Below are 71,730 nucleotides of genomic sequence, written 5' to 3' on the forward strand. Positions count from 1 at the left end.
GCCATGATGGGCTGAACAGCCCTCCTGTCAGATGTACATTGAGAAACTGACAGTGAAAGGCAGTCAGGCAGAGCGAGAACCAGAGAAAGAGAGATTGAGAGACTGAAGAGGGGAGAGACAGACAGGCTGCGAGAGAGAGAAACGGTGTCCGAGAGGGAGAGAGACTAACACTGAGAAACTAAGGGAGAGAGAAAGACAGACAGACTGAGAGAGAGAAAGTGAGCGAGACAGAGACTGGGGAGAAAAAGAGGCAAACAGGGTCTGAGGGAGATAGAGAGACTGACAGAGACTGAGGGATAGAGAGAGAGAGAGAGAAACTGAGGGAGGGAGAGAAACAGAGAATGAGGGAGAGAGGCAGAGACCGAGGAAGAGAGAAACAAAGAGGCTGAGAGGGAGAGAGAGAGAGACTGAGGGAGAGAGAGAAACACAGAGACTGAGAGAGAGAGACAGACACAGAGACTGAGAGAGAGAGGCAGAGACAGGAAGAGAGAGAAACACAGAGACTGAGAGAGACAGAGACTGAGGGAGAGAGAGAGAGAAACACAGAGACTGAGAGAGAGACAGAGACTGAGGGAGAGAGAGAAACAGAGACTGAGAGAGAGAGACAGACACTGAGAAAGAGAGAGAAACACAGAGACTGAGAGAGAGAGAGAAAGAAACACAGAGACTGAGAGAGAGAGACAGAGACTGAGGGAGAGAGAGAAACACAGAGACTGAGAGAGAGAAACAGAGACTGAGGAAGAGAGAGAAACACAGAGACTGAGGGAGAGAGACAGAGACTGAGGGAGAGAGAGAAACACAGAGACTGAGAGAGAGAGACAGAGACTGATGGAGAGAGAGAGAAACACAGAGACAGAGAGAGAGACAGAGACTGAGGGAGAGAGAGAGAGAAACACAGAGACTGAGAGAGAGACAGAGACTGAGGGAGAGAGAGAAACACAGAGACTGAGAGAGAGAGACAGAGACTGAGGGAGAGAGAGAAACACAGAGACTGAGGGAGAGAGAAAGAGAAACACAGAGACTGAGAGAGAGAGATAGAGACTGAGGGAGAGAGAGAGAGAAACACAGAGACTGAGAGAGAGACAGAGACTGAGGGAGAGAGAGAGAGAAACAGAGACTGAGAGAGAGAGACAGAGACTGAGAAAGAGAGAGAAACACAGAGACTGAGAGAGACAGAGACTGAGGAAGAGAGAGAAACACAGGCTGAGAGAGAGAGACAGAGAGAGAGAGCTCTATATGATTATGATTTGTTGCATATTTTTAACAGTAACAATAACAAAAAGTCGGCCAATATTTCTCCGGAAGACAAGGATCCTTTAAAAGGCGTGGGGCTGCAGCGGGTGTGTGCTTTCGGGCTGTGGTGGGCTGATATTGTGCAAAGTGGGGTGAGTGGGATCATATCCGACTCCGAATCCCCGGAGACTCGGGTTGGTGGGTTCCCGTGGTGTAACGATAGAGAGAGATGGAGATCACACTCTCCTGGCTGCTGGCCCGGGGCTTTCCTGGATTCCTACCGCTTTCCTGGATTCCTACCACAAAGCTTCCCGATTTCCACCCTCCCGGGTTAACTGGGGTCAGTTTCAGCAAAGTGGGAGGGAAGTTGGTCAGTTTCCGCTCACGGAGCAGTCAGGAAGAGAGTGAGACAGAAAGAAAGTGACAGACAGTGAGAAACAGTGACAGACGGAGAGAGTGACAGACAGAAAAAGTGACAGGAGAAAGTGTGAAGACAGAGAGAGAGAGAGGCAGTGAGAGAGAGAGAGAGAGAGGCAGTGAGCGAGAGAGAGAGGCAGTGAGCGAGAGAGAGAGGCAGAGAGAGAGAGAGACAGTGAGAGAGAGAGAGAGACAGTGAGAGAGAGAGAGAGACAGTGAGAGAGAGAGAGAGAGGCAGTGAGAGAGAGAGGCAGAGAGAGAGAGGCAGTGAGAGAGAGAGAGGCAGTGAGAGAGAGAGAGAGGCAGTGAGAGAGAGGCAGTGAGAGAGAGAGAGAGGCAGTGAGAGAGAGGCAGTGAGAGAGAGAGGCAGTGAGAGAGAGAGGCAGTGAGAGAGAGAGAGAGAGGCAGAGAGAGAGGCAGAGAGAGAGACAGTGAGAGAGAGAGAGAGACAGTGAGAGAGAGAGGCAGTGAGAGAGAGAGAGAGGCAGTGAGAGAGAGAGAGGCAGAGAGAGAGAGGCAGTGAGAGAGAGAGAGAGGCAGACACAGACAGGCAGGTGGAGAAAGGGAGAGATAAACGGGTAGAGAGAGAGAGAGAGAGACAAACAAACAGATGGAGAGAGAGGGAGGTGGAGAGAGATAGACAGATAGGGGGGGGGGGGGGGGTGGAGAGCCAGTCAGGGGGGTGGGGGGGAAAGAGAGCCGGGGTGGGGGGGAGACAGCCAGTGTGGGGGGAGAGAGAGAAACAGAGATAGACAGGTAGAGAGGGAGAAAGAAAGGGAGAAGCAGGCAAGGAGAGAGAGAGACAGACTGAGAAGCAGGCAGAAAGCAATAGAGATAAACAGAAAGAGGATGGAGATAATGGTGGGAGGAGAGAAAGAGAGAATCATGGATTTTTGGATATAGAGAAAGATAAAGGCTGAGAGGAGAAAGTGACTGAGGAGGAAAGTAAGAAGAGACCGGGAGTGGGACTCAGGGAGAGTGACACCTGAGCTGCAGGAAGTGATGGACTGAGTGAGGATTGGAGCTGGAGAGAGGTGTTACCTGTGCAGGAGCTGGGACACAACTTATTACTGAGAGCAGGTAGGAACAGAATGTGAGTTGGTCTCCCTGTCAGGAACACTTGTTGTTGCTGTAGCTGGGAGGGGAGGGGAGGGGAAGAGGGCCTTTGTAGCCTGGGTGCTTGTGGTTGGTGGGGGACGATAGATGTGGGGGTGAATCTTTGTAAGTATATATGTGGGGGGAGGGGGAGGTGTGTGGGTCTTTAGATATTAGTTTCAAAGATGCTGCCGAGGACTTTGATCCCGATCCTCCTCACTGCTCAAACTGACTCACACAAAGGGAAGAACCTTGTTGCTGTGGTGAGGGTCCCGACACGGGACTGGAAGCTTTTGGGGATTATCCACTCGGAGGTGGGACAATGCCATGTGCAGTCACATGGTTGCCAGCCAATTAGCTGTGCACAGCCGAGGGACCGAGCCAATCATGTGGCAGAGGTGGGCAGGAAGTCGCTGACTCCGCTGTTATCTCACGGTGTCAAAGGTTCGAGTGTCACATTTGAATGGCACTGGGACAGGCCAGCAGCAGTGTTCTCCTGTCCAAGAGGAGGATTTTGAACTTGAACTGCTGCTACCCCCTCCCTACCTGCCTCACTGGGACTCCCCTGGAACAAGCTAGCACCCTACCCTCTCCCTCAGTCACCTTCCCTCCATCAACGTAGCCCTGCCTTCTGCGACCCACGAATCAACCACCATCACCCTTGATCAGCTGCATGTCAACCAACCTACAGACAGGCCCACCCCTGCCCCCACCAACGAGCTGCCCTCAGCACCAATGGATCTGCCCCATGTTCACCCCCAACCTGCCAACCATCATCGTCGACCTCCCCCACCCCACCTTATCATCATTGACCAACCCTCGATCATCCTCGATCTCGCCTCGATTGTGCTTGAGCTACCCTTCGGCAGACAGGCAGAGAAAGGGAGAGACAAGCGGGTAGAGAGAGAGAGAGACAAACAAACAGATGGAGAGTGAGGGAGGTGGAGAGAGATAAACAGAGAGATACAAGGGGGGGAGGATGGTGGGGGAGAGCCAGCCAGGGGGTGAGAGCCAACCTAATGCCCAGCTTTCACCCTGGCACTGGGTAAGTTGACCTTTCCCCTCCTTGTTTCCTATTTCAGGGGGCTCCACTAGATTCTGCCCTAAGTTTTCAAATGGTGCAGTCTGATTCCAAACGCCCCCCCCCCACCCTCCCTCCCCCCAACCCTCCTGGCCTTCCCTAGGGTCTCCAGGAATTAGAGATTCATTTTTAGGTCACCGCTGTGGGCGAAAAGTAATCGGGGCATTAAAAATAGTTACCCCTTGAATTTTCTTCAAAAACATTTGTCTGTCAGTTTTCAAAATATGTGAAAGGAGGCAGAAGGGAAGTCTAGCTGACCGAATGTCGAGAGCCACCCAGTCAGGTAACCGAGTTTGTTTGTTTTCCATTTGATGGGAGAAGGGGATGTGCCACGACGATCAGCGTGTTGGCAAATAATGGCGGAATTGTGGGGTCAGAAGGTCAGTGATGATTCCTCCACGAATAATGTTTGCCCGTCCGAATGTGCTAGACCTGGTTTTCATTTTGATCTTTATCAAGTTATGTAGATTTTACAACAGCAACGCGTATTTACACAGCACCTTTGACATAGCGAAAGGTCCCAAGATGCTTCACAAGAGTGTTATTAAACAAAATACCACCCCAATCCACACAAGGAGATAACAGGGCAGATGGTCAAAAGCTTGGTCAAAGAGGTAGGTATTAAGGAGCGTCTTAAAGTAGGAGAGAGAGGTGGAGTGGCAGTGATTAAACCAAGAGGCCAAGATTGAAGGAGACCAGATACCTTAGAGGCTTGTGAGGCTGAAGGAGGTTCCAGAGATAAGGAAGGGCAAGCCAAAGGGACAAGGGTGAGAATTATAAAATCGCGGTGTGCTTAACTGAGAGCTAATGTCGGTGAGCGATCATGGGGGATAGGGGAATAGGACTTGGTGCAAGTGAGGGCAAAAACAGCAGAGTTTTGGATGACTTCATGTTTATGCAGGGTATAATGTGAGAGGTCACTCAGGAGAGCATTGGAATAATCGAGAGTTAAGGTATGGATGAGAGCTTCAGCACCAGGTGCACAAAGGCAAGGCAATATTATGGTGGTGGAAATATGCAGATTTCGTGTTGGCACTGATATGTCGGTGGAAGCTATCAACAGCCTGGGGGTTACCATTGACCAGAAACTGAACTGGACTAGCCATACAAATACTGTGGCTACAAGAGCAGGTCAGAGGCTGGGAATCCTGCAGCGAGTAACTCACCTCCTGACTCCCCAAAGCCTGTCCACCATCTACAAGGCACAAGTCAGGTGTGTGATGGAATACTCCCCACTTGCCTGGATGAGTACATTTTCAACAACACTCAAGAAGCTCGACACCATCCAGGACAAAGCAGCCCCCTTGATTGGCACCCCATTCACAAACATTCACTCCCTCCACCACCAATAAGCAGTGGTAGCAGTGTGTATCCTCTACAAGATGCACAGCAGGAACTTACCAAGGCTCCTTAAACAGCATCTTCCGAACCCACAACTACTGCCATCTAGAAGGCCAAGGGCAGCAAATACATGGGTACACCACCTGGAAGTTCCCCTCCAAGCCATTCACCATCCTGACTTGAAAATATTTTGCCGTTCCTTCACTGTTGCTGGGTCAAAATCCTGGAACTCCCTCCCTAACAGCGCTGTGGGTGTACCTACACCACATGGACTGCAGCGATTCAAGAAGGCAGCTCACCACCACCTTTTCAAAGGCAACTAGGGATGGACAATAAATGCTGGCCTAGCCAGCGAAGCCCACATCCTGTAAATAAATTTTTAAAAAATAATTTCAGGGTCAAATATAACATCAAGGTTGTGAACAGTCTAGTTTGGCCTCAGACAGTCATCGGTGAGAGGGATGGAATCAGTGGCGAGGGGACAATGTTGTTTTTTTATTATTTGTTCATGGAACGTGAGTGTTGCTGGCAAGACCGGCATTTGTTGTCCATTCCTAATTGCCCTTGAGAAGCTACCTTCTTGATCTGCTGCAGTCTGTGTGGTACAACTATGCTCTCCCTCCAGTTAGGGAGGGGAGCTCAAGGATTTAGACTCAGCGACCATGAAGGAATGGCAATTATAGTTTCAAGCCAGGATGATGTGTGACTTGGAGGGAAACTTGTAGGTGATAATATCCCCACGGATCTGCTGCCCTTGTCCTTCTAGATGTAGTGATAATGGATTTGGTTGATGCTGTTGAAGGAGCCTTGGTGAGTTATTGCATGGAGGGACTGAATGTTTAAGTGGTGGATGTGGTGCTGATCAAGCAGGGACAAAAGGAAAAGGTTTTGGTCTTCCCAGTATTTAACTAGAGGAAATTTCTGCTCATCCAGCACTGCAGGTCAGATAAGCAGCCAGAGAGTTTAGCTCAGTAGAGCAGTTGAGAGAGTTGGTGTTGAGGTGGAGCTGGGTGTCATCAGCGTACATGTTCAAACTGATCTGTTTTGGATAATGTTGCCCGAGGGACAGTGTGTAAATGAGAAACAGATCATTCAACCTAATTAGTTTGTTTTGGTGTTTATACTTCAGTCGAGTCTGCTCCCATTCCATCTCCTGCTACCCTAGCTCAGCCCTTCAACATGTCCTTCAATTCCCTTCTCTCTCAGATACTTGTCCAGTTTCCTTTTGGAAGTATCTAAGCTATTTGTCTCAAACATATCCTGTGGTAATGAGTTCCACATTCAAATGTGAACGCTCTGGGACTCTTCAAATCCTAGGCCAGTTGTAGCTTGCCCTCAAACATCCAGCTCCCATGGTAACATTTCTTCATTTGCAATGTTGGGTTGTGCCATTTAGTACATCAGTCAAAGATGCCGAAATTTGAGGGAGGAGAGGCTGAGCAGTGTCCCGTTCCCTGAGTTGAATCACATTATCTATTAAATTTGTTTCTATTCCATAGCTCTCCTGTTTGCCCTCACATCTTCCATTCTGTAATCTTCAGTTTATCTAAAACTCTGTTGCCCGTATCCTAAATTGCACCAAACCCCTTTCGCCCATCACCACGCCCACCATCAGCTTTGGTTCTTGTTCTGGCAATAGATATTTAAAATACTCATCCTAGTTTTCAAATCCCTCCAAAGCCTCTCTCCTCCCTATCTCTGTAACCTCCAGCAGCCCCAGAAGATATCCCACTGAGATCTCCGTGCTCCTGCCATTCTGGCTTTTTGCATATCCTCAATTTGCGTTACGCCAGCAATGATGGCCATGCCTTCAGGTGCCTGGGCTCAAAACTCTGTAATTCCCTCCCTGTACCTCTCCCATTCTCTACTTCTCTCCCCCTTTAAGATGCATCTTAAAACCTACCTCTTCATCCAAGCCGTTGATCTCCTTTTCTTGATATCACCTCCTTTGGCTTGGTAAGTTGTGTTCTTGTGAAATGTCTCAAGACGTTTATGATGTTAAGGGTCCTATATAATTGCAAATTGTTGTATTCCAGTTCTGCCAATACCTGGTGTGTCTTGGACAGAGAGAAGTTGAGAAACCTGGTGATGATATCCTGCTATCAGAGGTGAATGGGAATCTGTTTTATGTGTCCCAATATCCCTCCTGTACAAACATAGCAATGATCTTTATTATATTTGACTTGCTTCCAATCTCTTTCACTGCGCTTAGTGATGAATCATTGTTTCTCTGTTGTGTAGACTTCAGTGTTGTATTCCAAGGCCGCATTACAAGTCAGCGGCTGTAATTTAATCTTCCTCTTCCTCTAACGTTCACAGAATATTTGTCCTCCTTTCTCATAGTTTATGATGTCAACTGAACCAGTTTATTGGATTAATTTTGTGTAAGTGTTTCTGTTGAAGAGCTGCAAACTGTAAATGACTTTAATTTGGCCTTATCAATTTTCTCCCTCTGTCCTGACAATGTTTGAGGCTGCTTCTTGGAGGCTGGAACTGTGAGGGGAGAGATCCTATGTGGGCTGGGACAGAGTGTGTTGGGGGCAAGGGGTCCATGAGGGTGGTGACTTAGACTGGGGGGGGGGGGGGTGGGGGGGTGGTGTGTGGGTGAGATGGGAGGGTGTGGTGGGGGGTGGGGGGGTGGGGGTGAAAGAGCCCCCCAGGAGCTGAGACAGGTTGACAGTTTTTGGGGTTAGGTGGGGCTTCTGGGGCTGGGAAATTTGTGACCTCTGATTACTGACCCTCCAGCCAATGGCAACTGTTTCTCCTTATTTACTCATCAAAATCCTTCATGATCTTGAAGACCTCTTTCAAATCCCTCTTTTACCTTCTCTGCATTAAAGGAGAACAACCCCAGCTACTCCAGTCTCCCCGCACAGCTGATTTACACTTCATTGTATGAACCTAAAATCCCCAGTTTCTCCTGAGTAGCGAATCAATGCAGTGAATTGACAGCAAAGGTTTTCTCCAGGTATCCTTGCAATACGCTCTTCAATGACTCTGGTGGAGCTGGTGACTATTGGAATGATTGAGGACTTGTCACAGCTCCTGATCTATAAGTTGCCTTGCGTCAGCAGTTCTGAGGATAATTCATTGCTTAGACAGCTGAGTGCTAACTGAAGATTTTATTGGACCCTCTGACATTTCAATCAGTCAAAAATCCTCTTGTGAAAATAAGATTTATTTTTCTTTGGAACTAAAGGTGAACATGACGACATTTTTGCCAGGGACAGGCCCAGACAAGCGAGTTTGACATCTGGCCAAATGGGAAATCTGGTTACAGCACTGCTCACGTTCCAGTTTTTCATTCAGCCGAAGGGAAGACCCATGTGCCATCAGCATTTTGGCCTCTGACTCTTGTTTGTCAACCATGGCTCAGTGAATAGCACCCTCGCCGCTGAGTCAGTGGTTCTGGGTTCAAACCCCACTCCAGAGACTTGAATCTAGCCTGACCCTCCCCGTGCAGAACTGATGCAGTCCTGCACTGTTGGAGATTTGCACTTCCAGATGGCAAGCTGAGCTGTCCACTTCCTTTGTTAGATGTTCAAGGTTCCACAGTCACGATGCTAAGAAGAAGAAGATAAGAGTTCTCACCAATACTTATCACTTTGCCAACATCAGTTGGGCAGAATATATGATAATATCTCATTGCTTTCTGTGTGAACTCACTGGACACAAAGATGTTGCCACATTTCCTGTTTTACAACAGTCATTGCATTTCAACACTTAATTGGCTGTAAATTGCTTCAGAAATTCCGAGGCTGATGAAAGGCGCTGTGTAAATGTAATTCTTTCTTCCTTTTCTGATTCCTTTTTATAATGAATGAAAAGGCTCCAACACTCCTCTTTAGTGATCTGCGCATCAGACAATTGCTCAACTGGTTTTACTGCCTCACATGGTTATTGGATACAGGTTGGTGCTGGTTAGTTTTTCACTTCAACTGGTTTTAGTACTGGCTGGGATTGATAATATTTAGATACAGAGTAAAGCTTCCTCTACCCTGTATCTAACCCTGTGTTGTACCTGTCCTGGGAGTGTTTGATGGGGACAGTGTAGAGGGAGTTTTACTCTGTATCAAACCCTGTGCTGTACCTGTCCTGGGAGTGTTTGATGGGGACAGTGTAGAGGGAGCTTTACTCTGTATCTAACCCCGTGCTGTACCTGTCCTGGGAGTGTTTGATGGGGACAGTGTAGAGGGAGTTTACTCTGTATCTAACCCCGTGCTGTACCTGTCCTGGGAGTGTTTGATGGGGACAGTGTAGAGGGAGTTTACTCTGTATCTAACCCCGTGCTGTGCCTGCCCTGGGAGTGTTTGATAGGGACAGTGTAGAGGGAGATTTACTCTGTATCTAACCCCGTGCTGTACCTGTCCTGGGAGTGTTTGATGGGGACAGTGTAGAGGGAGCTTTACTCTGTATCTAACCCCGTGCTGTACCTGTCCTGGGAGTGTTTGATGGGGACAGTGTAGAGGGAGCTTTACTCTGTATCTAACCCCGTGCTGTACCTGTCCTGGGAGTGTTTGATGGGGACAGTGTAGAGGGAGCTTTACTCTGTATCTAACCCTGTGCTGTACCTGTCCTGGGAGTGTTTGATAGGGACAATGTAGAGGGAGCTTTATTCTGTATCTAACCCCGTGCTGTACCTGTCCTGGGAGTGTTTGATGGGGACAGTGTAGAGGGAGCTTTACTCTGTATCTAACCCATGCTGTACCTGTCCCTGGGGAGTGTTTGATAGGGACAGTGTAGAGGAGCTTTACTCTGTATCTAACCCTCGTGCTGTCCTTGTCCTGGGAGTGTTTGATATGGGGACAGGTGTAGAGGAGCTTTACTCTGTATCTAACCCCGTGCTGTACCTGTCCAGGGAGTGTTTGATGGGGACAGTGTAGAGGGAGCTTTACTCTGTATCTAACCCCGTGCTGTACCTGTCCTGGGAGTGTTTGATAGGGACAGTGTAGAGGGAGCATTACTCTGTATCTAACCCCGTGCTGTACCTGTCCTGGGAGTGTTTGATAGGGACAGTGTAGAGGAGCTTTACTCTGTATCTAACCCCGTGCTGTACCTGTCCTGGGAGTGTTTGATGGGGACAGTGTAGAGGGAGCTTTACTCTACATCTATCCCTGCCCTGGGAGTGTTTGATGAGGAAAGTGTAGAAGGAGCTTTGCTCTGTGTCTGACCTAGGGGTATTTAATGGAACATTCTGGCCTAGAACTACATCACAGCTCCTTTCTTATTACTGGTCAAAATCCTGGAACTCCCTCCCTAACAGCACTGCAGCATTACCTCCCCCACACAAATGCAATGGATCAGCCATCACTTTCTTGAGGACAATTAGAGATGGGCAATACATGCTGGCCTTGCCAGTGGTGCACACATCCTGAAAATTAATTTTTAAAAATCTAAGCTGTACAGTTTGTCTCCTGGGAGTGCTTGAGACAGTTTAGAGTGAGGAATATTCTGTATCTGTTCTGGGAGTACTTGATGGGAGCATGTAGAGAGAACACTATTGTGTATCTGTCCTGGGAGTGATTGATGCTACCACTTTGCTCCTGAGATGGTGAGTGTTGCATTCCTGAGCACCAACCTCCATCACCTTGATGAAATGTTTGGGAATTAAACTGATTAGACCGAATGGGGGAAGATAAGATTGTTTGTTTCTGAATTATTAAATGCTGACACATACCTCATTGTGATGTTACATTTATGTGAGATTTGGTGTGGAGTGAGAGGCATTAATTCAGCGAGCAGTTATGTCTTGTTTGAAAGCAAAATATTGCGGATGTTGGAAAACTGAAACAAAAGCAGAAAATGCTGGAAAATCACCACAGGTCTGGCAGCATCAGGAGAGGAAGAAACAGAGTTAATGCTTCAAGTCCAATATGACTCTTTCTCGGAACTGGCTCTAGTTCTTGGCCACTTGACCCATGTGTTGGCACCTTCATTGTTTAATACATAAGTAACTCTGAGTGGCATCAGAGTTACCTGATTGGGAATGTCAATCATGGCTTGACTCTGGGAAATGTGAACCTGCTCAGCTGTATATCAAGAAGCTGCTGAAATCAAAGGTTTTATTTTAAAGGAATGAAACTCACTTCCAGTTCGGAGAAGTTGTTCATCCCTCTTCTCTGTGATATGGGCCTTGCTGATTGGGGGATGAATTAAACTGTTAATATTCTTTTGCTTTTAATTTATTCATTCATGGGATGCGGATGTCACTGGCCAGACCAGCATTTATTGCCCATCCCTAATTGCCCTTGAGAAGGTGGTGGTGAGCCACCTTCTTGAACTGCAGTCCATGTGGTGTAGATACACCCACAGTGCTATTAGGAAAGAAGATCTAGGATTTTGACCCAGCAATGGTGAAGAACGGTGATATATTTCCAAGTCAGGATGGTGAGTGACTTGGAGGGGAATTTCCAGGTGGTGTTGGTGTTCCCATGTGTCTGCTGCCCTTGTCCTTCTAGGTGATAGAGGTCACGGGTTTGGAAGGTGCTGCCAAAGGAGCCTTGGTGAGTTCCCGTAGTGCATCTTGTAGATGGTACACATACTGCTGCTACTGTGTGCCGATGATATTGAAGGTGGTGGATGGGGTGCCAATCAAGTGGGCTGCTTTGTCCTGGTTGGTGTTGAGCTTCTTGGGTGTTGTTGGAGCTGCACTCATCCAGGAATTGATAATTAGGATTTCAGGATGACAATGGTTGCAACTGAGCTGCAGTGTTGCCGGGGCTGCGACCATCCTGGTGTTTTTCATGCAGAATAAGTCCCAATGAAAGAACATTGGATACCATATGAATGGATTTAAGAGACAATTACTGAGCAAGATCGTGGGGAGGAGGGAGTAATTTGTCAAAGAAGGAGTACTTTTTTATATTCATTCACGGGATGTGGGCCTCGCTGGCTGGGCCAACATTTATTGCCTGTCACCAATTGCCCCTTGAGAAGGTGGTGGTGAGCTGCCTTCTTGAGCTGCTGCAGTCCATGTGGTGTAGGTACACCCACAGTGCTGTTAGCGAGGGAGTTCCAGGATTTTGACCCAGCGACAGTGAAGGAATGGCAAGATATTTCTAAGCCAAGATGGTGAGTGACTTGGAGGGGAACTTCCAGGTGGTGGTGTTCCCATCTGTCTGCTGCCCTTTTCCTTCCAGATGGTAGTGGTCATGGGTTTGGAAGGTGCTGTCTAAGGAGCCTTGGTGAATTCCTGCAGTGCATCTTGTAGATGGAACACACTGCTGCTACTGTGCGTCGGTGGTGGAGGGAGTGAATGTTTGAGGATGTGGGCTGCTTTGTCCTGATTGGTGTCAAGCTTCTTGAGTTTTGTGGGAGCTGCACTCATCCAATCAAGTGGGGAGTATTCCATCACACTCCTGACTTGTGCCTTGTAGATGGTGGACAGGCTTTGGAGAGTCAGGAGGTGCGTTACTCGCTGCAGGATTCCCAGCCTCTGACCTGCTTTTGTAGCCACAGTATTTATATGGCTGGTCCAGTTCCGTTTCTGGCCAATGGTAACCCCTAGGATGTTGATAGTGGGGGTTTCAGTGATGGTAATGCCATTGAATGTCAAGGGCGATGGTTAGATTCTCTCTTGTTGGAGATGGTCATTGCCTGACACTTGTGTGGCACAAATGTTACTTGCCACTTGTCAGCCCAACCCTGGATATTGTCCAGGTCTTGCTGCATTTGGACATGGAACACTTCAGTATCTGAGGAGTTGTGAATGGTGCTGAACATTGAGCAATCATCAGTGAACATTCCCACTTCTGACCTTATGATGGAAGGAAGGTCATTGATGAAGCAGCTGACGATGGTTGGGCCGAGGACACTACCCTGAGGAACACCTGCAGTGATGTCCTGGAGCTGAGATGATTGACTTCCAAAAACCACAACCATTTTCTTTAATGCTCGATGTGACTCCAACCAGCGGAGAGTTTCCCCTTGATTATCATTGACTCCAGTTTTGCTAGGGCTCCTTGATGCCACACTCGGTCAAATGTGTCCTTGATGTCAAGGGCAGTCACTCTCACCTCACCTCGGGAGTTCAGCCCTTTTGTCCATGTTTGAACCAAGGCTGTATTGTGGTCAGGAGCTGAGTGGCCCTGGCGGAACCCAAACTTGTGTCAGTGAGCAGGTTATTGCTAAGCAAGTGCTGCTTGACAGCACTGCTGATGACCCCTTCAATTACTTTACTGATGATCGACAGTAGACGGAAGGGGCGGTAATTGGCTGGGTTGGATTTGTCCTGCTTTTTGTGCACAGGACAATCCTGGGCAATTTGCCACATAGCCGGGTAGATGCCAGTGTTGTAGCTGTACTGGAACAGCTTGGCTAGGGGTGCGGCAAGTTCTGGAGCACAAGTCTTCAGTACTATTGCCAGAATACTGTCAGGGCCCATAGCCTTTGCCGTATCTAGTGCCTTCAGCCATTTCTTGATCTCAAGCAGAGTGAATCGAATTTGCTTAAGCCTAGCATATATGATGCTGGGGACCTCTGGAGGAGGCTGAGATGGATCATCCAGTCGGCACTTCTGGCTGAAGATTGTAGCAAATGCTTCAGCCTTATCTTTTGCGCTGATGTGCTGGGCTCCCCCATCATTGAGGATGGGGATATTTGTGGAGCCTCCTCCTCCAGTGAGATGTTTAATTGTCCACCACCATTCACGACTGGATCTGGCAGGACTGCAGAGCTTAGATCTCATCCTTTGGTTGTGGGGTCACTTAGCCCTGTCTATCACCTGCTGCTTATGCTGTTTGCAAGTAGTCCTGTGTTATAGCTTCACCAGGTTGACACCTCATTTTTAGGTCTGCCTGGTGCTGCTCCTGACATGCCTCCTGCACTCTTCATTGAACCAGGGTTGATCCCCTGGCTCGATGGTAATGGTAGAGTGGGGGATATGCTGGGCCATGAGGTTACATATTGTGGTTGAGTACAATTCTGCTGCTGCTGATGTCCCACAGCGCCTCATGGATGCCCAGTGTTGAGTTGCTAGATCTGTTCAAAATCTATCCCATTTAGCACGGTGGTAGCACCACACAGCACGATGGAGGGTATCCTCAATGTGAAGGCAGGACTTCATCTTCACGACTGTGCAGTGATCATTCCTACCGATACTGTCATGGACAGATGCATCTGTGGCAGGCAGGTTGGTGGGGATGAGGTGGTTTCCTCACCATCTGCCGTGGACCTAGTCTAGCAGCCTTGTCCTTTAGGACTCGGCCACTCGGTCAGTAGTGGTGCTACGGAGCCACTCTTGGTGATGGACATTGAAGTCCCCCACCCTGGGTACATTCTGTGCCCTTTTCACCCTCAGTTCTTCCTCCAAGTGATGTTCAACTTGGATGAGCACTGATACATCAGCTGGGGGAGGGCGGTACTTGCTAACCAGCAGGATGTTTCCTTGCCCATGTTTGACCTGATGCCATGAGACTATATGGGGTCTGGAGTTGATGTTGAGGACTCCCAGGGCAACTCCCTCCCGACTGTATACCACTGTGCACCCACCTCTGCTGGGTCTGTCCTGCCGGTGGGTCAGGACATACCCAGGGATGGTGATGGTGGTGCCTGGGACACTATCTTTAAGATATGATTCCATGAGTATGATTATGTTAGGCTGTTGCTTGGCTAGTCTGTGAGACAGCTCTCACAGAACTTTGGCACTAGCCCCCAGATGTTAATAAGGAGGACATTGCAGCGCCAACAGGTTGCGATTGCTGTTTCTGGTGCCTATGTCGATGCTGAATGGTCCGTCCGGTTTCATTCCTTTTTTGAGACTGTCGTGGTTTTGATAAAACTGAATGGCTTGCTCAGCCATTAAGCTCATTGCTGTAGGTCTGAGATCACATGTAGGCCAGACCAGGTAAGGATGGCAGATTTCCTTCCCTAAAGGGCATTAGTGGACCAGATGTGTTTTTTACAACAATTGACAATGGGTTCATGGTCATCATTAGACTTTTAACTCCAGATTTTTATTGAATTCAAATTGCACGAACTGCTGTGGTGGGTTTTGAACCTGGGTTCCCACAGCATTAGCCTGGGTCTCTGGCCCAGCGACAATACCACTATGCCATCACCTCCCCCTTGTACAGTTATTTCAATTGGTGCGTAGCACTCTGCTGCAACTTAAGCTACATTTCTGTTTTCAATAATTCCAACCAAAATCCCCTTGTTGTTTGGAGATCTCTCAACATCTACAATTTATTTAAACATTTTGCATTTGTGTATACTTCCAGCCTGCCCCTCCTATTAATTTTGTCTCTTTTTTTTCAACTTCTGCCCATTTCATAAATTTCCACGTCTATGTTGATGAAGAAAGGGATGAACCTGCATTTCTATTACAACTTTCATGACCTCAGATCATCCCAAAGTGCTTCACAGCCAATGAAGCACTTTTTGAAGCTGGAGTAATGGGATTTGCTGATGTAAACTGTGAGCTGTGTAAGTCCTCTACACCTACCATTCCCAGACCCTGAGTACTCACCTCATAGTTGGAACCATGACATGACATCTTAGTAATGCCACATTCTGGGACCCCCCACCCTGCTCCTCTGCACTACCCACCCCTCCCTCAGCACCTCCCTCCACCCTGCCCCACCAACTGCCGAGGGCCAAGACAGTGTCCCTAATTATTCTACTTTGTTCAACACTCCAACTCTTCCTTGTGAAAAAAAATATTTTCATGCTCATTCCAATGCCACAGGAGATCTACTAAAGTATTTAAAAACTTAACACTTGCACACATTTCCCATGTCTGACCTGATAATGAAAAATGCCTATGGGGTGAGAGCAGGCGAGTGGGATTAATTGAATGGCTTTTTCAAAGTGCCAGCATGGACAGGATGGGCCGAATGTCATCCTCTTATATTCTACATGTTATGTTTCCAAGTAAGCAGCACATTCCTACCTCTGATCTATAGAGAATGTGCTTTATTTTCAAATTCTGGGGTATAATTGGATTGCATAGGTGGTTTTTATTATAATGTGGACATAGGAATATCTAATGGAAATTTCTCTTTCTCTCTCACTTGCTTTCCAATATCCACAAATTACTATCAAATGCAGTGTCTATATACATTGTGTTCTATGACAGGTTTTGCAGCTGAAGATTCATGTCAGGTAATTACCTATAGTCCATTAGGGGCCATGGGCATCTCTCTCTGTTAGAGAGAGAGAGAGAGACAATTGGTTATATAGCTTGAGGGGCACCACTCCACATCAAGGGTGGGGCAGGACAAGGAGACAGGCCTCCATGAATTACCACAACCAGTACAGGTTTTGAACTCATGCTGATGGTGTCATTCTGCACCACACTCTAGTCATCTGAGCTAACCAGACACCCATGTGGCTGCACACATACCTTATCACTTGTCAATTTCTTTTGCGTAATTTTTCGTTCTCCCATGTTGGCACAATGCGGTGATTCTCCCATCTCTCCCTATCACCCTTTTCATTCAAATAAACCTTTTTCAGTAAATTGATAACTGCCTTTCAGGTCTGGGACCTGGGATTCCAATCCAGAAAATGCTGATAAATAAGTATCAGGTGGACATAACAGAGGGAGTTTTCTCTCAATCTGACCACAGTGTACTGAACATTATTGGGGGTGATACAGTGAAGGTCTATCTGATTAGATTCTTGAACTTGAGGAAGTGATATCTGAGGAAAGACTCATTACCCTGGATCTTTTTCTCTCTTGAAAAGAGAAAAATGAGTGGGGATATAATAGAGTTTAAAATTGGATATGGTTCTGATGAATTGGATCCAAGTAAAGCTTATCTGCCACATCCTGAATTTAATCACAAGGATCATATTTGGAAATTAAGAACAGTCAAAGTAATGATGAAATGCAGGAATTTGTTTTAACCAAGAGTGGTCAGTATGTTGAATAGATTAACCAGCACAAGTGGTCGAATGAGGAGCCTTAAAATTAATTAGACAGGTTCTTTCTTGTAAGCAAATGGGATTCAGGCTTATTTGAAATTCTCTGAAGGAACTCTGGGGCAAGGTGGACTACGTGGACCAAAATAGCCTCCTTCCTGAAATTGTGACTGTGAAGTACTTAGTGCTAATGCCGAAGGCCTGAAAAGGGAAAATGGTCAGTTCCTTTTTATCATGCTCACTTTAAATCTCCTTATTTCCTGTTATGTGACCATTTATTACTTTCCCTCATCCTCACAAATGATTCCTGATAGCTAGGCCATTGGTGAAACAATGGGATCCAAGTTGTCACCCATTCACATACCGTCATGATAAAATAAGGATTTTTCACACCCATTCTCCAGATTTCAGGAGATGCAAAGTCTGCAAAAAGTATTGTGAAACCAGTTTCATTCATTATTTGGAGAAGGGCAGCTGTTAACCACAGGAAGGTTCATTTGCATTTTAATGACTTTAAAACAAAATGGAGCTGAGAGGTCAGGTGACCTTTTCTTTCCTGCCAGGACACATGGAGCTACAAGACCCTTTGAGCTAATCTTCATGCTTGGACAAGTCTTGACAAAGTCATTAAAAGGCAAACAACTTTTCTGGACATATCTTTGAGAAGTCATTAAAATGTAAACGACACCTTCCTGTGGTTAACAGCTGCCCTTCTCCAAATAATGAAAGAAACTGGTTTCATGATACCTTTTGCAGACTTTTCATCTCCTGAAACCTGGAGAATGGGTGTGTAAAAACCCCCATTTTATCATGACGGTACGTGAATGGGTGACAACTTGGATCCCATTGTTTCACCAATGGCCTAGCTATCAGGAATCATTTGTGAGGATGATGGAAAATAATAAATGGTTACATGACAGAAATTGGGTTTCTGATAAGGAGATTTAATGAGTTACATTTTTGGAGCAGAGAGGGAGAGAAAAATCTAGACCAGTGAAGGAACAAAACCCTGCCCAAGAAACACTGGGCTGGCCTTGACCTCTCTGCCTGAGGAACTGGACCAGTGTTTCACTACAGGTCTTCGAATGCACCTCGACTGGAGTGGAACAAGAGAAACCTGCTGGTGCAAATGATAAACAACAGTGAATCCATCGTCCTAAAACCTCCAGACTTCTTTCTCCAATGGACCAGAAAAGGATCACAGGCCTCTATCCTTTCAAAGCTTCACCCCAGGGAAAAGCAAGTGTGACAAAGAACTCTCAAAATCTTAAAAGCTAAATCCAGGTTACCTTTTGTAATTGCAATCCTTTCTCGAGAATGTGTGTGTCTATGTGAAGGTGCGAGTGGGTGTGGTTGTGAATCAGAAACATTTACCTTTTAAAATTTACAAGAAAACCAGTAATTTATCTCTCCTGGACAATTACAGCACGCAGGGGTTAAAACTTTTTTAAAAACACACTGTTTTCAGTCAGTGAAGTAGTGGAAAAGGGGAGAACATCCCTATCGTCTCTGGTCTGTCTGTAACACTTTGTGCTAAACTCCCTCACCTTGACGAACACCAAATCTCTCTTGCGTGTCAATTTAAAAAGATGATAAAGCTTATCCCTGCTTTGTTCTAGGATGCCTTGGTCTCTTTCAGTCCTCATGCTGTGGATATTGGCCTGTATTGCTGCAACAGAAACCCATAGTGAATCGGGTGAGTGAATCGCAGTGGCTTTTTTATAACTCTGAATAATGAGGTATATTTACAGTATCCGCCCTCCCTTCTGAATTACTTCATTACAGAATGAAATCACCCTACAGCCCACGGGAAGGCCATTCTGCTTATCAAGCCTGTGCCAGTTCTTTGAAAGAGCTATCCAGTTAATCCCATTCTCCTGAGCTACAGTCTGAGCCTTAGGTTTGAGCCTACCTATGAACCAATAAGAACTAAGGAAAGCTACCTGTTCTTGTGCTCTGGTTGGAGTGCTGTGTTCATTTGTCCCAATCTGTGTCTCCTCAGTTTTCTTGTTTCTGAGAGTCATGGGTTCAAGTCCCACTCAGGAATCTTGAGCACATACTCCAAGCTGACACCCCAGTGAATGTGTGAGACACTGTTCAAGGTGACATCTTTCGGATAAGACATTAAACAGAACTCCTATCTGCCTCATGTAGCCATAAAAGATGCCATTAATCCCTTCAGCAACACCCACTAAAAAGATGACCTGGCTACCCTCCTATTGTGGGAGCTTGCTGTGCACAAATTGGCTTCTGCATTTCCTACAATTCAATAGTGGCTATGCTTCACGAGGTATCCGTTGGCTCTGAGGTGCTTTGGGATGGATGTTCCCACATTATCGTGAATTCCCGGAGCTAGGTGAGATGAAAGGATCACTGAGGGTTCAGCTGTCTCTGGAAGTTGATGGGGAATGGTAGCAGTCCCTAGGTGCAATGGACTGTAATCAAAGCTACAGTGGAATAGAAAGACATAATGTATCTCACGTTCTCAGAACATCCCAAATTTATTTGAGCATGACATTTTGAGCCAGTTAAGGGTTAAACAGCCAATGAATATTCCTATTTTCATTAGTATAGATGCTAACCTATTGATTAGTATTGCTGGTGGCACAGCGATCACCTCATAACTACTGATGTCTGGCATTTATGTTCTTCACAGAGGCTCTACAGTGCCAAACTGTAGCTGCTTCTCTGCAAAAAGAAGAGCTGATAATTAAGATTTCAAAACTGTTCTTCATGGGATGTGGGTGTCACTGGCAAGGCCAGCCTCTGTTGCCCATCTTTAGTAACGGATTCTGCCGCTAATTTGATGGGAAGTAAATAGTGGCAAATATTGCCTCTAAATCAGCAGGTTTACCACTGTCCTTGATCTGAGTGGCTTGCAGAGGGTAGCTAAGAGTCAGCCACATTGCTGTGTATCTGGAGTCACATGTAGGCCAGACCAGGTAAGTTTCCTTCCCTAAAGGTCATTAGTGAACCAGATAGGTTGTTATACCAATCGATAGTTTCATAGTCACTGTTACTGATGGTATCAGTAATGAGACTAGCTTTTGTTTCCAGTTTTATTAATTGAATTTAAATTCCACCAGCTACCATGGTGGGATTTGAACCCGTACCCCCCCAGAGCATTAGGCTGGGCCTCTAGTCCAGTGATATTACCATTACACCACCATCTCCTCCATGTATGTGCAGAGATGATGTTTTCACTTGCAGGGTGTCCAAAACTAGGGGCCATAAATATAAGACAGTCAGTAAGAAATCCAGCAGGGAATTCAGGAGACATTTCTTTACCCAGAGTGGTGAGAAGGTGGAACTTGCTACTACAGGGAGTAGTTAAGGTGAGGAGAATAGATGAGTTTAAGGGAAAGCTAATTAAACGCACAAGAGGGAAAGGAATAGAAGGAGATGAAGAGGGGCAGGAGGAGGCTCTTTTGGAGAATAAACACCAGCATGGATCAGTGAGACTGAATTGCCTGTTTCAGTGCTGTATACTCTATATAATTTGATGTAGTTACCCCTCTGGTGAGTACTCCATTATATATACTGTTTAAGGGGGTTGGAGCAGATGAAGCTGGATAGAAGGCCAGCGATAGGTGGAGGCAAAGGAGAGATTGCAAAAGATGTCATAAACAAAAGGTCAAAGAGTCATTAATAGTGGTGGTAGTGACCAAAGGAGGTGCTAATGGTGACATTAAGAGCGGAAAGCAGAATGTGATAATGGCCCGACCAGGGTAAGCACTCTGGAAAGTGACAGGTGGTCGAAAATAAGCTAAAAGCTGGGGATAAAACAATGAATAAAAATGGAAATAAATTTTAAAAATAATAGTGAAAATAAGTGGAAAAAAAATTTAAAAATAAAAATGAATGTAGAAAAAAGGGAGGGGGGTGTCATAAAGGGGTGGGGATGGAGAGAGAACTCATGGTCTGAAGTTGTTGAACTCGATGTTAAGTCCGGAAGACTGTAAGGTGCCTAATCGGAAGATGAGGTGCTGTTCCTCCAGTTTGCGTTGAGCTTCACTGGAATAATGCAGCAAGCCAAGGATGGACATGTGGGCATGAGAGCAGGGTGGTGTGTTGAAATGGCAAGCGACAGGGAGGTCTGGATCATGCTTGCGGACAGACCAAAAGTGTTCCGCAAAGCGGTCACCCAGTCTGTGTTTGGTCTCTCCAATGTAGAGGAAACCGCATTGGGAGCAACGAATGCAGTATACTAAATTGAAGGAAGTGCAAGTGAAATGCTGCTTCACTTGAAAGGAGTGTTTGGGCCCTTGGACAGTGAGGAGGGGGGAAGTAAAGGAGCAGGTGTTGCACCTTCTGAGATTGCATGGGAAATATCTGTATCTTTACAGTCTGGTATAGTAATCTGTTTAAAGGCTTTATGCCCTTGAGTATTCCCAATTATTTTTATACCCTACTTGCTCTTACAATACTTGGTGTTGCTTTTGTACTGGGTTCCTGCAACTAATCACCAGGTTAAGATGTGTTAATTGATATTCCAGTTGGTTGTTGGCTGTGTGACAGCAGCTTCGAAATGTTGCACTGTCTTCAATAGTGGATTCTGCTGCTGGTTTGATGGGAAGTAAATAGTGGCAACCCCTTGGGGGCAGCAGTGGCTCTGTGGATAAGACCCTTGCCTCTAAATTAGCAGGTTGTGGGTTCAGGTCCCACGCCTGAGACCTCAGCACAAAATCTAAGATGACACTTGGACGCAGTACTGATGGAGTCCTGCACTGTTTTAAATCAGATGTTAAACCGTTGCCCCATCTGACCCTTCAGGTGGATGTAAGTGACCACATGGCACTATTGGGAGAGTTCTTCTCTTTGTTTGGACAATAGTTATCTCTGAAACAACATTATTACAAAACAGATCATCTGGTTTTGATCATCTTGTTTGTGGGTGTTTGCTGTGGGTGAATTGGCTGCCAACACTCAAAAATATTTCATTGGCTGTAAAGCATTGAGAAATCCTGAGGTTGTGAAAGGCGTTATAGAAGTGTAATTCTTTCTTTTTTTTGGTGCTAACAATCACCCTAGTGGCCTATAAATCACTGGCCTGTCCCAGAGACAAGAGATGAGGAATCACTATGGGATGGGCAAGCATCATTCTGAAGAGTATTGTATTAGTTTTCAGCTATATGTCTTCTTAATTGAGGCGGGGCTGTCTTCCAAGCTGCTATAGTGGAAAAGAAGAGAATCGCTTTCTCTTCACTCACTGTGTAAAATGTGTTCCAGGTTCTTAATAGATTGTTATCATGTCCATCCATCTTGCTGTTCTGCTCATTCCATTGTTTGTGTCACATGCAGTGTAAAAGATGGCCATTCAGCCCATCAGGCTTGTGCCAAGTTATCCAATGAGTTCATCGCTACAGTCCGCCCTCTCTCCCTCCCCTCTTTCTGCACGGTCCTGCACATTTTTCTTCTTTAAATATTTATCCAATTCCCTTTTAAATCTGCTTCTATCACCTTGTTCAGACAGTGCATTCCACGTCATCATGACTGAGTAAACATGTTTCTCCCCATCATCCCCCTAGTTCTTTTTGCCCAATTATACTAAATTTATTTCTGTTACTAACCCTCCTGCCACTGGAAACAATTTCTCCTTATTTACTCCATTGAAACCCCTCATTGTTTTGAATGCCTCTATCAAATCTTCCCTTAACCTTCTCTGCTTCAAGGAGGTCAACCCCAGCTTCTCCAGTCTCTCTGTGTAACTGAATTCCCTCATTCCTGGTACCATTCTGCTAACTCTGCTGTCTCTCCAAGATAATCTGATAACTTCACAGTCACTTCTTTTTTACCAGCGCTCGTTTTTTTTAATCTTTAATAAAAAAAGCTAAATTCAAATTGTCAGACTGCTTTGATAGGATTTGAACTGGGATGTCAACCCAGGCCTCTTGTTTACCAGCCCAGTAAGGTAGCACCTCCAATGCTGGGCCCTGTTTGCATTTTCTTTAAACTGTTGGCCATTGAGTTCATTGCAATATTTAAACCAGATGGATGTTCCTACGTTCATAGTAGACAGTTGGGAAAGAAATGATTTCTTGTTCAACCAGATGTCCATCTTAGCTCAACTGGCTGCACATACTCCTCTTGAGTCAAATGGTCATGGGTTCAAACCCCACCTGAGGAAACAAGCTGAAACTGCCAGTGTGGTACTGAGGGACTGCTGTGCTGTTGGAGATGCTGTCTTTCAGATGAGATATTTAAACCAAGGCCTTATCTAGGTGCCTGTATTCACTGGAGTTAGATGAATGAGAGGGGATCTCATTGAAACGTATAAAATTCTGACTGGGATGGACAGACTGGATGCAGGGATGATGTTTCCTCTGGTTGGGAGGTTTAGAACAAGGGGTCACAGTCTCAGGATATGAGGTAGGCCATTTTGGACAGATGAGGAGAAAATTCTTCACTCAGAGGGTGGTGAACCTGTGGGGGCCAAGTCACTGAATATAGTTAAGAGGGAAATAGATTTATAGACTCTAAAGGCTTCAAGGGGTATGGGGAGAGAGCGGGAGTACGGTGTTGAGGTGGAGGATCAGCCATGACCATGTTAAATGACGGAGCCGACTTGAAGGGCCAAATGACCTCCTCCTGCTTTTAGTTTCTATCTGCTGTGTCGAGTGGATGTAAAACATTTCGGTAACATTACCAATGAAAAGCAAGGGAGATCTACCCAGTGTCCTGGCACCAATATGTATCTCTCAATCGAATTGTAAAAAAGGATAAATTATCTTGGTACATGTTGGTACCAATGACATAGGTAGAAAGAGGGATAAGGTCTTGCATCAAGAATTCAGGGAGTTAGGCAGCAGATTGAAAAGCAAGACCTCTCGGGTTGTAATCTCTGGATTACTACCAATGCCACGTGCTAGCGAGCTCAGAAATAGCAGAATAGCGCAGATGAATACGTGGCTTAAGAGTTGGTGCAGGGGAGAGGGTTTTAGATTCCTGGATCACTGGGACCATTTCTGGGGAAGGTGGGACCTGTCCAAGCGGGAAGGTCTACATCTGAACCAGACCGGGACTAACATCCTTGCGGGTGGATTTGCTAGTGCTGTTGGGAGGAGTTTAAACTAATTCAGCAGGGGGAGGGGACACAGAATGTTAGCAGAATAGGGACATGTCATAATACAGTAAAACAATCAAGTCAGAGGGAGTACAGCTGCATTAAGTTTCAAGGGAGAAAGGCAAGGCTGGATGGCCTCTACTTTAATGCCAGGAGTATTACAGGTAAAACAGATGAGTTAAGGGTGAGGGTTGACACGTGGAATTGTGATATAGTAGCCATTACTGATATGTGGTTGAGGGAAGGGCAGGATTGGCAGCTCAATATTCCAGGATATAGAATCTTCAGGCGAGACAGGGGAGGGGGTAAAAGAGGAGGAGGCATTGCATTATTAGTTAAGGAGTCAGTTACTGCAGTAAGGAGAGATGATATCTTGGAGGGGGAAACCGAATGAAGCTTTGTGGGTAGAGCTTAGGAATAAAAAAGGGGCAGCCACATTGTTAGGTGTTTATTATAGACCCCCAGATAGTCAGCGGGAAGTTGAGGAGCAAATATGTGCACAATTTGTGGAGGTGTGTAAAAACAATAACAATAGGGTAATTATATTAGGTGATTTCAACTTTCCCAACATTAATTGGGATAGACATAGCGTTAAGGGCTTGGATGGAGTAGATTTCTTGAAATGTGTACAGGAGAAGTTTTTGGGTCAATATGTAGAGGGTCCAAAAAGGGATGGTGCATTGCTGGACCTAATTCTGGGGAATGAAGTTGGACAGGTGGCTGAGGTGGTGGTGGGGGAGCATTTTAGTGATAGCGACCACAACATCATGGTACAATTTAAGCTTGTTATAGACAAAGGAGTCATCAAGTTGCAAAAAATGTTTTGGATTGGGGGAGAGCGGATTTTAGTAAAAAAAATAAGGAAGGATTTGACCAAGGTAGACTGGGAACAGCTACTTTGGGAAAATCTGCAGAAAAGCAGTGGGGGACATTAAAAAAGGAAATGGATAGGGTACAGGCTCAACATGTTCCCTCTAGGGTGATAGGAAGGAGTAACAAGCCCAGAGAATGATGGATAACCAGAGATATTCAGGATACAATGAGAAGGAAAAGAGAGGCTTTTGGCAGGTACAAGGAGAGCAAATCAGCAGAGGCATTAGTGGAGTACAGAAAGTGCAGAGTGGAGCTTAAGAAAGCAATTAGGAGAGCAAAGGGGGGATATGAGAAAGCTCTGGCTGGTAAAAGTAAGGAAAATCCCAAGATATTCTATAAGTGTATCAATGGGAAGAGGATAACCAGGGAAAGAGTAGGGCCCATTAGGGACCAAGGGGGCAATCTGTGGGTGGAGCCAGAGGACATCGGTAGAGTGTTGAATGAATACTTCACATCCGTCTTCACCCAAGAGAATGAGGATGAAGGTATGGAACTCGGGGAGAGAGTTTCTTGAGCAAATTAATATAAGGAGTGACAAGGCATTGGAGGTGTTGGCAGGCTTAAAAGTGGACAAATCTCCTGGTCCAGATGATTTGTGTCCCAGACTGCTGAGGGAGGCAAGAGAGGAGATCGCAGGGGCTCTGACCCAAATTTTTAATTCCCCTCTGGCCACAGGGGAGGTGCCAGAGGACTGGAGAACAGCTAATGTGGTTCCGCTATTTAAGAAGGGTTGTAGAGATAAGCCAGGGAACTACAGACCAGTGAGTCTCACGTCAGTGGTAGGGAAACTATTGGAGAAAATTCTGAAGGAGAAAATCTATCTCCACTTGGAGAAGCAAGGTTTGATCAGGAATAATCAGCATGGCTTTGTCAGAGGGAGGTCATGCCTAACAAATTTGATTGAATATTTTGAGGACGTGACCAGGTGTGTAGATGAGGGCAGTGTAGCTGATGTAGTTTATCTGGTTTTCAGCAAAGCCTTTGACAAGGTCCCACATGGGAGACTTATAAAGAAGGCAAATGCACATGGGATACAGGATAACTTGATAAGGTGGATTCAAAATTGGCTTAGTTGTAGGAGTCAGAGGGTGATGACAGAAGGATGCTTTAGTGCCTGGAAGCCAGTGTCCAGTGGCGTACCACAGGGACCTGTGCTGGGTCCACTATTTTTCGTCATTTATATAAATGACATAGATGACTATGTGGGGGGTAGGATTAGTTTAAGTTTGTGGATGACACAAAGATTGGCCGGGTGGTTAACAGGTGAGGTTGAGTGTCTTGGGCTGCAGGAAGATATAGATGTGATGGTCAAATGGGCAGATAAGTGGCAGATGGAATTTAACCCTGAAAAGTGTGAGAAGTAATTTGACAAGGAAGTATTCAATGAACGGCATGACACTAGGAAGTTCTGAGCAACAAAGGAACCTTGGTGTGTGTGTCCATAGATCTCTGAAGGCGGAGAGGCACGTTAGTGGGGTGGTGAAAAAGGCACATGGGACATTTGCCTTTAATAATCGAGGCATAGATTACAAAAGTAGGGAGGTCATGTTGGAATTGTATAGAACCTTGGTGAGGCCACAGCTTCCTTGGCCTTGGTTCAGATCGAACCAGGCTGTTGGTGATTTCAGTCCCCTTTCAACTTTGAGCTGAACTCCTCACCCCATTTCCTCTCCATCAGCAAGACTACCTATATCCTCACTCCTCACTCCTCACTCATATCCTCACTCATATCCTCACTCCTCACCCCATTTCCTCTCCATCAGCAAAACTACCTATATCCTCACTCCTCACTCATATCCTCACTCCTCACCCCATTTCCTCACCATCAGCAAGACTACCTATATCCTCACTCCTCACTCCTCACTCATATCCTCACTCATATCCTCACTCCTCACCCCATTTCCTCTCCATCAGCAAGACTACCTATATCCTCCCCAATAACATGACCTGTCTGCTCTGTCCCTGCCTCAGCTCAACTACTGCTGAAACCCTCATCCTTGCCTTTTTTACTTCCAAATTCAATTGTTCAAAATTTGCGGATGATACAAAACTGGAAGCATTGTGAACTGTGAGGTGAATAGTGTAGAACTTCAAAAGGATATAGACAAGTTGGTGGAATGGACAGACAGGGGGTAGATGAATGTTAATGTAGAGAAATGTGAAGTGATTCATTTTGGTAGAAAGAGCATGGAGAGACAATATACAATAAAGAATACAACTCTAAAGGGACTGCAGGAGCAGAGGGACCTGGGTGTATATGCACATAAATCACTGAAGGTGGCAAAACAGGTTGAGAGTGCAGTTAATAAACTGCAGCAATTCAAGAAGGCAGCTCACCACCAGCTTCTCAAGCGCAATTAGGGATGGGCAATAAGTGCTGGCCTAGCCAGCGATGCCCACATCTCATGAACAAATAAAAAACAGCATACAGTATCTTAGGCTTTATTAAGAGGTGCATAGAGTGCAAAAGCAAGGAGGTTATGTTGAACTTGTATAAGTCAATAGTTTCGCCTCAGCTGGAGTATTATGCCCAGTTCTGGGCACTTTAGGAAGGATGTGAAGGCTTTGGAGAGAGTGCGGAAAAGAATCACAAGAATGGTTCCAGGGATGAGGAACTTCAGCTATGAAGATAGATTACAGAAGTTGGCCTTGTTTCCCTTGAGAAGAGAAGGTTGAGAGCAGATTTGATAGAGGTATTCAAGATCATGAGGGATCTGGACACAGCAGATGGGTAGAAACTCTTCACACCCATGAAAGAATCAAAAACGAGAGGGCACAGATTTAAGACAATTGATAAAAGAAACAAATACGATTTGAGGAAAAACTATTTCACGCAGAGAGTGGTTAATGTCTGGAATGCACTGTCTGAGAGTGTGGTGGAGGCAGGCTCAAATGAGGCATTCAAGAGGGAATTAGACTCTTATCTGAGAAGGAAGAATGTGCAAGGTTGCGGGGAGAAGGCAGGGGAATGGTACTAAGGGAATTGCTCATTCGGAGAGCCAGTGCAGACACAATGGGCCGAATGGCCTCTTCCTGCACTGTAACAATTCTGTGTAATTTCAGGGTTCTCCTGGCCAGCCTCCCACCCCCCAGCCGCTGTAAACTTCTGTTTGGATCATCCAAAACTCTGCTACCCATTCACTCTTCACCCCTGTGCACAGTGACCTCTCAGCCGGCCCTACATTGGCTCCCATTCCCCCAATTCTTCCAGTTTAAAATTCTCATCCATGTGTTTAAATCAATCAATGGTTCAACACTTCCCTATATATGTCCTCTTCTCCAACCCTTCAATTTCCACCTCCACACACGCGCGCTCTCGCACACACATGCACAAAGCCCTGAACTTACCATTTCTTTCATTAAACCCCATGCATATCTCCTTAAAGCCAACTCTTTTTCTAAGCTCTTGGTAAGCCCTCCTAGTATCTACTTTGTGTCTCATGTCTATGAAGTGTCTTAGGATGTTTATCTACGTCATCTATATCACCAGTTGTCATAATCCCCTGCCTTCTCTTACCTTATCTTCTCTTCTTGTTTGTTTGTCTCAGGACAATGTGTGGACTGGGGGGTGGACAACATCAATACAGTGAAGGCCTACAATGGGGAGCCAGCAAAGATAAGCTGCCCCCTCTTCCTGACATACATCAAGTTCAACTACAGCATGGCCCATGGCTCGGGATTAACACTGGTGTGGTATAAGACCAGACAAAATGAAGACCTGGAAGAGCCTATTGACTTTCACCAAGCGGAGAACCGAATTGTACAGATGGAGGACGTTCTGTGGTTTTGGCCAGTGCTTGCCAATGATTCTGGCAACTACACCTGCATGTTGAGGTACTTGTTTGAAATTATTTAATTTGAAACTTTTGTCATTCAGCAAGGTTTTTCAAATAGGTTTGCAATGGAAGCCAACGGCTGTGATATCATAGATTCGTACAGCATAGAAGGAGGCCATTCAGTCCATTGTGCCTCTGCTGGCTCTTTGGAAGGAGAAATCTGATTAGTCCGCACCCCCCACTGCTCTTTTGCCCACAGCCTTGCAATTTATTTTCCCCTTTCGATTCTCCTTTTGAATGTCACGACTGCATCTGTTTCTCCCGCCTTTTCAGGCAATGTGTCCTACATCATCCTAACTGGATGTATCTTTCTGATAAAACAACATTTCTCACTTCTGGCTCTTTCACCAATTATCTCAAATCTTTTTCTTCTGGTTACCAATTCTCCTGCCAGTGGAAACTATTTCACTTTATTGATTCTTGGGGAGACAGTGATGTAGTGGTAATGTTGCTGGACATGGATGTTACCACTAAGCCAGAGACTCTAGGGACATATGTTCAAATTCCACCACGGCAGCTGGTGGAATTTGAATTCAATTAATAAATCAGGAATATGAAGCTAGCCTCAGTCATGAAACTGCCTTTGACAGTCATAAAAACCCATCTGATTCACTAATGTCCTCTAAGGAAGGAAAACTGCCATCCTAACCTGGTCTAGATGTGATTCCAGACCCATAGCGATGTAGCTGACTCTTAACTGCCCTCTGAAATGTCCTAAGAAGCCATTAAATTCAAGGGCAATTAGGGATGGGCAACAAATGCTGGCCTTGCCAGCAATGTCCACATCCCATGAAAGAATAATAAAAAAAAATTCTTATCTCGCATGTGAGGGTTTCAGACAGGAAGTTCTTTAAGATGCAAATAAGCCAGAGTTTCGCAGAAGTAGAACTGTGTGCACCAGTTTTGTGCTGTGCTGTTTTGATCTCTTTTGATGCAATTATGTGGTTTCAAATGATGAATCTGATTTAAATTGACTCTGAAATAGGACAGAGGGTGGGGCCAGCTATTGGCCTGGGCCTAGCAGCTTACAAAATAAAAAGAAACTTACCATCTTATTTCAGCTGTGCTGTGGCCATGACATTAAACTGGTACTGGGGGGTGGGGGTGGGATAGAGACAGCCTCTCTATCATCAGGAGTTGAATAATGATTGCCATATCCAATTCTCTCTTGCACCCCCCTCTCATCGCCCTCTCTCTAACTTGGAATGCAGGAATTCTACTGGCTGAGCCAAGTTGGCATGTTTAAATGGTGGGGAAATAAAGCTAAGGAATACTGAAAATGCATGACAAATGTGAAGAAATAATGCGGATGAGTACTGTGGGTACGGAACTATTATCCGTATACACCTCCTTTAGAAACAGTTGGAAAATGAGAAGCTAAAAACTAAACTTTGCCTTGCAAACAGGGCTGCATTGATTAGAATATTTATTCCATCACAGGAATACCACGGATTGTCTCAAAGTGGCAATACCTCTCCTGGTCATTCAGAAAGGACGCAACAGTTGTAACAGCAGTAAGGAAATGGTCTTCCCTGTCGAGCTCATTCTCGGAGAAACCAGAAACTTGATCTGTCCAAACACTGCTGAGTTCTCCAACTCTTCAATCAATTCAACAGTTGCCTGGTACATGGACCTGTCTGAGGACCTGAATAAGGACCAGTGTCAGGTATGCAACATCAAACGGTGTGTTACTGTTCACATGGGGAAACATAGTTGCTTTGGCAACATGCACTTTTACATGGAAAGAATCAGCAGGTCTAACAGCAACTGTGGAAAGAAAAACAGGGTTAACATTTGGAGTCCGTATGACTCTTCTTTAGAGACTTCTTCAGAGTTATACAGACTCGAAGCCTTAACTCTGTTTTTCTCTCCACAGATGCTGTTAGACCTGCTGAGTTTTTCCAGCATTTTCTGTTTCTGTTTCAGATTTCCAGCATCTGCAGTATTTTGCTTTCATGCAGTTTTACACGCATGTTGTAGTCTGGAGCTATGGATAGTGATGGAAGAGGCTCCAACTTTCTTTCCATCGCATGGCTGACCAGGAATCTTGCCCAATCTTACCGCCTGCCATTGGCGTGTGTTGGGAGGATTTGTAGGTAGATGCACAACCTGTTTGGCCACGTTATGAGCGCACATTCCTTGGCCAACAGGTTCTGGAATGGGACTCAGGCCTGGAGCTTCTGCTCAGAGGCGGGGATGCTACCCAGAGTGCCACAAGATGTCCATGGATTATACAACGGTTCAATTCAAATGGCTGTCACCTCGATGACTTGGGAGGTGATAAGGACAATTGGGCTATGATCATTAAAGCAAATGTTCTGCACTTGTAATGTAAATTGACTTCAAAGCGTCTTTTCTAAATGTTTCTATTTCTTCACTGAACGAAAAGAGCTCAAAATTAAGTTTGGGGTGAGTGTCTGACATGGTTGCCAACTCCTCCAGGATTGTCCTGAAGTTTCCAGGAATTAAAGAGTGACACCCAGGACACTGCCGCTAACAAATTCTGGAGAAAAATAATTGGTACATTGCTTTTGTTGATTTTGAAAAATAAATTTCATTGAATGCTTTTAATAGTTATAAAAGGAAATTGGAGATGGGAGAGGATAAAGAATTGTTTGACTGAAGTTGAAGAGCATCTATTCAGTTTAGTGGGCTCTGTTTGCTTCTCAGTTGGTCTTGGGAAGGCATGGCATCATGAGAATGGGCATGCTGATAGACCAGTGGTATAATGGGGCAGTGGGATATGGGAAGTCATGTAATGAAACCTTCAGGAATACCTCCAACCAGAGTTCCTGCACTGTTTCTCAATTGTTGATAGTGTGGCTTAGCAAATAGGACTTGAGCCTGCTCAGATAGATGTGTGGTGCTGTAGTCAACTGAAAAGTGGTGGCCTTCTGATAGGAGTAAGCACGTTTTAGCAGTTACATTCCAAGGTCTCTGTGGTATTACTTCTGTTATTTTTGGCAGGAATGTTCTGGAGGGCCTAAAGCAAAAAGAGTTTGTTTATTATCCCACAATCACCAGTGTTTATTCAGGAAGACCAATTCATGCTGTGTTCTAAGATTTGATGTCAAAATTTAGGGCTAACACTTCAGTATTGCAGGAATCTGCCAGGCTTAATAGATTAGAAGGGCTACCTGAATATTCGAGGAGAATTATCCAGATAGAGATTGGAGAGAGTATTTTAGGGCACATTTAAAGTGGTAGGTATGCAGGGAGACAGGAAGACTATCAGAAAGCAGCCTACAAGTTACTCTAACTTGTGCAAGAGAAACAGTCTATTCAGTAGCTGGTAAATGGCAGTGTGTACCATCTGCAAGATGCACTGCAGCAACTCATCAAGGCTCCGTCGACAGCACCTTCCAAACCCACAATCTCTACCACCTAGAAGAACAAGGGTAGCAGATGCATGGGAACAGCACCATGTGCAAAGTCTCCTCAAAGTCACACACCAACCCTAACATCTGCTCATAAGAGCATCCAGCCGTTTCTTAGTTGAGTTCCGTGTCCTGATCTGACCTCCGGTTTGCTAGCCAACCGCTTTGAGCTGTTAACCAATTCCTGTGGAAAGTAGTATGTCTGGAAGTAACTCCAAAATGTGCCCGCCATGTCCTGACCCAGTTCTCCACCACCCCCTCACTTTCCCCCCTCCCCTCCCCCCGCTATGGTCCTTCATGGGTTCTGGCCAACTACCAAAAAAAAAATTACCTATTACCCTTGAGAAGTTGGTGTTGAGCCACCATCTTGAATCACCACAGTCTGTGGTGTAAGTACAGCCACAACACTGTTAAGGAGGGAGTTCCAGGATTATGACCCAGCCACAATGAAGTATCAGCCAATGATGTTTCCAAGTCAGGCTGGTGTGTCTGACTTGGAGGGGAACTTGGTGGTATTTTTTGTGCCTAATGTCCTTGTGCATCTAGATGGCAGAGGCCCCATTCAAGAAGGGTGAAATTAGGCACTCCAAAGACAGCTGCTTTTGTGACTATTATGTAATTAGTTGATACCAGTTTTCCATTTTTAAAGGATTATAGAAGGAAAGGAATATACACAGACACATTGCTAATTGCGCTGATCTTATTCTCTCTTCACTACTTAGGGGTGTCGTAGAGTTGGGAAAGACATGGACACAGTAAAAGAGATTGAGAATAAATTGCTATTCTTTGTCGTAAGAGAATATCACGAAAAAGAATACACCTGTATCGTAACAACGACACGGAGAGACCAGCAGTATAATCTGACCAGAACAGTTGCTGTCTCAATTTGTGGTAAAACTTCCTTTTGACCTGGTGCACAATTTCTTTCTGGAGCCCGAAGTCCTTGACCTGTTGTCCTAATGTGAGATTTTGTTTGACCACAGCTAGCCAACATGACCTAAAGCCGCCAATTTTAGTTCAGCCAAAGGCTGACCAACAGATTGAAGTGGAATATGGTGAGTGTGGGTCCTTTACCAGTTTGTTTAGTTTTGCCAAAGTTGGTAGAATGAGGGATTTCAATAAATGTGCTAGTAAATTGTCAGTGAAATTGTCAATGGTCAAGTTGACCAATGCAAATTCTTGTACAAGATGGTGAACCAGTTGGGAGGGATTTTAGAAATGTGCTCCACACCTCCACCTAGTGGTCAGAGTCTGTAACAACATTGTGTCTGTTGACATAGCAATTTAAAATGGGGAAGTGTTGACAGAAAAGCATGAGCAAGAATGTGCCAAAACGAAGTTATCTTTGTGGACTGGAAGTGTGTGGCCCATACAGAACTTTTAATAACATCTGTATCTTTTGAAAAAGAGGCCTACAAGTAATTTAATTGAAATTGTGACATGATGTTAATGTCACATCGTGATCAAAATTCAAAAATGGCCTTTGATAAATTAATTCACAGATAAACATGTGAAAATAAAGTTTCCTTTTTTTGTTTGATATGTTTAACAAATTGTGATATTGCAAGCATTAAACTTTATTTTCAATCTATCTCCAGACCAGGAAGTAGATTTAACCTGCAGGATGTTTTTCCATTGCATCCAGGATTCACGCACAATTCTCTGGTGGTCTGTCGATGGGAGAAATGCACAGGAATTAGCTCCAACAATAAAAATATTTCAGAGGTACTGTAAACCACCAATTGTTTTAAAGTTGACTTTCTACATTTAAAAAATAACGAGCTCAAAGTTTCAGTGAGTTACATTGACTCAATCTGGCCAAACCGATGCCAAAGATTGGGGAATTTGGAAACATGAGTTGCAGCCAAATCCATTTGCACTGTTTCCCACATCAATGAATTTTATTCTGATTCAAAAATCACTTCATCCAAAGTAAGCCCCTCTCATAAAATTGGCAACACCCCTGGGTTTGATATAGTGGGGATGGCAAATTTCCAGTGATCTGATATGGGTGGGTAGGTGGAAGAATTTTGTTCACAAATTTTGTGGCACACTGATTGAAATCAATCACTGCCCTTTGTTATGAAAACCATACTTACCCTGTTGAGAGTGGAGGTTGGAAACGTACCTTGGAGTTTTTATGCCTGTGATAGCGTAAATTGGGGGCTCTTGCGGGATTTTGAATCCACTGACAAATACGAATGCTGGTATTTGCTGAGGTTAAGGTTGGTGAGATTTCCACGTGAATTTTACTATATTGATTTGACAAAGCCACTCTACTTTTCATTGCTATGACTTTTCTGGAGAGGGAAGATCTTTTCCTGAGTGGTTTGCAACATTTAACCAAGGTGAGCAAAATTGTATTAGCAGAAAAGTTGGAGTTAGAGTTAAAAGCAGGGGCTAAGAAGGCAGACATAATTGAGGTAATAGCACAGCATTTGGGATTGGAAGAAGGAAAAGTTAATCTAGATAGAAATTGAGTTGAGTTGATGTGGATTCAATTGCAAAGGGAACAGCTTGAAATAGAAAAAGAAATGAAAAAGCTCACATTGGAAAAAGCAAAATAAAAGAGAGAAATAAATCAGACATCATGAACGGGCAAGAGAACAGCTGAGGTCATGGGGTGAAAGAGTCTAGTAGTTCGAATGAAAGTGTTAAGAAGTTAGTTTAGAGCAGGTACTAGAGTACGACCACAGTCTGCCTAAGGAAAGATAGGTCATGCACACCTGTAAGCTAGAACACAGCCGAGAGTCCACAGATCATGGGGACTATCCAAAACAGTCCTTGTACTGCCATATCCTCCTCCATCGCCTTCTCACTGGAATGAGTGCAATTAGTCAAATTGCAGCCTGCTGGCCTATAATTTTTATACGACCCTTGCTGGGACAAATTCTGTGGGCTCTAGTTATCCACAGATATCTTAGCAAAATGACCATTCTTAGTGACTGTTGGCTATGGCTTTCATTATGAAGAGTAATTCATAAGAACACAAGAAATAGGAACTAAAGCAGGCCAGTCAGCTCTCAAGCATGCTCCACCATTCAACATGGTCATGGCTGATCTCCTACCTTAACATCATTTTCCCGCCCTATCCCCCTATTCTGTGGTTCCTTTAATGTCCAAAAATTTAGTGTCTGAAATAATTCATGATGAAGAATTCCTAAGATGTCCTAAGGTATAATGAGGTGCGAGATAAACTCTCAGCCTCTTGAGTCCTTTATGATTAACTTGTGCAGAGAGAAAGGGAGCTGGGCTGAGGCCTAGAGGAAGGATTATTTGGTAAATTTCAGGATGCTTAATTGTCACTTTTTCTTCCAGTGTAGAGTTGTCGAATCTCAAGGACAAGACAATTACAAGTACATTAAGCATTAAATCTGTGACCCCGAGTGACCTCCAGAGGAACTACACCTGTTTTGGGCAAAACAGAAAAGGATTGAGTTCTGTACAAGTGACCTTACTCAAGAAAGGTATCTGAACTTCACTTGAACATGTTGGGGATCCTGTCCTTTTGCTGGCTTTGATCTGATTCCGTCCTTCTGATTGGTCCATAAATGTTTATGTCATGCCTGAGTTAGAAGATAATAGGTTCAAGTTCCATTCCAAGGACTTGAGCTCAGAATCCAAAACAAAAACAGAATTACCTGGAAAAACTCAGCAGGTCTGGCAGCATCGGCGGAGAAGAAAAGAGTTGACGTTTCGAGTCCTCATGACCCTTCAGCAGAACTGGGTGAATCCAAGGAGAGGGGTGAAATATAAGCTGGTTTAAGGTGGTTGGGTGGGGGTGAGAAGGGGAGGGGGGTGGTGTGGTTGTCGCAGAGACGAACAAAACTTCTTCAAGGTAGGCATTTCTTGAAGAGCAGTGGCAGTCAATTAAACAAAGAGATAAAAACAAAAAACTGCGGATGCTGATACTTCCAGTCCAGTACTGAGGGATTGCTGCATTGCCGGAGGTGCCTTCATTTAGATAGGATGCTAAACTGATATCCTGTCAGTCCTGTTGGATGGAGGTAAAACATCCCATGGCACTACTTTCAAGAAGGACAGGGGAGTTCTCCCTGCTATCCTGGCTAATATTTATCCATCAACTGACATCACTGAAAACAGATTATCTGGTAAATTATCATGTTGCTCTTAGTGGGATCTTGCTGTGCACAAATTGGTCAATGCAACTCCTACATTGCAGCATCGACTGCACTTCAAACATACAGTTCTGAAGAAGAGTCATATTGGACTTGAAACGTTAACCCTGTTTCTTTCTCCACAGATGCTGCCAGACCTGCTGAGATTTCCCAGCATTTCCTGTTTTTTTATTTCAGATTTCCAGCAGCTGCAGTATTTTGCTCTTACTTCAAACATACCTGTTGGCTGCTATGCACTTTGGGATATCCTGAGGTGGTAAAAATCACTATAGAAATATGGGATCTTTCTTTCTTTGTGAAGCTGATATTTGTTGGTTTTGGCATTATGAATCTACAAAATGAGGAATGGTCATCAGTCCCATCCACGTTCACTCAGCATGGAAAATGGTGCAATCGCTTGTACCTCTCCACTCGGCCAACAATTCCCCGTGATACAGTTTTTGAGGGAGCCAAACTCCGGAGTGGGGGTGTGGGATTCCCAATAGCTAATTTTAGGAATCCTGCCCCCATCTCTTAAGGCAGTTCAGCTTCAAGAGTCAATCACTACTTACACTCATCGCTTGGTACACTGAAACTTGGTACCTTCCAAACCCATGACCAGTACCATCTAGGAGGACAAGGGCAGCAGATGGATGGGAACACCATCACCTTGCAAGTTCCTCTCCAAGTCACTCACCATCCTGACTTGGAAATTTATCGCCGTTTCTTCACTGTCGCTGGACCAAAATCCTGGAACTCCCTTCCTAGCAGCACTGTGAGTGTACCTACACCACATGGACTGCAGCGGTTCAAGAAGGCAGCTCACCACCACCTTCTCAAGGGCAATTAGGGATGGGCAAATGCTGGCCCAGCCAGCGAAGCCCACATCCCGTAAATAAATTTTTAAAAAAAGCTAACTCCCTACCCCAGCACTGAGACAGTGCAGTTCCAGTAACCACCATCTCCTTCCATTAGGCTGCTCTCAAATGGCATAGACCTTTTCTTTTATTTCTGGTGACCTTCAATAGGCACACAATAGTCGAAGGTCCATCCATCACTCTAACGTTTGTAAAGGGTTGATCATGACTGACTAATTTGGTTGAATTCTTTGAGAATGTCACTCCAATAATGAGTTGGAGTGGCTGTTGTATATTGTCTACACAAAATCCTAGAAGCAGAAGAGATTATTAATAATAATGAACGGTGTGGAATTGGAGGTGGCCTTGTGACACGGCTTGGTGATTGGTTGGGAGCTAAGTGACAGAGCTTGGTAAAAATGGAAGATTCCTTCTCTGGTGGGATATAATAATTAGTGTCCCACCGGGATCTGTACTGGAGCCTCGCTTTTTGACTTGTATTTTAATGACTTGGATGAACGTGGGTAAAAAGAATTGAGGTATATTTCAGCCAAGACGTAAATAAGTGTTTGGTAAGGCTCGAATGGCTGAATAGCCTACTCCTCTTCCTGTATAACATGCTCTACTTCTACCTTTTGTGGGGTTTTTTTCTTTAATCTTTCATGGGATGTGCGTGTCACTGGCAAGGCCAGTATTTGTTGCCCATCCCTAATTGCCCTTGAACTGAGAGGCTTGCCAGGCCATTTCAGAGGGCAGTTAAGAATCAACCACATCGCTGTGGGTCTGGAGTCACATGCAGGCCAGACCAGGTAAGGATGGCAGAATTCCTTCCCGAAAAGACATTAGTTTTTACCACAATGGTTTAATGGTCACCATTACTGAGACTAGTTTTTTTTAATTACTTGAATTTAAACTCTTCCAGCTGCCGTGGTGGGATTTGAACCCGTGTCCCCAGAGCGTTACACTGAGCCTCTGGGCTACTATTCCAATGGCATTACCACCACAACACCATCTCTCCCTAAGTGTGTGAAGAATATTTACCATTGGTGAAACATGTATAATATTGGAAAATGTCAAAAGATGCTCTGAATAGAAGAGTTGCGATGTTAGAGAATTGCGCTGGGTGGACAGAAGGTTGGAGCTTTGGAATGCTAGTCCAGGGAGGATAGAGAGCTAGGTGCGAAATACTGCAGGGGGTCGAAGTCCGAAATAAAACCAGAAAGGTCTGCAAATGCCTATCAGGTCAGCAGCCCCTGCAGAGAGAAACAGTGAATGTTTCAGTTCAATGTTCTGATGAAATCTGTTGAGGCTGGAGGAATGTGCTATCGAGGACAGAATTAGAAAGCTTGATGAGAGGTGATGTTGTGTTCGTGGTACTGGAGAATGAGCACTGATGCATGCCATACCATTTTCCTGTCCTTCTCCCTCATTCATCTAAGGCCACTTTACCACCCAGCATCCATCACACAAACCTTCCCAGCACAGTTGTCATGGAAATAATGCCTGTTTTTTGTAAAGTGACTAACCTTCCCGAAAGGCTCTTCGCTAAAGAAATTAGCTTAGAAAAGGAGGAGGTTCTCAGTGGTCTGGCAGGCTTAAAAGTAGATAAATCTCCAGGCCCGGATGAAATGTATCCCAGGCTGTTGAGTGAGGCAAGGGAGGAGATAGCAGGGGCACTGGCAATAATTTTCAATCCCTCTCTCGCCACAGGAGAGGTGCCAGAGGACTGGAGGACAGCCAATGTGGTACCGTTATTCAAGAAGGGAGGAAAGGATAAACCAGGAACTATAGGCCAGTCAGTCTAATCTCAGTGGTGGGGAAGCTATTGGAAGCAATTCTGAGGGACAGACTTAATCTACACTTGGAGAGGCAGGGATTAATCAAGGACAGTCAGCATGGTTTTGTTAAGGGGAGGTCATGTCTGACCAATTTGATTGAATTTTTCGAAGAGATGACCAGGTGTGTAGACGAGGGAAATGCATTTGACGTAGTCTACTTGGACTTCAGCAAAGCTTTTGATAAGATCCTGCATGGGAGACTGATAAGGAAAGTAAGAGCCCATCAGATCCATCAATTGGATCCAGAATTGGCTGAGTGGCAGGAAGCAGAGGGTGATTATCGAGGGGTGTTTTTGTGACTGGATGCCTGTGTCCAGTGGGGTACCACAGGGATCGGTGTTGGGTCCCTTGCTGCTTGTGGTATATATAAACAATTTAGACTTTAGGAGGGTTGATCAGTAAGTTCACGGATGACAGAAAAATTGGTAGGATGGTAAATAGTGAGGAGGATAGCCTTACAGGAGGACTCTTTTAAAAAGTACCTGGATCTGCACCTTAAGTGCTGTAAGCTGCAGGGCTATGGGCTGGGTGCAGGAAGGTGGGATTAGAAAGGGCACCTGGGTGTCCTCGGGCTGGCATGGACAAGATGGGCCGAATGGCTTCCTTCTATGCTGTAACTTTTCTATGGTTCTAGGTTTCTAGGATATAGACGGGCTGGTCAGATGGGTTGATCTGTGGCAAATGGAATTTAATCCAGATAAGTGTGAGGTGATGCACTTGGGCAGGACAAATAAGGCATGAGAATACACGATGAATGGTAGGACCCTGGGAAGTAATGAGGATCAGAGGGACCTTGGTGTGCATGTCCACCAGTCCCTTAAGGTAGCAGGACAGGTAGATAAGGTGGTTAAGAAGGCATATGGGACACTTGCCTTTATTAGCTGAGGCATAGAATATAAGAGCAAGGAGGTTATGCTGGAACTGTATAAAATGCTGGTTAGGCCACAGCTAGAGTATTGTGTGCAGTTCTGGAAGCCGCATTGTAGGAAGGATGTGATTGCACTAGAGAGAGTGCAGAGGAGATTTACCAGGATGATGCCTGGGCTGGAGAATTTTAGTTATGAGGAGAGATTGGATAGACTGGGGTTATTTTCCCTGGAGCAGAGGAGATTGAGGGGGGACTTGATTGAGGTGTATAAAATTATAAGGGGCATAGATGGGGTAGACAGGAAGGAACTTTTCACCTTGGTGGAGGGATCAATAACCGGGGGCATAGAATTAAGGTAAGGGCAGGGGGTTTAGAGGGGATATGAGGAAGAATTTTTTCATCCAAAGGGGAATCTGGAACTCACGGCCTGAAAGGGTGGTGGAGGCAGAAACCCTCATAACATTTAAGAAGTAATTGGATGTGCACTTGCGATGCCGTGGCATACAAGGTTATGGGCCTAGTGCTGGGAAATGGGATTAGAATAGTTAGATACTTGTTTGACTGGCGTAGACTCAATGGGCCAAAGGGCCTTTTTCTGTGCTGTAGACCTCTATGACTCTATGGCTCCAGTCAACGACTAACTGCCCTAATATCTTTGTAATTGTCTCAACGGTTTTCCACCTAAAATTTGGCTAAAATGTTATTGGTTTCAAAGGTCCTGTGGATGTTCTGGTGGTATTAAGGGTGTTCTTTTAAGGGTCAGTTATTTTTGTACTTTACACTATGTTGTTTTCCTTCTAACAAGTTGTTTTATCACTTCTCCACCCTTCCCCAGCTCCCAGTTACGCGATTGAACTTGGCTGCGCGTTAGGAGTTATGCTGCTGATACTGGTCATTTCAATCTTTGTCTACCACTTCTGGTGGATGGAAGTCATACTGCTTTACCGACTGTACTTTGGGACTGATGAAACAATAGGAGGTGAGGGAACCCTGCAATGTAACAGTGGACGAGCTGAATTCTTTGACTTTATTGTACCCGTTTTGAAAAGCTCAGAATTCCTAAAAAAGTGGATACCGGAAGTGCGGGTCCCCAGTTCCACGTGACACCATCATTGCCCAGGCTGTGTGCCAGCCGGAGCTGCTCGGGTTGAGCTCCCAGACTTGACTCATGCTTTTCAGTTAATTCATATTGTTAAATATTTAAATTTATACCAGACGTATTCTTCCTTCCTTTTTCCTTTATTGAAGGTGCTGACTCCTTGCTGGCACTCATCACTTTCCAGCACCCCACCCAATTGACAGGGTGGATGTCACAGTGTAACAGTGTAGAGACGGCTGAACACAGTAACCCAGAGCTTGTCCATTTAGCAGCAGCTCCAATGCACAAGGGCTGTTGAAGTCAGTCATTGTGCCTCCTACTCACCACTGTCTGGGCTGCAGTACACTCAGTGTTAACCCAGGTCCTTTACAGGATTGAACCATCAGGGATCTCTCTTGTTCTTTAGATCCATAGGATCATAGAGTTTTACAGCATGGGAAGAGGCCCTTTGGCCCATCATGTCCACACCAGTCATCCAGCTCATCATGGATTAATGATCCACGTCTCTGGACTACTCGTTCAGTAACCTAACCATTCTGTTGTCATACCCTGTGTATATAACCGGGAAGGGCACGGCAAGGGAGGTGACACACACAGCATTCGGACTGAAGCTTTTCTCTGTTGTCGTCTTGTGATTTACAGATGGGAAGGAGTTCGATGTCTACATGTCGTACGCGAGGAATGCTGAAGAGGAAGAGTTTGTCCTTACGACTCTTCGATCCGTTTTGGAAAATGAATACGGATACAGAGTCTGTATCTATGACCGGGACAGTTTACCTGGTGGAAGTATGTATGGAGTGGAGCTGCTTACTATCCTCTTAAAGGTCACCTTATATATTTCTCCCCCAACATCATCCACCCGCCGCCCCCCCCCCCCCCCTACCCTCCAACCCTGTATTCCCATACCCGCTTTCCCTCTGTTTCCTATCTTCTGAAGGTGTTGACTCCTACCCAGAAAACTTCCGATGGGTGTGACTGGCTGAATCACCATCAGAATTAAGAGCCCTGTTTGAATGCCATTCCCAATTCCCTAACCCATGGTGCTGCAGCCGAATGTGACACCCTCTCAGTGCCGACCACACTTGAGGTGAACTAGTGCGACACAGATAGAGAACCGAATATTACACCTTCTGAGGCTCAACATTTGCTCTTGGACTGCTTCTTCCTCTCTGCACCCACTCAGATCCACTGCTTAAAACATGTAAGAAAACACTGAATTGTTCCCTTGCCTGTGCTGCATTGGTCACTTGGACGATAACAATACTGATGCAATGTACACCTCAGCATCCGGGGAGGAGATAACTCATATGGGGCTCCTGGATCATGGGAAAGTAAGAACAGGAGTAGGCCATTCAGCCCCTTGAGTCTGTTCCACCATTCACATCAAAATTTCCAGGCCACAATCCATTCTTTTCTTTGCTTTTGTTCTCCGTGTCTGCTCCTGCTCACAAATCCTTGTCAATGCTCCTCCTAGACATATTTTTTTATGTGAGGGGGAATTTGGTAAGATCTGGATCAGACTGGGTTTTCTTTGTTCAGCTAACTGTCTCTCGGGGAAAGCTGCTGAACAGATGTTAGTCCCTCAGCACCTTGGAAAAAATTCAGGAGGACAAGTTCCTTTAATTTGATGTAAAGGTATTGATTCTGGTGCCAACCTTGCAATTTGCTGTCTGAGAGTTGCCAATGTGCGTCTGCCGGGGTGACTTCAGTTAGTTTTCATGGAATAGCCCTTTGGGAGAGAATGTTGTCTGCTCAGGGAGAGGGTAGGGGCTGGGCACAAGAAAGTAACTTCTCTATCTGGTTTTATTTGCTGCCTGTCTCCTGCTGGACATTCTGGGAAGCAGAAGGCATTCTGGTTTGGTCTTGGGTAATAGTCTCCTGACTGGAGGAGGTCCAGATGTGCTGGTGGGGGGAGGGTGGGGGCTGCCAGTAGGGGTCTTCAAACAGTTACTTCTCAGGAATATGATGGGGGTGGGGAGATTTGTCTTAATGGTCTTTTCTGGTTTAACTTGACCCTAGAGGAGCAAGTCTTCTGAGCACCTTTTACTATCTGATGGGCCCTGAACCTTCCTCACTCTGTCCCCTTTCTGTTGACCCACGTTCACCAACGAGGAATGAGAAAACCACAGATACTGCAACAACAACCTCAACTTGCATTTATTTGGCACCTTTCAAATAGCAAAACATCTCATGGCACTTCACAAAGGGCGTTATCGATCAAAGCTTGACACAGAACCAAAGGAGTTGATATCGGGACAAATCACCAGAAGCTCGGATGAGGAGGCAGGTTTTAAGGAGGACCTTGAAAGGGGAAAGTGAGGTAGAGAGATGGAGAGATTTAGCGCCCAGGCAGTTCAAGACACAGATTATGAGCATACGAATTAGGAGCAGGAGTAGGTCACTCAGCCTCTCTTGCTTGCTCCGCCATTCAAAAAAAATCATGGCTGATCTCACTTTAACCTCAAATCCACATTCCTACCTACCCCCAATAACTTTTCACCCCCTTGCTTTTCACAAATCTATCTACCTCTGACTTAATGGTATTCAAAAAATGTGCCTCAACCACCTTTTGAGGAAGGGAGTGCCAAAGGTTCTCAACCCTCAGAGAAAGGCTTTTCCCTCATCTCTGACCCAAATGGGCAACCCCTTATTTTTAAACAGTGACCCCCTAGTTCTATATTCTCCCACAAGAGGAAACATCCTCTCCAGTCCACCCTGTCAAGTCCCCCCAGGATCTTAACGGTTTCAATCAAGTTGCCTCTTACTCTTCTAAACTAAGAATCACAAAATTGTTCTGGTGCAGCAGGAAACTCTTCAGCCCATTGTGTCTGCACCGTCTCTCCGAATGAGCATTATGACTTAGTGCCACCAACCCATACCTTTGCACGTTGTTTCTATTCAAATAATCATCTAATGCCCTCTTGAATGCCTCAGTTAAATCTGCCTCCACTACGCCTTCGAGCAGTTCACCCAAACCACTCACTGCGTGAAAAAGATTTTTTCTCACGTAACAGCAGATACAAGCCTGGCCTGTTCCCCTTTCCTCCATAAGACAACCCGCCCATTCCAGCTATTAATCTAGTAAACCTTCTTTGAACTGCTTCCAATGCACCTACATCTTTCCTTAAATAGGGAGGGCCAATACTGTACACCGTACTCCAGATGTGGTCTCACCAATGACCTGTATAACCTCCCTACTTTTGTATTCAATCCCCTCGCGATAAACAGTAACATTCTATTAGCTTTGCTAATTTATTGCTGCACCTGCATACCAGCCTTTTGCAATTCATACGCTAGAACACCCAGATCCCTCTGCATCTCGGCGCTCTGCAATCTTCACCACTTAGATAATATGCTTTTTTATTCGTCATGCCAAAATGGACGACCTCACATTTTCCCACATTGTACTCCATTTGCCAGATCTTTGACCACTCATCTAACACAACTGTATCTTTTCTGCGATTTCCTTATGTCCTCTTCTCAATTTCCTTTCTTACCTATCTTTGTGTCATCAGCAAATTTAGAAACCGTACCATCAGTCCTTTCATCCAAACCCTTTATATAAATTGTAAAGAGTTGAGGCCCTAGCACTGATCCCTGTGGCGCACCACTCGTTACATCTACTAACCAGAACATTTATGCCTGTTGTTTCCTGTTAGCTAGCCAATCTTCTAACCATGCCAATATGTTTCCCCCCAAGCCATGAGCTTTTATTTTCCACAATAATATTTTATGTGGCACATTTTCAAACGCCTTCTGAAAAGTTAAGTATGGTACATCCACCTTTATCCTCAGACACATGTTACTTCTTCAAAGGACTCCAATAAATTGGGTAAACATGATTTCCCTCTCACAAAACCATGTTGACTCTGCCTGATTGCCTTGAATTTATAACGTCTTCAATATGCCAGTGGCAGAGTGATGGAAATTGTAGATGCACAAGAGGTCAGATTTGGAGGAGCGCAGGGATCTCAGAGGGTTGAATAAAGCTGGAGGTGATGACAGGGATGGGGAGGGTTGAAGCTATGAAGGGATTTGAAAACAAGAATGAAACTTTTATCATTGATGGGCTGTTGCACTGGGAGCCTTGAGGAAACTGCCCATTAGCATCTGCTGCTTTGGTTGAAGTTCCCTAGATATAGGACAATAACTAGCTTAATCTCAGGGTGTGGTCCAATCCCGTGGTTTAAATTCTACGGAGGTATTAGTTTGATTTGTGTGTTGTATTTCATAGTTGTTTCTGTTTGAAGCAGGCTTTCCCACTCCAGTATTTCTATCCAATCTCCAAGCTTTGTGAGAAATGCAACATGAGACCCACAAGGTCCCACATTTAGGGATATGTGATGACACAGGACATGCCAGAAGCCAACAAGGTAGCCATTTTGGTACCGTGACTGAGCTAATCAGAGTTTGGTCTCTCTCCCTCTCTCCCTCCCTCCATTTGTTTCACGGTCTCCTCTCCCTTATTGTACTTGGGTTAGGTTCCAGAGGTATCAATGTCCTTTAAGCATCTTGCCCATATGGTCACTCTTCATGTGTGAGCCTTGGTGGTAAAAATTAAGTCGTCGGGTTGTCCCACCTGTTGTGGGGGGTGGGGGGGGAACCACAACTGAACCTGCCCCTGACCCTGTTCTGACCCCAAAGTTTCACAGTTTGCGAGATAATTGAAATCTGACAACCAAACATAAGAATATAAGAACTAGGAGCAGGAGTAGGCAATTCAGCCCCTCGAGCCTGCCCCACCATTCAATACCATCATGGCTGATCTCATTTCAGCTTCAACTCCAATTTCCTGCCCTCTCCCCATAACCTTTCAACCCATTACTAATTAAAAATCTGTCTATCTCCTCCTTAAATTTATGCAGTGTCCCGGCATCCACTGCACTCTGAGGTAGTGAATTCCACAGATTCATGACCCTTAGAGAAAAGTAATTCCTCCTCATCTCTGATTTAAATCTACATCCCCTTGGCCTAAAACTATGGCCTCTCATTCTAGAATGCTCCAGAAGGGGAAACATCCGCTCCACATCTACATTGTCTGTCCCCTTTAGCATCTTATATACCTCAATTGGATCTCCTCTCATCCTTCTAAACTATAGCGAGTATAGGCCTAAACTGCTCAATCTCTCCTCATAAAACAAGCCCCGCAGCTCTGGAATCAATCTAGTGAACCTCCTCTGAACCGTCTCCAGTGCAACTACATCCTTCCTCAAGTAAGGGGACCAAAACTGTGCACAATACTCCAGGTGCGGTCTCACCAATGCCTTGTACAGTTGCAACAAACTTCCCTACTTTTATACCCTATGCCTTTAGCCAAAATTCCATTTGCCTTCCTTATTACCTGCTGTACCTGCACACTAGCTTTCAGCGATTGATGCACGAGGACACCCAGATCCCTCTACACTGAAGCATTCTGAAGTTTCTCTCCATTTAAATAATAAGTCACCGTTTTATTCTTCCTACCAAAATGGATAACCTCACACTTATCCGCGTTTAAACTCCATCTGGCAAATTTTGGCCCATTCACCTAACGTGGTTTGCAGCTTAATCTTTTTACAGGGTTCAGCCAAGTCTTTACAGGTAATGTCTCTAAGCAGTGGTCATACAGAGAAATAAATGCAATTCCCATGTTGTGCCTCTGAATAGAGATGTCATCTTTATCGATCTCTTCAATGCTGGCTCTACAAATTGTGAAGGAAAGTTCACGATCTTCATAGGTCTCTAGTCACACACACTAGATGTTTCATTGTATCCTGATAACAGTTTTTCTGAATAAGAACCCCCAAAATGAGGTTGCTCCTTCCAGATGCCAACTTGTCTACCATTCAGCCATGTAACTAATCCTCTTGGCCCCACTGTCCAAGTTTCTATCATTCTCTCGGGTCTATTGTATTGACAAAGTTTAGTCAAACAGGCAAGAGTCACACAAATAGAGTCATAGAATAGTAATTACACAGAAGGTGGCCATTTGGCTCTTGCTGCACTTTTAGCAAAAGCTAAACAGTTCACTTCGCTAAATTGTACCCAGACATTTTAAAAACTAAGGCACCTTGAGAATGAACAAATTTAACCATTTCAGTATTTCAGTACAAATCTGCAAGCCACTTATAAGTAAAAAGGAGACAAACATCTTAATCATTAAAGATTAAACCAAATTCTCGCCCTATGTGTATATGCATCTATACTTAATGTACCTTACAAAGAATGTATTCTAACAGTGTCATTATAAAGTTATCAGGATCAGGAACCCAGGGATGAACTAGACCAGTTGTGGTCTCCTTACTGAACTATCACATACACCAATCTTTGGTGGCAGGACAAGTTTAAGAGGCTATTTTAAGGGAAAAGTAACACACAGGATCCTTGGCGTAATCAATAGAACCATCCAGTACAAAAGCAAGGAAGTCATGTTGAACATTTATAAATTACTGAACAATCTCTTCTGTGCTCTGATTCTATCAACCACTGGGATCAATTATCTTAACATGTTGGAAATGAAACTTGGGTCCTTCCTGCACTACAGTATACCTCTCATTGGGCAAGGGTGCTGTGTGTTCACCCAAACTAGCTATGATGTCGAATCTCAGTTTACCATTGGGTGAAGTCTTCAATCCCAGCTCTGTGCTGGATTACTTGATCTCCGCTGAGATGCCAATAGGAACACTTCCATTAACCTCCATTGCTCCTGATTTCGGGTGGGGTCCCCTTCTTTATCAGTTCGATGGTTCTATCTTAAAGTGTGTATATACCCGTGGGATAGCAGTTGGATTAATCTCCCAATTGGTGTCCATCTGATTGAGCATCCCACTGGCATTTATTCAGGCTCATTTGAAGACTGCCTGTTTGGCACCAGAGGGCATCTGCCATAGGTGGCATCGAACCTCAGCATGGGAACCAATGCCTGCTGCAGAGGCAATTGGTGGAGGTTAATGTACAAGATCCAGTTTGCAGCACAGAAACAGGACATTCAGCCCACCTGCTCCATGCTGGTGTTTAATCTCCACATGAGACTACTCCCACCCCTCTTCATCTCAACCAATCAGCATATCCTTTGATTCCTTTCTCTCATTTGTTTATCTAGCTTTCTTTCTCTGCTATTCACTTCAACCAACCCTTCCGGTAGCAAGTTCCACATTCTCGCCCATCTTCTCAGTGAAGACGTTTCTCCTGAATCCCCTGTCGGATTTTTTTTTAGTGAATGTTCATGATTTCTAGTTTTGGGTTCCTGCAAAAGGGAATAAGAAACGTGACAGAATTTTACAATCCCCTGCTGGCAGGTTTGCAGGTGAGGGGATTTGGTGGGGGGGCTTCATATCACTGTTCCCCCACCAGTCTGCAATTTTACAGGGAGGTGGGGGAGGGGGAAGGCACAGGTGAGGCCTAGTGCGGCCTGCTTACCGGTGCTCCAATTGAGACTTAAGTAGTCAACTTTGAGGTTGACAGGGGAAGTTTCAGCGGGAAGCCTGGCAGGTCACCCTTGGGGGGGGGGGGAAGGGAAGAACCCCCCACCCTCCTCAAGGATCTCCTTTCAACATTGGGCATGACCACCCTCAGGCTCTGCCTCCCACAGGTGCTCCCTCCTCCAACAACTCCCCCCCCCACAAACCCTCCAAGCCTCTCCATCAAGACTTCCACCATCCCCACACCCCCCAGCTCCCCAATACACCCCTGGGTGTAGATCCCCTACGCTTACCTGGTCTTGGACTCCAGGACTTTGAACCTCGCGAGTGCTCATAGTCTCAGTCCTGGTCACAGCTGCTGCTGCTGCCGGCACCGCTGGAACTACGGAGTCAGACGGAGGTCCTGTCTCCAGCCAATTAATCCTCAGAGACGCACTCCCTGCTGACCCCTTGAGTGGCGGGTTTGGAAACGCTGTCATCTGTAAAGTCCTGCCCCATGTCGATTTTGTCAAACCCTATCGTATATCTTAAAGATCTCAGTCCAATTAAACTCGGTGGCCTGAATTTTGCAGTCCCTACCCAAACACACGTAAAATCGCGGGAAATGATGTCCCAGCTTCATGGCCCACGCGTGTAACATTGAGGTCGATGGCCGCGCGCAGGGGTCAGAGCCATGCCCGCTGACACCTCAGGGGCCTATTAAGGTCATTAAAAAGCCTATTGACCACAATTTTACGTGGCCCGCCCACTTTTGCAGTTGGCGGAGAGGCCAATCGGCCTGGCGGGCTTCACATTTTCGCCGCAGCCTCTCGACCCAGGATGGGATGTAATGTCCAGGGTGAAACATAATTTAAAAATCCGTCCGGTGACTGATGGTTTTTCGAGCTCTGTTGTCAGCTGCTTGAATGTGTAGCCGCCCAGAGGCAGTTGGCTGCATTTTGTTTTTCCTCTTCTCATTTCATCTGTCCAGATGTGCAGCTCCGGAGCAGCTGTCTGCCTCCAGGGTGGGTGTTCGTTAGGAGTGCCCGCCCGCACCCTCACTTTTCTCGGTGCCTGCCCTCTTCCCAACACCACCACCCCCCCTCCCCCGGCAGCGCCGAGATCTCCTCATGCTGGTAGCCCGTTAATTGGCCAGTCAGCCAGTGTTTGGGGTTTGATCGCAGACGGAAGTGCCTAATGCATCCACTTCTGGGCCCGCTGATTGTATGCACCCGACACGCACAAGATTCAGGCCCAGGTTTCCCATTTGTAGAGAAAAGAGCCCCGACTGATTCCACCTTTCCTGATCAATATATCCTTAGAGCTCTAATATTATCCTCGTGAATCCTTGTTTAAACCTTTTCCACTGCCTCTATACTTCTTGTAACATGGAGACCAGAACAGCGCAGAGTGCTCCAAGCGGCCTAGTCAAGGTTCAACACAAGGTAAACATAACACTGCAACAGGGGAGTGCAGCGTAGTTTTGACGGTGGTTCATTGTGAATGCCGACCATTATTCACCATCCTCCTCTCCTAACATTCCCATCTTTTATTTCTTAGTCATTACAGATGAGACATTGGCCTGTATTTGGAAAAGCAGGAGGCTGGTAGTAGTGCTGAGCCCGAATTACCTGGTGAATGGGACACAGGCACTTTTGGAACTGAAGGCTGGCACTGAGTGCATGGCCAGCACTGGGCAGATCAGAGTTATACTGGTGGAGTTCATCCCGGTGAGGAAAGTCAGCCACGTGGCAGAGCTGAGAAGGCTGAAGGCGGTGATGGCGACCATCAAGTGGGAAGGGGAAAAGTCGCAGGATCTGAGGAGCCGTTTTTGGAAGCGGCTGCGGGTCGCCCTTCCCACAAAAAGGAAAACACAGACGTCCGAAAGGAAGAGCGAGAGGCTCACGTACAGAAAACTCGACTTGCTCGTGCCGGAAGGAAACTTGCTCAATCCACCTCTTTCTGAGAACTGTTTTATCGCCAGCAAGTGCCTTCATACCTACGATGAAAGAGCAATCAATACGCCTACGGTTTCTGAAAACTCTACTACAGAAGAAGCCGAGTCCTCAACACTTTGTTGAACATTAACGCTCTGTTTAAAAAAAAATTATTCTCCCCGTAGAGAATGCTCCTTTTCACAGAATCTTAAATGGTGCAAATCAGGGGGCAAGTAAGGGAAGCAAAGTTGCGGGTCATATCTTTAAACAGTCATCGAATCCAGGATGCATGGCTTGTTTTGGGTGTGGGGGAGGGTGGAATTATGATGTGATATGCCTATTCCATTCCATCTCACCCCATCTCAACGAAGATTTTGTTAAGAATGCTGCGTGATATACCAATCATTACAAAGACAACTGTCTTTGCGGTGTGGTCTGATAGGGTTAGCTGCTAAAGAACATGCAGTCTCACCTGACAAGCGCAAGATTCAGGTCCATGTTTCCCTTTTGTAGAGAAAAGAGCCCCAAATGATTCCGCCTTTCCTGATCAATACATCCTTTGAGCCCTAATATGATCCTCGTGAATCCTTGTTTAAACATTTTCCACTGCCTCTATACTTTTTGTAACATGGAGACCAGAACGGTGCAGAGTGCTCCAAGTGGCCTAGTCAAGGTTCAATACAAGGTAAACATAACACTGCAACAGGGGAGTGTAGCGTAGTTTTGACAGTGCTGTTCCATAAATGAGTTTGGTGTCTGCACCTCAACCATGTTCCAGCTGTTCACTGTTCTCTATGTAAACAAGTAACTTCCTGTTATCAGGCTGGCATTAAATTTTCATCCAATCATGTTGCAGGAAATTAACCAGCCAATCTAGTTCCAGAATATTGCCCATCAGCTTGACTACTGAACTAATCAGATCTGGGAACCATCTCTGCCCATTCATGTTCCACCACAATGCAGCCATCATGATAGCTCCTCCTTACATCCAACTCTAAACTGTAGCACAAAAGTTGCAGACTTGCCCATAAATCTCACCATCTTGCCTACCAATTGCTCCCATTTCCTTACCTCCCCACCCTGCCCTGCCACCCACAACAGCATTGGCTCTGGGTATGTGTAACCGATGTGCAGGTGTTCCAGGCCTCTATCATCTAGATTCTGGCCCAATTCAATGTGAGAAACAGAAAATCAAAAGAACAAAGGCAAAGGTGTGCCAACTATTCCATCCAGTCATGGGTCACCCCCACCACCACCCCTCTCTCCCTACCCCAGTTGTTCCCCACTCTCTCCATTCCACAGTTTAACAAGGTGGATGAGTCATTGTGCCTTGGCATTGGCTGCTGAAAGAAGTCCAGGAGGAGATGGGAGAGTGGCACTGGAATGTAGTCAACATGCGCCCTTTGTTCACGGAAGGAGAGAAGGATAAATGGTAACTTTGGGTTGATTAGTTGAATGCCAGTTGTGGTCACACTGATAGAATCTCTAACTTGAGACAAAGTAAATATTTAGAAATGGGCAAGGTCTCACTTTTGGAATTTCTTAGTGTTGGTCCCCTGATCATTCAGACTATGGTTATTTGTTTTAAAATGCTACTGTTTAAATTTAGAATTCAAGGAGTCAAATTCACCAAACAGGGGGCTAGGAAGTGGTGTATTAGAGGCTGATGAGCCAAATACTTCAACGTGAGACAATGGACGCAGAGTCTAAACTCCTTAGGGATTTCCAGTGCCATTCGAGTAAGGATGTTTCCATTCAATTGTGAACAAGGGGTGATGGTTTCAAGGACGCCAAACACAAAGCAATAGTGGCTGGTTTAATTGGCAGTTCTCCTGGACAAAGCAAGAGGAGCTGGGGGAGAGCCAGAGGTCAACTCGATGGTAACATATTTGGCTAATCATCAAGAGGACAGGTGAACACATGGCCTTGGCCAGTTTCTGGGAGGAGACCTGTAAATGGGGAGTAAGCAAGACCACCTGAAGATACAACTGCCTCAAAGCAGTGCATATTATTGACTAGGAAAGTGATAATTGGCCCAATAACTGGGGCAGTGTAGTGTGTTTGTTATTTTATTTGTTAAAAGATGTGATGCTGAATTTGAGACTTTTTTTATTGGCTCATGGGGTATGGGCATTGCTGGCTGGGCCAGCACTTATTGCCCATCCCTAGCTGCCCTTGAGAAAGTGGTGGTGAGCTGCCTTCTTGAGCCGCTGCAGTCCATGTGGTGTAGGTACACCCACAGTGCTGTTAGGGAGGGAGTTCCAGGATTTTGACCCAGTGACAGTGAAGGAACAGCGATATATTTCCAAGTCAGGATGGCTTGGAGGGGAACTTCCAGGTGTTGGTGTTCCCATGTATCTGCTGCTCTTGTCCTTTTAGGTGGTAGTGTTTGTGGGTTTGGAAGGTACTGTTCAAGGAGACTTGGTGAATTCTATAAATATTACTATAATAATATTACTATATAATAATATGACTATATTACTTGCTATAAATATTACTCTGCTTGTTCACTTGACTGTTGTAAAATAACCCAGTTAGTTGATTTTTACACTTGACCTCATTACACTAAATTGTTAATTGGTTCAACTATCAGAGAATTGGAGCTGGGCCTAAATAGCCAAGTGGTTATGGTACTGGGCTTGTAACCCCAAGGTCAAGAGTTCAAATCTCACAATGGCAAACTATCAAACAATGTAACTTCATCTGAATAGGAACAGATGGAAATGTGTTTGTACTCGAAAGAGTTATCAGAGAATTGGAGGATTCTTTGTGTGAGCTTGTAGCTTTAATTCATGTAACAAGTCATATTCATTGTTATGGTGCAGCGTCACATTATCATAGGGTTACATATTGTCGGGAATAACTTTCAATCCACCCAAGGGCCTGTCCAAGTGAATATCTTGTAAAACTAGAGGCAATTCTACTTGAGAAATGTAATATTTTTTTGAATGGATTTAATGGATGAACATAAGAACATGAGAAATGGGAACAGGAGCAGGCCATTTGGCCCAATGAGCCTGATCCTCCATTCAATTAAATCATGACTGACCTACTTGCACTATCCCAAATCCCTTGATTCCATCAGTATCCAAATATCTATTGATATCTGGCTTGAATGTATTCATCAACTGATCATCCACCGCTATCTGGATAGACAATTCTGAAGATTTACAGCCCTCTGAGTGAAGAAATTTCTCCTCATCTCAGTCTTAAGTTGCCAATCCCTTTCGGAAACTGTAACCTCTAATTCTAAACTTCCCAGTGTCCACCATGTCAAATCCCAGTTTCAATCAAAGGAATATAGGTCCAGTCTACTCTGTCTCTTGTCATAGGTCAATCTCCTCATCACTTTGTTGCACTCCTTGTATGGTAAACATACACTGTATCCTTGCTTTGGCAAGGAGACCAAAACAGTACATAGTACTCCAGTGTCATCTCACCAATGTCCATTGAAATTGTACTAAGACTTCTGTACACTTATACTCCAATCCATTTATAATAAAGGCTAAAATACCATGTGCTTTCCTACATGCTAACTGTACCTTCATGCTAACTTTGATTTGTGCACAAGTTCACCCAGATCTCTCTGATTACCAACATTTCCATGGCAATGCCTCTACCTATCAGGTCCACTTGCCAACCAATCAGCACTCTCTTCTCGTACAGTATAACATTGTTGTTTCCCCTGGCGTTGGTATTCTTGCGATTGTCCTGATGAGTGCAAGATGAAAAGCTTCGACAAAATGTATTTTTTTTTTATCAAAACTCGATTTCCCAATCTGTCACCACCTCTGGGGGTGGGGGAGGGGTGGCAGGGGAGAAATAGTTGGCTTTTCTATTTTTCCTATCAAAGTGGATAACTTCACACTTCACATTATATTCTGGCTGCCAATCCACCAACTCATCCACTTAACCTGTCTATATCCCTTTGCAGCCTCCTTGTGTTGCCCTCACAGCTTTGTTTTGACAACAAAGTTGAGTGCATCACAACCATCTTCACTGAGATGCTGTCCTTTGGATGATCCATCAAAACTGAAACTATCGGCTCTGGGTTATGTAAAAGACACCACGGTACAATTTGAAGAACAGGGAGTTTTCCCTGGTGTCCCAGCCACTATTTATCACTCAATCAATTAATTAATTACCTGAAAGAGTAATGACTATTGTAACCATCCAAGTCACTGAAGTAGATTGTAAGTAGCTGAGGCCCCAGCACTACTTGCTGTGGCACCTCACTAGTAATGACCTGCCAATCTAAAAATGCCCCATTTATTCCCACTCCCTGTTGTCTATCTGTCAACCAATCCTCAATCCATCTAATATGTTACTTCCGATCCTGTCTAATGTTGTGCAATAACCACTTTGTGGCAGCTTATTGCATGCTTTCCGAAGGGAATGTAATAGATGCAGTTGCATGTAGATTTTTAGAAGGTGCTTAACAGTGTCTCGAGGAACTTGTTTAAAACATTTCAGACACATGGTAGAGGATGAAGTGCTCACCATAATTCAATACCCTAGGAGCCATAACATTCCCACTGAACCAAAACAAACCCCCTGTGCTCTCACCATTTTATCAACAAGCGCACAAAAAGTTTAAAGTTTGCATGAATATGATAGTGAGATCGTTGGCCCAATCACTCTGCCAATTATCCATTTTTTATTTACTAATTAGTAATTCGATTAGCCACATTGTAGCTCACATACTGGACAATACGACACACTATAAGTTACTGTCAGGTTGACCAACGTAGCTGCCACTGCACTTTGCATCTTAAACATATAAAAAATAATGAATCAATGAGGTACTGCCCAAGTTGCAATTCTTTTCTTTATCTAATTTATTTCACGATGTAAAGTACTTTGACTTGAATCCTATCATGACAGCTGGGGAATTTAAATTTAAAAATATGGAATAAAGAGCTAGTTTCATTATTATGAACCACGTAACTATGGGATTGTCATCAAATCCTATTTGATTCACTAATTGTCTTTTAGCTGTCTTTACCCTGTCTCAGGAAGGTGGCTCACCACTACCACCATCTCAAGAGCAGTCAGGGATGGGCAATAAATGCTGACTTTGCCAGTGATGCCCATGTTCTGTGAGCAAATAGTAATTTGAGCAGCTTTGTTGTGATGAGTTGTTGTGCAGTTTCCTTTCATCTGGTGTTCAGGTACAAGGGCTTCCTGAAATGGCTGCTGATACTGCAGTACTGCCACTTCCTCTTGTACAGGAAATGAAATGCGCTCTGTTCTCACTCCAGCCTTCTCACTCCAATCTGGTCTAGTCTACACAGCCACATTTACGTGGCAAGGACACCTTGGATGCCCGATCGAGGCTCATCAAAGTTAGGATTGCCGGCTTGGATTCTTCACGTGACCTCTGGCTTCCATTCGCCCTGCTCCCCTCGCACCCTGTCACTGGTCACTCAGCATGTCTGCCCTCATGGCGCCCAGCCAATTGCAGAGTGAACAGACTCTTCATTGGATGATTCTTGACTGTCAATCAGGCAAACAAGTAGGCTTTCATCTTCCAACTCCCCCCTCCCACCCCCAAACTTTTATAAATAATAATTAGAAATTCACATTGAAGAAAATATCCCAAAGTGGAGTGGACCATGGCAGATCGTATCATGGTGCTGTCCCTCCCTCACAATGACAGCATTCTGACTGATCCACAATGTACAATAATCTTCCTGTTGTCTGTTAGGGACTAGCTGATGTGCCAACAGGATGGCCTTGGAATTTAAGATCCTAAATGGTGTAGACCCAATGACAAAGCAGAAGGTTGGTGACTCTGTGCTGTGAGCCATCGGGGTGAGGGTAATCCTTTGCAGCAGTAATATTCCGATCAGAATGGCTGAAGAGCAGAAGTTAGCACCGGAGCGCAACCTTGGGAATCCAGGGGAATGGAGTCTTGTGAGACGAGGTTGAAATCCTGCAGAGGTTGGTCTTTGTTGAGGTCACCTGAGTTGGAGCGACTTTTGGAGAGAATTCCAAGGCAAGATCTTTGAAGGTGAAAACTGGAATCCCTCATGAGGGACACAGGGTTGCAGCAAGACCGGTTGACTCAGTGTTTACTGATGTCTGGGTGGGTTGTTGAGAAATCTGTGGAATCTGTCTTGGTTGCATTTGCTATTTATTGTGCAATGTGGTGTGTTTGATCACTGTTTGCCTGTTAATTCACATGCATTTCATATTAACCTGAATGTAATATTATAAGATAGATATTATAAATTGTACGTTCCTGATCTTTTATAGTAAGATTCAGTTTTGTTTGTTCAGAACCCATGGAATCTTGTGCCTTTATTCTCTTAGCAAGTGTCTTGCCCAATTCCTAGTCATCCTTGAGAAGGTGCTGGTGAGATGCCTGTGGTGAATATTGCTCGGTAGGGAATTTGAGGGTTTTGATGAAGCAATGAAGCAAGTTATGAAGGGACAATTGATATATGCCAAGCCGGGATGGTGTGTGAGGATAACAGGTAATTGAGGGTGTTTTTGCTCACAACGTTGTGGCATTGTTCTTTATGTGGGTGTGCTTTATTTTTTCATGGGATGTGGGCATCGCTGGCCTAAGTGCCCTTGAACTGAGTGGCTTGCGAGGCCATTTTAAAGGGCGGCTAAGAGTCAGTCACTTTGCTGTGGGTCTGGAGTCACATGTAGGCCAGACCAGGTAAGGGACAGCAGATTCCCTTCCCTAAAGGGCATTAGCGACCCAGACGGTTTATTTTACAACAATCGGTGATTGTTTCATGATCATCATTATTGGGACTGGCTTTCAATTCCAGATTTTTTATTAATTGAATCCAAATTCCACCAATTCTCATGGTGGGATTTGAGCCCATATCCCCTAGGCTTCTGGATTATTAGCCCAGTGATATTACTGCTACACCATCATTTCCTGCCATGTGACACTGGCTGGACATCAACTGGACGTTCTTCAATCTTGTAGCAGCTAATCTTACATGTAAAATCTTATCCCTTTCCCTTTATCACCCTTGCCTGATCACTGCACCCCCTCTATCCTACCCTGACTTGTCCCTGTTCCCTCTATATTCTACCCTGATCTTTTCTGTGTAACCTTTCTCTAGAATCTCCTCCACTTCACAGCCCTCTGAGGTATCTGCACTTCTCTGATTCTGGTTTCTTGTGCATTCCCGTTATAATTGGTCTGCCACTGGCAGCCATGTCTTCAGTTGTCTCAGCCCTGAACTTTGGAATTCCCTCCTTAAACCTCTACAGCTCTCTTCCTCACTTTCATCCTTTAAGAATCTTCTTAAAATCTACCTTTCTGACCAAGCTTTTGGTCGCCTGTCCTAACATGCCCTTACATGGCTCAGCCTCATGTTTTGTTTCATAATGCTCCTGTGGAGCACCTTGGGATGTTTTATTATGGTAAAGGCACTATATAAATATAATTTGTTGTTGTTTTGTATCCCTCCTATCCTACTCCTTCACTCCTGATCCCCACCTGCCTTTGAATTTTCCATATGCCCACCCATAGATTAGGAAGAAGAGAGGGAACATTTAATATAAGAACAACCTTCAATAGATATCTAGAACTAACCAAGAATATTTACGTATACCTCATAGACTATGAGAAAATGTTTAATCGTGTTTATCACCAAAAGCTGATAGACGTGTTGGTGAAATGTGACATTGACAGTAAAGATCTGAGATTTATCCAGAGCCTGTAATGGGTCTGAATAGCGAACATCAGGGTAAAGGATGGACAATCAGATACATTTCAAATCAACAGAGAGGTACAACAAGTCTGTGCACTGTCACCAAAATTATTCAACCTGTACACAGAACAAATATTCAGAGCTAGGTATCCTTCCAGGTTTAAAAATTGTAGGTAAGAACATAACAAACTTGCAGTATGCTGGATTCAGAAGAATGAGGGGGGATCTCAGAGAAACCTATAAATTCTAACAGGTCTAGACAGTGTTGATGCAGGAAGGATATTCCCAATTGTGGGGGGAGTCCAGAACCAGGGGTCACAGTCTGAGGATACGGGGTAGACCATTTAGGACTGAGATGAGGAGAAATGTCTTCACCCAGAGAGTGGTGAGCCTGTAGAATTCATTACACAGAAAGTAGTTGAGACCAAAACATTGTATGTTTTTAAGAAGGAATTAGATATAGCTCTTGGGGCGAAAGAGTTCAAAGGGTATGGGGAGAAAGCAGGAGCAGGCTATTGAGTTGGATGATCAGCCATGATCATAATGAATGGTGGAGCAGGCTCGAAGGGCCGCATGGCCTACTCCTGCTCCTATTTTCTATGTTTCTATATTTCTATGACACACCTCTACTTGCAAAAGCAAGAGAGGCCCCACAAAATATCATTAATCAAGTAAAATCTAGAAGTTTAGAATATGGATTTAGCATGAACACCAAAAAGACAAAAGCAATGGCAGTTAGAGAGAATACATCAGAAGAAGCTAGGGTGAAGATTGAAGTGGATATTGTCACACTGGAACAAATAGGTAAGTTTGTCTATTGAGGACAAATTATAACAGAAGGTGGCAGAAGCGATGTGGAAGTTAGAAGAAGGATAGAAGCTGAAGAGATAGTGGAGGTGTTAGTGGTGACCTTTCAGGAATCACTGGAGTCAGGGAGGGTCGCAGAGGACTGGAAAATCGCTAAAGTAACCCTCCTGTTTAAGAAGGGAGTGAGGCAAAAGACAGGAAATTACAGGCCGATTAGCCTGACCTCGGTCATTGGTAAGATCTTAGAGTCCATTATTAAGGATGAGATTCGAGAATACTTGGAAGTGCATGGTAAAATCGGGCATAGTCAGCATGGTTTCATCAAGGGGAGGTCATGCCTGACAAATCAGTTAGAATTCATTGAGGAGGTAACGAGTAGGTTAGACAAAGGATGTTGTCTACTTGGACTTCCAGAAGGCCTTTGACAAGGTGCCGCACAGGAGGCTGCTCAGTAAGATAAGTATGCCTATGTCTTATGGTGTTAGAGGCAAGGTACTAGCATGGATAGAAGATTGGCTGTCTGGCAGGAGGCAGAGAGTGGGGATAAGGGGGTCCTTCTCAGGATGGCGGCCGGTGACTAGTGGAGTTCCGCAGGGGTCAGTGTTGGGACCACAACTTTTCACTTTATACATTAATGATCTAGATGAAGGAACTGAGGGCATCCTGGCTAAGTTTGCAGATGATACAAAGATAGGTGGAGGGACAGGTAGTATTGAGGAGGCGGGGAGGCTGCAGAAGGATTTGGACAGGTTAGGAGAATGGGCAAAGAAGTGGCAGATGGAATACAACGTGGGGAAGTGTGAGGTCATGCATTTTGGTAGGAAGAATAGAGGGATAGATATTTTCTAAATGGGGAGAGAATTCAGAAATCTGGAGTGCAAAGGGACTTGGGAGTCCTAGTCTAGGATTCTCTTAAGGTTAACTTGCAGGTTGAGTTAGTAGTTAGGAAGGCAAATGCAATGCTGGCATTTATTTCGAGAGGACTAGAATATAAAAGCAGGGATGTGCTGCTGAGGCTTTATAAGGCTCTGGTCAGACCACATTTAGAATATTGTGAGCAATTTTGGGCCCCGTATCTCAGGAAGGATGTGCTGGTCCTGGAGAGGGTTCAGAGGAGGTTCACGAGAACAATCCCAAGAATGAAAGGCTTAACATATGAGGAACTTTGAGGACTCTGGGTCTATACTCGATGGAGTTTAGAAGGATGATGGGGGATCTGATTGAAACTTACAGAATACTGAAAGGCCTGGATAGAGTGGACGTGGGGAAGATGTTTCCATTAGTAGGAGAGACTAGGACCCGAGGGCACAGCCTCAGAGTAAAGGGAAGACCTTTTAGAACAGAGATGAGGAGAAACTTCTTTAGCCAGAGAGTGGTGAATCTATGGAATTCATTGCCACAGAAGGCTGTGGAGGCCAGGTCATTGAGTGTATTTAAGACCGAAATAGATAGGTTCTTGATTGGTAAGGGGATCAAAGGTTACGGGGAAAAGGCAGGAGAATGGGGTTGAGAAACTTATCAACCATGATTGAATGGCGGAGCAGACTCGATGGGCCAAATGGCCTAATTTCTGCTCCTATGTCTTATGGATAGAGATAGCCAGAAGTAATTTTATGAGGTTGAAGGTGTGTTTTATCAGCCAGAAAACTCAAGCCTGTTTGTTGCAAGGGAAGATATATAAGATGGTACAATCCCGACTGCCTCAGAAAAGTGGACAATGAATAAAGTTCTGTGGGAGATAATCAAGGCCTTTGAAATGTGAAGACGTTTGCGAAACATTCCATATACCGACCGGCAAACAAATGAAGGAATTGAAATTTCAGGAGCAAAAACAGCTCTAAAGGAGCGATATCCAGAAAAGAAAATGTCAATAATCCCGCCATTTGATCAGAGCTGAAATGCTACAGAGATCTCTCCCAGAGGGTGGCAGGAAGAGGGGTCAACCTCAGCCAGGTGGGATGGTGGATGGAACAGAGTGGTTGCAGACAAGCTACAGTGGGATGTGTGAGGATGGGGCAAGACAGACGAGCGTGACAAACCATGACAGAAGATTTCCCAGTCGGAGTAGCTACAAGCAGCTACAGCTCATACACTCACTGTGCATTATCCTGCTGCCTGGGTGTGATTCCTGCAACATTTCTTATCTCCGTGCAACCACAAGTCCCACTGCCAAGGTGTGACTTTCTGTAACACATCTTATCTCTATGCAACCGCAAATTCTCATCATTGATATTAATCACCATTCTTCCGCAAAGCATGTTTTTCTTTTATTCATGGGATGTGGACATCACTGGCTAGGCCAGCGTTTATTGGCCATCCTTAGTTGCCCTTGAGAAGGTGGGTGATGAGCCAACTTCTTGGACCACTGAAGTTCCTGTGGTGTAGGGTCTGGGCACTTAAGACTCAACCACATTGCTGTGGATCTGGAGTCACATGTAGGCCAGATAACTGCAGATTTCATTAGTGAACCCAGATGGGTTCTTGTGACAATCAACACTGGTTTCACGGTCATCTTCGGACTGTTAATTTTGGATTCCAGCTGTGGTGGGGTTCACATCTGGGTCCCCCTGGGCCTCTGGAATACCAGCCCAGTGACAATACCACTGAACCACCGAATGGCAGATGCTTTTAGATTTCCCAGCTCCAGCTCAGAATAAATCAATGAAATGACTTCCCTAGATTGACTCTCACTTTGTAAAAAAAATACTTTGTATACTTTGAAACACGATGGGTGTAAGTCTTCCGTCACCAGCCAACACCCTTCCAAGACATCATACACCAAGCGTCACCCGTGACTATGTGCAAATTTATGGGTCAGGTTTGCACATGATTGGTTAAAATTTTATATGCATAAAGTGACAACAAATCACAGCTGCCCGAGCATGCACCATACAGGGTGATGGATGTGTTACAGTTCGCTCAGGGGGTCCAAGTTGCTGTGGCAAATGAACACGTACATGCATGTTGTAGTCTGGAGCTATCGAGAATGACAGTAGAGGTTCCAATTTTCCATCACATGGTTGACCAAGAATCTCTCCCTCTTTTACCACCTGCCCTTGGCACATGCTGGAAGGGTTTGCAGGTTGATACTCGGCCTGTTTAGGCACATTATGTGCACAGCTTCCTTGCACACCCAGCCCTGGGAGAGGTGGTGGGATTTGGAGGTCTCAAGCCCAAAGCTTCTGGCTCAGAGACAGAGGGACCACCCACTGCGCCACGAGACCACCTCATATATGGAGTGCAAGGGGGTTATTTTCAAAAAGGTCTTCACTAAAAGGTACCACATGGTGGTCTCATGTCAAAGGTTAAGGCCAGGTGGTGTCAGACCAAAAGTAGCTGAACGGCTAGCCAACTGGCTAAGGTAAGGTCAGAGAGTAGGGGTGAAGGGTCATTATTCAGATTGGAGGAAGCCAGAAAACAGTGTCTCAATGATCAGTGTGGGAACCACAGTTATTCATAATTTACATTAATGGTTTGGACACTGGAATAAATAACTTTAATGTTAAAATTTGCAGATAATAGTAAACTGGAGGGGGGTGGGGGGTGGTAGGGGTAGTGGTTATAGCTAACACCAAGGAAGAACGAAACTTCATACAAGAGGACATTAGAAAACTTGCATTCTGAGCCATGAAATGGCAAATTAACTTAATCGCAGATAGTTCTGAAGAAAAGTAACATTCAACTCGAAACGTTTACTCTGTTTCTCTCTCTCCACAGGTGCTGCCAGACCTGCTGTGTTTTTCCAGCATTTTCTGTTTTTATTTCATCAGAGATAAATGTGAGGCGATGAATCTTGGTCAGAAAAATAAAAACATTCACCTACACTTTGGAAAGTAAGTAAGTGAAAGAGGTAGAGGAGCAAAGGGATCCAGGGACACAGATAAACAAAGCATTAAAAGCAGCTTTGCAGGAAAGCAATTGGAAATGTTAACAAAGCACTTTAAATGTTAACAAAGCACTTTAAATGTTAACAAAGCACTGGGGTTTGTTGCTAGGTGTAGAACCCAAAACTGGTAAAGTTTTGATAACCATGTATAGGAACAGCCCTGGTCAGATTGCACTTAGGATAATGTGCACATTTCTCATCTCCATAACATAAAAGAGACATTAAAATGCTGGAGAAAGACTTCCTCGTCCTATCTTTAAAAATGGATAACTTTTCTCAAATGCTCAGCAAACTAAAATAACTGTTAGAGACGAATCATCCGTGCCATCTAGTGGTTACTAAGATAATTGCATCAGTGACATTCCTTTATTAACACAATGGAGGTAGCGCTTAAATCTTGGACAGAAACAGCTTCGGACATTTTCTTACTGATGCCAGGAACACCCAGCAATACAGTGTTGAGCTTCTGATCTGTTGCTAGTGTTAAGTGTTCAGAGATAGTCATTGTCGAAACCAATGACTATCAGGGAGCTGAGAGTGGCTGTATTGAGAAATTGGATAAATGTCACATTGCTGTGGTATTCTATGGTTTGGGCTGGGTACCATGGAGGACGTTTTACTCTGTATCTAACCCCGTGCTGTACCTGTCCTGGAAGTGTTTGATGGGGACAATGTAGAGGGAGCTTTACTCTGTACCTAACCCCGTGCTGTACCTGTCCTGGGAGTGTTTGATGGGGACAGTGTAGAGGGAGATTTACTCTGTATCTAACCCCGTGCTGTACCTGTCCTGGGAGTGTTTGATGGGGACAGTGTAGAGGGAGCTTTACTCTGTACCTAACCCCGTGCTGTACCTGTCCTGGGAGTGTTTGATGGGGACAGTGTAGAGGGAGATTTACTCTGTATCTAACCCCGTGCTGTACCTGTCCTGGGAGTGTTTGATGGGGACAGTGTAGAGGGAGCGTTACTCTGTATCTAACCCCGTGCTGTACCTACCCTGGGAGTGTTTGATGGGGACAGTGTAGAGGGAGCTTTACTCTGTATCTAACCCTGTGCTGTACATGCCCTGTGAGTGTTTGATGGGGGAAGTGTTTTCTTTTTATTCATTCACAGGATGTGGGCTTCGCTGGCTGGGTCTGCATTTATTGCCCATCCCTAGTTGCCCTTGAGAAAGTGGTGGTGAGCTGCCTTCTTGAACCGCTGCAGTCCATGTGTCCAATGCTGTTAGGGAGGGAGTTCCAGGATTTTGACCCAGTGACAGTGAAGGAACAGCTGATGTATTTCCAAGTCAGAATGGTGAGTGACTTGGAGGGGACCTTCCAGGTGGTGGTGTTTTCATGTATCAGTTGCCCTTGTCCTTGTAGATGGTAGTGGTCATGGGTTTGGAAGGCGCTGTCGAAGGAGCCTTGGTGAATTCCTGCAGTGCATCTTGTAGATGGTACACACACTGCTATTAGAGTGCGTCGGTGGTGGAGGGAGTGAATATTTGTGGATGTGGCGTACTCAAGTGGGCTGCTTTGTCCTGGATGGTGTTGAGCTTCTTGAGTGTTGTGGGAGCTGCACTCATCCAGGCAAGTGGGGAGTATTCCATCACACTCCTGACTTGTGCCTTGTAGATGGTGGTCAGGCTTTGGGGGGCTCAGGAGGTGAGTTACTCATCGCAGGATTCCTAGCCTCTGAACTGCTCTTGTAGCCACAGTATTTATATGGCTGGTCCAGTTCAGTTTCTGATCAATGGTAACCCCTAGGATGTTGATAGTAGAGAGAGCTTTACTCTGTACCTAGCCCGGTGCTGTACCTGCCTGGGAGTGTCTGATTCTGTGCTCTATTCTCTTGCACCTTTGACCATCAGCCCACAGGGTTAAAACCTCCCGGCTACTTATTGGACACTGGTCTCTCCTACTGCCTGTTAAATAGGAGCGGTGTGGAGGCGTGGGGACGAATGGTGCCCTCAGTTCCGCATTGACTGCCCACCTAAGGGCCACTGGTGGGTAGCCTGCCTGATGCCTCCCCCTCTGCCTGTGGAACCACGGTGTGGCAGGGCAGGGGTAGGTGGGCAGACAGCGGGTACGTCCATGACACAGCGCCTTAGCTTACCACCCACCTGCCTGTTTTCTCGCTTACAGGTGGCCCATTAAATTCGGCCTAATGGCTTCAGCCTTCCCAATATTGAACTGGAGGAAACGGCAGCTCATCCTGCCCTGGATGTGAGGGGTTTTCCACAAACAGCAATAATACGACTGACGAACACCAAAAGATTTGTTTCAGGGAGAAATACCGGCTGAGGCAGACCTGCCTCTCTCTAAATAGTGGCATTGGGTTCGATTTTAAAAGCGAAGCCACAGCTGATGATAAGCATTCATATTATTGTGCTAGACCTCAGACATGTAACACTCATGAACGGGGCCTGCACCATCTTTCCACTCTCCTGTGCATTCATTCCCATCTTACACCGTTCATAAGCTCGAAATCATCCAAAACTCTGTTGCCCATATTCTAACTTGCACCAAATCTGGTTCACCTATCACCCCTGCGCTCGCTGCTCTGCATTGTCTCCCAGAACGACAGTGCCTTGATTTTAAAATTCCCATCCTCGTTTTGAAATCCCTACCCCGGCCTCGCCCCCTCACTATCTTTGTTGCCGTCTCCAGCCCTACAACCTCCCGAGACCTCGGCACATCTTCAACTCTGCCTTCTCTCCACTTTCAGCTGCCCGGACTTTCTGCTCTGGAATTCCATCCCTACACCTCTCCACCTCTACCTCTCACTCCCCTTCCCTGAGACACTTCTTACAACCTTTGACCAATGTCTGATCACCTGTGCTTTCTCCCAAAGAAGAGTCACCTTGGACTCGAAAAGTTAACTCTTTTTCTCTCTTTTCACAGAAGCTGTCAGACCCTCTGACTTCCTCCCGCTTATTCCATTTTTATTTCCGAGCTCCAGCATCCACGGTGTTTTGCTTTTACATTGGAATGTCTCCTCCCTCGGCTAGGCACCAGATCTTATTTGGTAATGCTCCTGCAAAGTGTCTTGGGATGTTAAAGGTCCTATATAATTATGAATTGTTGCTATTTGCCTTCCGATGGACATTACATTAAATGTGTGTTAAATTCAAAGGCCATTTGTCGTTGCTGGAGGGTCGAACTGGGATGATGTGACTAAGTCTCAGGGTAGGGATTGAACCCACAGCCCCTGCTCCAAAGTGAGACAGTGACCGACTGACCCAAACAATTGCCCCTTGCTGAGCCACAACAGACAGTACAGCATCTAAAACTCAGAGTACAGGAAAAAAAAACCCATTCAAACTGTCTTTATTCTTGGGAAAGACACACTTTACTCCAAAAGCTGACACCTTCTTTGTAAAATCTAGGGAAAGCTCCCCACGAGCAGGAAGGGTGGGGGGTGGGGGGGGGGGTGGTGTCACTCACTTAGTCATTTAGTCATCTGATGACTTTTGTTTTGTCAGATTCTCCAATTTACCCTTGTGCCACTCAATCTTCCCCTGCAAACGTTCGATCTCCTTCTTTTGAGCAGTAATCTCCCCCTCGTGATGAGACTTCAGAGCATCAAGCAGCTCCTTTTCCTTTCTCTTGAAGTACATTTCTTCCAACGCCTCCTCTCTTTTGGCGAAAGCCCCCCCGCCCTGGCGGACTGTTCCATTCGACTCCATCCTTTCTCCTGCGCTCACCTGTCGAGACTGACCGACCACCGAGCCCGCCCAGCCTTTCTTGAGAAGGATGCTCCTCAGGCAGCCGCCCAGTGGACTAGAGGCCATCCTTGTTGTTGTTAATGGAAGCGAGAAGACCCACCTCCGCAGCAAGTCTACCTTGTGTCCCATTGTGAGGTCAGGAGCCACAAAGTTCAATTGTCCGCAGGTGGATCGTTGTCGTGGTTTCAGGGTGGGCTTTCAGCCAATCGTTGAAGCTCCACCGCCCCCCCCCACCCCACCTAGCAATGCGAGCCCTGGATCCAGGTGGACATGGCAGTGCAGTGCTGAGGCAGTGCTGCACTGTCAGAGATATCATCCTACAGAGGAGGCCTTCCAACAAAGGCAGCCCCCACTCTCCTCTCAGGTGAACACCAGTGATCCCATGGCATTATTGTTAAGCAGGTATGGGGGTGGGTGTGTGTGGGGGGGGGGGGGGGTTGTGTGTGTGTTTGTGTGTGGTTGTTTGTGGGGGTGTGTGTGTGTGTGTGTCTGTGTGTGTGTCTGTGTGTGAGTGTGTGTGTGGGTGTGTGGGTGTGTGTGTGTGGGTGGGTGTGTGTGTGGGTGGGTGGGTGGGTGTGTAGGTGTGGGTGTGTGTGTGTGAGTGTGTGTGTGGGTGTGTGTGTGTGGGTGGGTGTGTGTGTGTGTGAGTGTGTGGGTGTGTGTGTGTGTGTGGGTGGGTGTGTGTGTGTGTAGGTGTGTGTGCGTGTAGGTGTGGGTGTGTGTGTGTCTGTGTGTGTGTCTGTGTGTGTGTGTGGGTGTGTGGGAGTGTGTGTGTGTGGGTGTGTGTGTGTGTGGGGGGGGGTTGTGTGTGTGTGGGTGTATGTGTGTGGGTGTGGGTGTGTGTGTGTGTGTAGGTGTGTGTGTGGGGGGGTTGTGTGTGTGTGGGTGTATGTGTGTGGGTGTGGGTGTGTGTGTGTGTGTGTGGGTGTGTGCGAGTGTGTGTGTGTGGGTGTATGTGTGTGTGTGTGTGTGGGTGTGTGTGTGGGTTTGTGTGTGTGTGTTTGTGTGTGGGTGTGTGGGTGTGTGTTTGTGTGTGGACGTGTGTGTGTTGGGGGGGTGTGGGTGTGGGTGTGGGTGTGTGTGAGTGGGTGTGTGTGTGGTGGTGTGTGTGTTTGTGTGGGGGGGTGTGGGGATGTGTTTGTGGGTGTGTGTGTATGTGTGGGTGTGGGTGTGTGTGTGTGTGTGTGTGTGTGTGGGGGTGGGGAGCGGTGGTGTGTTTGTGCCTTTGCCTCTGTTTCAGTTTCTGATTTCTTGCTGTTTGCTTTCTCTGTCTGTGCCTTTCTCTCTGTTTCTCTGGTGTGTTGCTGCCTTCGTTTTCTTTCTCTTTCTATGATCGATATTGCTGATGCCCTGGTACTAGTTTGTTGTAACTTTCACCCTCCCAGTTTACAATCCTTTGAGTATTTCTCAGCCTAATTACAGCTTCCCCCCGGAACCTGTTTAATGAATCCCTCCTCCGGTTTAATGCAGTGTCTCACAAATACTTGACCCTTGTGTGAGCGGAGGCTCGGGGTGTTCAGTGAGACCAGTCACGATCGCCCAGCTATCAAATATGGCTCACCTGTGGACAGGTGTGGTGGTGTCCGGTCGCTTGGTGCCGGGAGGGAGAAGTGTTTATCTTGCAACGTCCTTCCGGGACTGTCCCAGAATGCACACTCCTTGTCTTTGTCTGTCTCTTGAATTCGACCAGCTGGTTTATATTGAGTTTATCTGGTTCATCTGCCAAGGTAAGTGGGGGGAAAAAAAAAGATAAATTTGTATTTCTACAGCACCTGTCACCACCTCAGGACATCCCAAAGTGCTTTACAGCCAGCGAAGCACTTTTCAAACTGTAGTCCCTGTTGTAATTATGCACAGCAAGATCCCACAATAAGGCAATGCGATAATAAGCAGATAATCATTTCTTTTCGAGATTTTTGGTGAAAAGGATAAATGTGGAGACCCCCTGCTGCTCACCTTAGAGGTGGTCCTCGGTGGGGGGGAGGGGGGGGATCTTTTGCATCCACCCCAGAAAGGAAAGGGGGCCTCAGCTTTAAATCATTCTGATCTTTCTATTGTCCCATCCAATCGTCCTCCACCTGCTTCCAGCACAAGGAGCAAGGTCCTGACTGAAGCCGGAACCATCTCACTCCCACTCCGCACTGTCATTCCACCATCATTTTATCAGCGTCAATAACTGGAGTTTAATTTGTTTCCCATGGCACATATAAAGTTGTCGTAGTTTAAAAACCAACAGTCCATCTTTAAATTCCACTCGAGGGTAAAACATTCAGCAGATTCATAGCCCGGAATATTAAGTTACAGTGAGTCATTCTAAACCCCAGCAGGAACATTAAAAACCCTCCCAGCGTAAAATTCACACCCAAAATGATCTTTCGGCCTCTTTTTTTTAAGATCCTCTCTGAGGCCTACCCTCCTCCCTTTATAAACCAGAGCCTTCGTTGCACAGTCACAATGGCACGGAACATTCAGTTAGTCGCTGCTCCATCATATTTGGGCCTTGCAATCCCCATCTCAAAATCGAGTCCGTCCCCCACTCTCGGGTTCCCCACCCACCCAGATGGAATGTCCCACGAAGCCGTCGAGCGTAGAACATAAACTGATGAGATGGTGGCGGAGTGGTATTGTCACTGGGCTAGTATTCCAGAGACCCAGGGTAATGCTCTGGGGGACTGGGTTCGAATCTCACCTCGGGGCAGGCGGTGGGATTTGAATTCAATGAAAATCCGGAATTAAAGATCTGACGATGACCGTGAAACCCGTTATCGATTGTTGCAAAAATGCGACGGGTTCACTAATGCCCTTTAGGGAAGGAAATCTGCTGCCCTTACCTGGTCTGGTCTAGACTCCAGGCCCACATTGTGGTTGACCCATAAATGCCCTCTGAACTAGGGTTGCTAATCCCTAATAAAATACTGGCCTAGGCAGCGACCCCCACATCCCATGAACGAATATAACAAAGTCACTGGACCAATGACCTAGAGGCCCCAACTATTGCCCTGGAGACATGGGTTCAAATCCCATCACTTTGAATTCAATTAAGTAATAAATCTGGAATTGAAAGCTAGTCTCAATAATGGCGACCATGAAATTATTGTTGATTATCATTAAAACTAATCACTAGTGTCCTTTAGGAAAGGAAATCTGCCATCCTTACCTGGTCTGGCCTACATGTGACTCCCAGCCCACTCCCATGTGACTCCTCTGAAATGGCCCAGCAAGCTACTCAGCTCAAGGGCAATTAGGGATGGGCAACAAATGCTGGCCTTGCCAACAGTGCCCACATCCCATAAAAGAATAAAGAAAAGTTAACTGTGGGCAGATCAGTCAATGGGACGGAAATCCCATCTCCGCCCACACACACCTCCAATCGCACATAAGGCTGTCCAGTTGTGGGCTGATTTAAAGTCCAATTCAACTCACCCTAAGCACTTAAAAATCACCTATCCCTGACGAAATCCCGTAAAATTCCAGTTATAGGCAAACAGTGTCACCTGTTGAACAATGGGTGATGCCTACCTGGGCAACAACATGTTACGGAGTTGCAGCAGTGGCACAGCTCCTCTTCACGAAGGGGAGGGAGTGCCCAGTGCCTGCCATCAGTGGTCTCTGCTGCAGCTGGTGAGGTAAACACAAAGTTTGTTGCCGGGTAGAAATGGAGGCAGGTTCTAAATTGCACATCCATGGTTCATGGGCGCAGCTGCCTCTGCACATGGGATTTTGCTGAGATAGGTGTCCGAAACCCAAAGGGTGAAGATTAGACCTGAAAGGAGCCGAGGTATGAACCATGTGGATTCCTTTGGGTAGCCAGGATACCCTTTTGGAAAGGTAAGGTGCTCCTTGGATATGGACTTGGGACACCTTTCAGAGAAGTCAGGTACCCTTTGGGAAAGGTCAGATGCCATCTGGAATTGTTAAAAGTAATCTTGAATGTGCATAAAAAGTGCATAATCTCATTGGAACTGTCCAAGCTGTCAAAGAACTGGCAACATTCATCAGAACTATCAAAGCTCATTGGAACTGTCAAAGCTGTCAAAGATCTGGCAACATTCATTGGAACTGTCAAAGCTCATTGGAACTATCAATGCTGTCAAGGGTTTTAATTCTGCTGGGCTATAAAATTTTAAAAATGTGTGCAGTTTAAACCTCTGCTCCACCCCTTCCCATCACAGGCCTTTCATTCTTCTTCATACAGACCAAGCTGGCGCACAATAGGCATGAGAGAGAGCAGAGACTGGAGGAGGGATGGCCGACATCATTGTCCTCAGGGAGTTTGAGGAGGCTGCAGCTGAGCTGGGCGGGGTGGACAAAGATCGCTCCCGTGGGGAAGGGGAGATCGGCCTCTCTCAACAACCCAGCACAGGTCACAGCTCCATCACTTCATCAAGTCCTGGCATTCACAGTGAGGTCACGGGCAGTCTTATCTAGCTCACGCTCAGTAACCGAAACTCTCTTTCCTATTTCCTAGGCAACAGCAGATTGAGGCCCCCAGTCGAGCACCAGTGCAAACCCCCAGACTACGTCTGAAGAGGAAGCTCCGGAGGAACGGTCACGGCACTCACACCAGCTCAGAGACACGCACGTCAGTGGGGCACAAATACATATTCTGGGCTCACTTTCTGGGGAACACTGGGAACACGTCCCCCGCAGCAGTCGGGGGCAGGGACTGCCCAGGTCTCGGGCACTCGGAGGGTTACTGGAGACCAGCTCGGTCCGAGTCAGATGATGAGCCTCCGGAAGTGGCCGCCAACTCAATGCTGGAGATGCACCAACAGGCGACAGAACATCAGGCAGAGATTCAGCAGTCACTCAGCAGACTAGAGTGAATGATGGAGGAGTCCATCCATGTTCTGTCTGAGGTTGTGTCTCCAACATGCGAGCGCCTTGAGGTCACCGTGGGAAGACCTTGGTCCAGCAGGCCTTGTCGGATTTACGCTCGGCTGTGCACCCCATGGCCACGCACCCTGGACACCAGCAAGATGTAGGTGACATGGGGACGAGGCACCTTGACCCCTCTCCAGGTGCAGGAGTCAGGGTGGGGCCCCTGGGTCACTCAAAGGGAAGGTGAGCACCAGCCGGACACCCCAGGGACCTCCTCCCAGGACACTCCAAGGCTGTGCGTCCGCTCACAGCTCCCTCTGCCTGTGACCCCATCCACTCCGGATTCTCAGGCCGCTGAAGGCGCGTGTGCCCCAGAGCAGCTGACCCTTATCAGGCCCGGACACTCCAGGTCACGGGTCACCAGGGGACGTCCGCCAAGGTCATCACAGGCATCAGGACGTAGCAGTCAGCAGCTGCCCCCACCTCTGCTGCAGATGTTAGGGCTGCTCCCAGACGCAGTGCTGGACTTAGGAAAGTTAAGAAATTTTGATGTT

The 71,730-nt window shown here is 45.7% G+C and overlaps 2 protein-coding genes across 14 annotated transcripts; one reads left to right on the forward strand and one right to left on the reverse strand.

Annotated features, from left to right (window-relative positions):
* Positions 1-2,451: 2,451 nt before the first annotated feature.
* On the forward strand, positions 2,452-52,524 carry LOC121275321 (interleukin-1 receptor accessory protein-like). Of its 13 annotated transcripts, none has more exons than XM_041182801.1 (14): positions 2,452-2,730; positions 4,041-4,206; positions 7,204-7,275; positions 8,996-9,087; positions 18,649-18,725; positions 28,514-28,799; positions 30,242-30,467; positions 32,901-33,069; positions 33,162-33,233; positions 33,777-33,903; positions 35,497-35,645; positions 40,695-40,838; positions 41,601-41,744; positions 49,898-52,524. In XM_041182801.1, the coding sequence occupies exons 2-14, from the start codon at positions 4,138-4,140 to the stop codon at positions 50,416-50,418; spliced, it is 2,148 nt and encodes a 715-aa protein (XP_041038735.1). In that variant the 5' UTR covers positions 2,452-2,730; positions 4,041-4,137; the 3' UTR covers positions 50,419-52,524. The 13 variants fall into 13 exon arrangements, with proteins under 13 accessions (XP_041038735.1, XP_041038741.1, XP_041038736.1 ...); XM_041182807.1 differs by having other exon boundaries at positions 8,996-9,077; XM_041182802.1 differs by having other exon boundaries at positions 4,148-4,206.
* A 13,558-nt stretch (positions 52,525-66,082) lies between these two features.
* On the reverse strand, positions 66,083-66,421 carry LOC121274201 (ATPase inhibitor A, mitochondrial-like). Its single transcript, XM_041181403.1, has one exon. It carries the CDS (start codon positions 66,419-66,421, stop codon positions 66,083-66,085), a length of 339 nt encoding a protein of 112 aa, XP_041037337.1.
* Between the last annotated feature and the right edge of the window lie 5,309 nt (positions 66,422-71,730).

Source organism: Carcharodon carcharias, chromosome 2 (genome assembly GCF_017639515.1).
Source record: "Carcharodon carcharias isolate sCarCar2 chromosome 2, sCarCar2.pri, whole genome shotgun sequence".
Lineage (NCBI taxonomy): Eukaryota > Metazoa > Chordata > Chondrichthyes > Lamniformes > Lamnidae > Carcharodon > Carcharodon carcharias.

Coding starts and splice junctions, on each gene's coding strand:
- LOC121275321 (XM_041182801.1), top strand. CDS start 4,138: ATGGGAGAAGGGGATGTGCCACGACGATCAGCGTGTTGGCAAATAATG. Junction 4,207..7,203: donor CGGAATTGTGGGGTCAGAAG/GTCAGTGATGAT, acceptor GTTGTATTCCAG/TTCTGCCAATACCTGGTGTG. Junction 7,276..8,995: donor ATGATATCCTGCTATCAGAG/GTGAATGGGAAT, acceptor ATGAATGAAAAG/GCTCCAACACTCCTCTTTAG.
- LOC121274201 (XM_041181403.1), bottom strand. CDS start 66,421: ATGGCCTCTAGTCCACTGGGCGGCTGCCTGAGGAGCATCCTTCTCAAG.